This window comes from Cupressus sempervirens, chromosome 8 (assembly GCF_028749045.1).
Source record: "Cupressus sempervirens isolate cs-2001-9-10 chromosome 8, ASM2874904v1, whole genome shotgun sequence".
NCBI lineage: Eukaryota > Viridiplantae > Streptophyta > Pinopsida > Cupressales > Cupressaceae > Cupressus > Cupressus sempervirens.
The window spans coordinates 119227078-119299166 of record NC_143125.1 but is presented as its reverse complement, the minus strand read 5'-3'; the positions used below and the strand labels follow the sequence as shown (position 1 = coordinate 119299166).

At 33.7% G+C, this 72089-nt stretch overlaps 1 protein-coding gene across 3 annotated transcripts; it reads right to left on the bottom strand.

Annotated features, from left to right (window-relative positions):
• Window positions 1-26739: 26739 nt before the first annotated feature.
• RLF (reduced lateral root formation) lies at window positions 26740-47690 on the bottom strand. Of its 3 annotated transcripts, none has more exons than XM_089796948.1 (6): window positions 47462-47598; window positions 45298-45412; window positions 42841-43183; window positions 30295-30429; window positions 27193-27243; window positions 26740-27003 (listed from the first exon to the last, which is right to left on the bottom strand). In XM_089796948.1, the coding sequence occupies exons 2-6, from the start codon at window positions 45328-45330 to the stop codon at window positions 26927-26929; spliced, it is 639 nt and encodes a 212-aa protein (XP_089653074.1). In that variant the 5' UTR covers window positions 45331-45412; window positions 47462-47598; the 3' UTR covers window positions 26740-26926. The 3 variants fall into 3 exon arrangements, with proteins under 3 accessions (XP_089653074.1, XP_089653075.1, XP_089653076.1); XM_089796949.1 differs by lacking the exon at window positions 47462-47598 and adding an exon at window positions 46796-47351; XM_089796950.1 differs by lacking the exon at window positions 45298-45412 and having other exon boundaries at window positions 47462-47690.
• Between the last annotated feature and the right edge of the window lie 24399 nt (window positions 47691-72089).

The following is a 72089-nucleotide window of genomic DNA, read 5'->3' as shown; positions in this document are numbered from 1 at the left end:
CTTGAATTCCTTTTTGTTTCATAATTCTAAGACTATCATAGCTTATGTGACCAAATCTTGCATGCCATAACAAGTTGGAAGAAAAATTACCACTATGCTATGAAAAAATTGCAAAATTTATGAGAATTTGATGAAGTACATTTCAAATGTAAAAGTTTTTCATCTTCCACTCTAATCATTACAATCACATGATCAACAACTTTTCTAATCTCAATAATGCAATCAAACATATATATTGAATGACCTTGCCGTCTAATATGCACAAGGGATATAAAATCTCTCTTCAATTGTGGAAGATAAAGAACTTTAGAAAGTACGAACAAGACCTAGTAATTTAAGTTTAATAAATCCAATGCCTTAAGGTTTTAACTCAAAATTTTCAGCAAAATATACTAGTCCATCCACTTGATCATTGAATGTCTCAAAAAAATCTCTTTTAAATGTCATATGACATGTGGGTCTAGTATATAACAATCTAGTATCATTCAAAGTAGAATTATAAGTACTAAAACCTTCTTCAATCCCAACATTACAATGTGCTATAACATAATTTGAAGATTCAGGAGGGTTACGTCTATCTGGTGCCTTCTCCTTCTTGTCACAAATCTTCTCCCATGGAGTTTGACAAAGATTATCACTATGACCCATTCTTCCACATCTATAGCATTGCATAGATTGCCTCTCTTTCTATTGATAATCTCTACACTAGTGTTGTGGTTGAGAATATTTTCTATCACCTTGATAATTTTTACTCCCCATACCTCTAGATTGTCTTCTTCCATGACCTCTATTGCTACTATCATGTCTAGAAGACTCATCTTTTGATGTTTTCACCTATTGTTGTTGTGCAAGACACAAAGTCTTAGCATTTGAAAGTGATGCTTTCTTCCCAAATGCTTTTTCTCTCTCTACAAGTTTGTCAAATGATATATCTTTCATCTTTTCACTAGCTTGAAGAGATTCGACATAGCATTAATAGGAAGGATAAATATCTTTAATAAAAATAGTGAGTTGTAGATCTACTTTTACACCCGTGGCTTCAATATCTTGAAATAAAGCCCTAATTTCAGAGGCTAACTTCATTGGACCATTATATTTCATCTCTAAGTTGAATAAATGCATTAATAATTGAATGATTTCAAGTTCTGAATGAGAATCATAGAGATCTTTGAGTTTATTTAATGCTGCAAATGCACTCTTACAAGATATTATATGTCTACTTATCTCTTCAGTAATGGAGGTAGCAATGAGAGCATAAGCCTCTTTGTCTTTACTCTTTCAAATGATGAGTTCCTTTTCATTCGTAGGTTGATTTGGCTCTTCATTTTCATCTTTTCTTTCACAAACATCATTCCACAAATCATTAAAAATAATCATATTTTTAACTTTCTAAAATCATTCATGGTAATTCTCTTGACCAGAAAGAACTATTCCAACAATTGAAATTAAAGAGTGCATTGGAATCACTATTCAATCTAAATTCTATTTCTCCAACAACTTGGCTCTGATACCATTGTAACAGGCCCAAAGAATATAAATGAAATGCACATAGACACTAATTGATTTATTATAAAAAAGAAGTGAATATAAAAACTAAAAAATTAGGCAGTTAAGCAAAACTATATAAATAGTTACACAATTAAACTGCAAGAAAACTACTTCCTAGATAAAAAATAAACTAAAGATGATCTCGAAGGATTAGTTAGCAATCAAATGGAATAGATAGACCCAAGATAATGACTATAAAAATTGATATTAGTGTATACAATAGCGATAATATATTATGGAGAGACATGAGTTAGTAAATAAAAGTAGTGATTAAACTACATACAAGTGTTCAACCGATAAATTATTCCAAACCTTTCTAGAATTACAAAGATAAATTCAATAATTCCTTTTCCATAATAGAATTTTTTTTCCATGTAGCATGGTGATTTGACTTGTTCAAGAGCGTTGTTAAAGGAGGAGAAACTAAAAGGACAAGCAACAAATATTAGTTATACTTTGCAATTAGTTTGGGGATGAATAAAATATTGGAAACATTCCATTTTCTAGTGATATCAAAATCTATCAGTGTGGTTGGTGAGAGAGAAGAATTTGTGATTGATTATATTTCTATTATTTTCAAGGGTCGTCAAAGGAAACGTTGGAAAGAAAGGGAGAAAATACAGGATATGTTTCAATCAACTTTTGAGGATCTTGGTTGTATTGATTCTAAGGGAGTCTGTCACTTTATTAGAGGTAACTTTGGATGAGAAACTCAGAAGGTTGGTATTAGATTCATAGGGAGTCTAATAGTTTATCATAAGCGATCTTGGATAAAAGATAAGAAGATTGATATTTGTTTACGTGTTCTTCTCTCAAAGAGAATTTTGAGGTGAAAAACCTTGTTCTCTTATATGGTTCATGGTAGATGTCACGACAACACCACATAAGAGTATCTATGGTGGCTTCAAGTAAAATTTTGATGTCATGTGTGTAGAGCCTACTCCAAACGTACATCATGAGCAAGTGATGACTTCCAAATGATTATCTCTTGTATTTTTATTAGAAGGTGGTGATCTTACAATAACTTGATATTCTATTATGATGGATATCCTATGATGTCTATAAGATCATTATAGATTACATCTTGCATGGTGGATCAGTTTCCTTAAACATGCCAAGAATATAATATTTCTATAGTAAGTATTATTGAGGATACGTGTGCACATACCTTATGGACATTTTGAGTATTTGGCGAATATCATGTGACATGGTATTCATGGGCCATTACTCAGAGTACTTGGTGAATATCATGTGACTTGATATTTTAAGGCCATTACTCTTGACCTCATGAGATGATATCTAATGGTGAATATGTTTTGATTGAGGATATTCTTAAAAATGATAGTTTTGATATTATATTGTTGTAATATTATATCATGTGTTTAACCTCCCTAGCTAAGAGGGAGTGCTGATTTTTTGTAGCTTTTGTCAGATAAATCTTACACACACACTCACACACTTGCCCCATGAAGGGACATGTCTCTCCTTGCCTCATCCTCAATATAAGTGAAAGAGAGACTATTGCATATGGAACACATAGAGAATACAAACAATGTTATTACATATGAAACGATCCCAACATTTAACATATTGTATTGTGCTTTAATGGATGTGTGATTTTCCAATTGTATTTCGCTATCATCCACTTCTTCCCAAACTATCAGTGGCGGTAATAAAGTTGTATATAATTAAATAGAGATAGATTGATGCCCTTTGTCTCTTGTAATCTTGTAGGCCAAGCATTTAAAATCTTTGTATTTGTTCAAAATGGGTGCACAAGATTATGTTGACTAGATTACACCTAATGTTGATTGTGTATGTCTAATTTAGGCCTTTTTCTTTAATTTCTATCTATTTGACTTATGTCATTCCTTTCTTTTTAATATCTTACTTGATAGTTTTCCATGGGGAGATGCATTTCTTGAGGTCGCACCCTCTCATACTATTGGTGACTCTCTATAAGTTAATTATTATACATAATCAATCCTATAATCATCAGTTAGGATAATCACCATATGTGATCTTCATATGTCTTGTAAACTGATAATGTAATGTTCAAAATCTCCAAATGTTTGCAACTTTGTATAATATGCATAGTATATGCCTTTTTTGATATGATTTAATTGAATGGTATCATTGTGGATGGTATGAACTAGGAGTATAGTTGTCTGAGAGACTAATGAAAATGTTATTTTGTCTTATGCCATTGTTGTTTATTGGGGGTTATAAATTTTGTGAGTTCCTTTTCATAATAATCATACTATGACTTCTTTTTGTCATTGACAGTCTTTTGTTGTTGGTATATATTTTGACTGACTAATAAATTGAACTTTGGTTTTGTATGAGTCATCGATTTCTATTATTAAGCTAATAGGCTTTGTGTGGGAGCTTTGCTCTCAAAAATAACATTTTCCTCTTGAATAGTTGCCAACCATCTTCCCAAATAATTTTTCTTTTCCAAGAATTAAAATAAAAACTAAACTTCTTTTTTTGCTTAAAATTATCTAAGCCGTTTTAGAATTAATTAGAAAGTTTATAGATTTAGTATCCTACTTCCTTCATCTTAGCTATCATAAAAATATCGAAAGAAAGAAATAAAGAAATGGAGAAGTTGCATAAGACGGGTTCATACATGATTATTAAGCTTGGAGTCAATACTTTTACATCACTTATCAACTTGCAATGTGTTTTGGGTATATTTATTTGTAGCCAATTTACTTTTTTGTTGAGATTTTATTTGGTTCAAGACAAAAAATCGAACCTTAATGGAATTGCAAGTGCCCTGACTTGCAATGAGTCGCCTCTGCATTTTGTTCATTTTTTTTCCATCATGACGAGCACATTGTGTTCTCAAGAAACCCATCTTAAGGGATGGTAGTAACCAGTATCAGTGTCTGGTATGTCAAGAATCCAAATTTCTTTTTCTTTTTTTCTAGAAAAAGAAATGGTATAGTCACAGTTGATAAAGTTGAGGTTTCATAATAATCATTCTCAAATTAATTTTGGGTCCATATATTTATAATTTTGGTGATCATGTTAATTTTTGTTTTATCATTAAAATATGAAAATAAGAGAAGAGAATTGGATTCTATTGAATCAAACTTCATGATTCATAGAAAACTATGTTGTATTCTGTGTTCTATTACCATTATTGAATGACCACCCTTAAACATCACACACTAAGGGAAGAATTAAGCTTGGAAAAAAAGCCAACTTTGACTATTTAACACTTTTAGTCTAGGAATTAAGCTTAGCATGTGATGTTTAAGCCGTTCTCGATTGAACATCTTAGCAGATTACGAAACTGAGTTTCATATAATTGAAAATCATTATGTAGACATCAAAGGTGATGACATAAGAGATAAATGAATAGATTGAAATAGAGGAATGTTTAAAAAAATGTGGGCTTGAGAAAATGGTAGTGGGAATGTCCAATGATAGTCTAATTGATGCAGGAGCATCCTAGGTTTCGTTGTAATCCTACACTTTTGGTCTTTTTGCTAGTGGTTGCCGAGTTCTTAGTGGATGTCAAGCATTCAGTTATGCTGAGGCATTCCTTTGATTTTCGAGTTCCTTTGGTTGCTGAGTGAGCTCTTTGGATGCCGATTCATTCTTAGTTGCTATCGAGTTCCTTTGGTTTTCGAGTGAATTCCTTTGAGTACCGAGTGAATCCTTTGGTTTCTGAGTGCCTTTGGTTACTGAGTGATTTTCTTTGGTTTCCGAGCATTGGAGGATGCCAAGTTCGTAATTGCTACCGAGTGATCATGTGGGTGTCGAGTGCCAGTTTCTACGTGGTCTTCATTTGCCGAGTTATCTATGTCTAGTTTCAATTTGAGCCAACTTTGCTTGCATTTAATTTTGGCATAAGTAGTTAATATCTATTATGGGCCAACTTGTGGCTCTCTATGTTCTAGAATCTTCTATAAGCCATTTTGGCAAGTATTTAAAGAGGTCTAGATTTGAGTTTATGGTAGAAGTGAGAGAGGTGAGAAGTAAGGGTAGTTAGTTATAACTTAGAGGATCAAGTGGAAGATGTGAACTTGAAGTTGGTGGTCTAGATTTTAATTTATTTGTAATTGGCCATAACCTAGAAGGCCTTATAGCTGGGCATGTATGCTAAATATTTGATGAATCAATAAAGATATTCTTGTTCTCTCTCCTTGATGTTGTTCCTTATGTTGCTTCCATTGTGTTAATTCTTGCAAGGTGGTTTGGATAGCTGGGTGAGCCCTGGGGCCCTAATTATTCTACCCTTGCTTGCATCAGGTGGTATTAGAGCCCAGTTGTTCCTGAGTGTGCAAGCAGATCGTTGAAGTGTGAGGCATTTTGTACTAAGACCTTGGTTAGGCAAAGTTTATCAAAGCTTGAGGTTCATCTTTGTGGAGATTGGATCATGTAGAACCCTAATTTGGATTTGGTTATAGGGTGGCAGATTTGCGGATTTGACCTATAACTTGCAAAGGGTTACGATCTTGCAGGAACTTGATTTGTAAAGATGGTTTGTGGTAGAAGAAATGATGATGATGCTATATTAGATTAGTTGAGACAAATTGCAGCCAGATTAGATGATGTGGAGACAACCCAGAGGAGAGGAGCACATCTTGATGATGTAAGTGATGATGAAGCAGTAGCACCAAACCATAATCCAGAACCTAAAGAAGATCAAGATGAGGAAAGATTGTTTCACATTTGTTATTAAGCATAAGAGTGGAGTTACTAACATAGTTGTTGATGCATTGAGTAGAAGACGTTCGTTGTTGATTGAAATGAAGGTTCAAGTTCTTGGTTTTGATGAAATGAAAGAGTTGTATGATGTTGATCTTGATTTTTCTGAGGCATGGAGAGAGTGCAGAGCACCAAATCTAATAGATCACATAAGTAAGTATGATGAGTATTTCATTCAAGAAGGTATGTTGTTCAAAGGTATTCAGTTATGCGTTCTTAGAAGTTCTGAGGTTGAATCTGATTAAGGAAAAACATAGTGGTGGATTGGTTGAACATTTTGGGATTGATAAGACATTGAGTTTGCTGAAAGAGAAGTATTATTGGCCACAAATGTATAAGAATGTTCATAAATTTGTAAAGAGTTGTGGAGTTTTTCAAGTTGCAAAAGGAGTGAGTCAAAATACTAGTTTGTATACACCTATTACTATTCCTGAGAAATCTTGGACTGACATTAGTATGGATTTTGTTCTTGGATTTCCTAAGACAGTGAAAGGGTATGATTCCATATTTTTTGTAGTGGATAGATTTTATAAGATGGCTCATTTTATACCATGTAAGAAGACATCAGATGCTAAGAATGTTGCTAAACTTTTCTTTAAAGAAATTGTGAGATTGCATGGATTACCAAGAACTATTATTTCTAACAGAGATAGTAAGTTTATTGGTTATTTTTGTAAGACTTTATGGAAGAAGATGGATACTAAGCTAAAGTTTAGATCTACATTCCATCTACAAACATATGGAAAGACAAAGGTTCTAAATAGAAGCTTGGGTAATTTACTGAGATGTTTAGTTGGGAATAAGCCAAGTAATTGGGAGATGGTATTGGCACAAGCTGAATTTGCATATAACAATTCTGTGAATAGGAGTACAGGGAAGACACCTTTTGAGATTGTTACTGGAATGCATCCTAGAGATATATCAGACTTGAGATATGTTGCTAGTGAAGAAAAGAGAAGTGTTGCAGGAGAAGAATTTTTTGATTTTATGGATTCTTTGCATAAGGAAGTGAAGTTGAGGTTGGAACAAAGTAATCAGAAGTATAAGGAGAATGTTGATCAATCTAGAAGACACCATGATTTTCAAGTTGGTGATGAGGTAATGGTTCATTTGAATGAAGGCAAATTTCCTATTGGTACATATAGTAAGCTAAAGATGAAGAAATTTGGACCTTGTAGGATCTTGAAGAAGTTTGATAGTGGTAATGCATATGAAGTTGAGTTACCTGATGACATGGATATATCTCCTATATTCAATGTTGCCAATTTATACAAGTATCACAAGTCAGATGATGAAGTTGTTGTGTCACAAGATTATCCTAAGAAGCAGATTGAAGAGGTTGAAAAGGTATTGGATCAAAGAATTGGCAAGAGTACAAGAGGAAAAGATTACTATGAGTATTTGGTGAAATGGAAGAATAGACCAATTGAAGATGCTACATGGATTTCTCAATCTGAGTTGGATTCAGCTCAGGTTGTGGCACTTGCATGATTGAGGAGAATCATTTCTCCAACCTTGGTTGTCTAATGTAGGAGCATCCTAGGTTTCCTTGTAATCCTGCACTTTTTGTCTTTCTACTAGTGGCTGCCAAGTTCTTAGTGGATGTCGAGCATTTAGTTGATGCCGACACATTCCTTTGATTGTTGAATTCCTATGGTTGTCAAGTGAATTCCTTTGGATACCAAGTGAATCCTTTGGTTTCCAAGTGCCTTTGGTTACCGAGTGATTTTCTTTGGTTGCCGAGTGTTGGAGGATGCCAAGTTTGTAATTGTTGCCGAGTGATTCCTTTGGATGCCAAGCTCGTGTGGGCATCGAGTGCCATTTTCTGTGTGGTCTTCATTTACCAAGTTATCTGTGTCTGGTTCCAATTTGGGCCGACTTTACTTGCATTTAATTTTGGCATAAGTAGTTAATATCTGTTATGGGTTGACTTGTGGCTCTCTATGTTGTAGAATCTTCTGTAAGACTTTTTGGCAAGTACTTAAAGAGGTCTAGGTTTGAGTTTAGGGTAGTAGTGAGAGAGGTGAGAAGTAAGGGTAGTCAGTTAGAACTTAGAGGATCGAGTAGAAGATGCAAACTTGAAGTTGGTGGTCTGGATTTGAATATATTTGTAATTGGCCATAACCCAAAAGGCCTTACAGCTGGGCATGTATGCTGAATATTTGATGAATCAATAAAGATGTTCTCTCTCCTTGATGTTGTTCCTTATGTTGCTTCCATTGTGTTAACTCTTATAGGGTGGTTTCGATAGCTGGGTGAGCCCTGGGGCCCTAGTTATTCTACCCTTGCTTGCATCACTAATGGAGTACATATTCACTAGAAAATTGTTCTCTCCACGATATTATAACAACTGCCACAATATTATTAATCTCTACTTAAATCTTATTGCTAAAAAGGTAAGAAGTGAGGACTTTTATAGTTGGGTTCCTTTGCCAATCTCACATAAGTGAATTCTAATGCACGGTGAGAGAAGTTTTGAAAGGTGTAAAAACAAGTATTGTAAATAAATCATTCAAATATTCTCTCCTCCTTCCATTATGGACATCACATTAGTGGCATCTTGAGTTCCATATTGTTAGAAAAAAAACTTTTGAATTGAAATAGTTTATATGATATCTTTCAAAGTTTTATGGCTATGTAGGATTGAATCCAATTTGCAAGGATATTTTCAAATCAATTATTATCTTCCATATCCATTTGAATTGTTGGGAATGATTAATTCTCCTAGGAAGATTTAAGTTTTTCTCACCTTTTTTTTACATCTTACATGGTGGTTAGCCTATAATAAGGTGGGTGGGTGCTTATTTCTTCTTAAATGTAGTACCTACCTATATGTTAATTTGATTAATTGAGAAATGAGATCATTTTTATTCTCTATTAATAAATTCTATATTTGTTTGGTTGTTAATGGAACTTCTATTCATTTTTAGTCCATAAGTAAATACATTGTTATCTATATAATAATCTATAGATTGAACATGACATGCTAATTAGATATAATGGTATAGTTCAGATCAAGGAATATTCAATAATTTTTTTAACAATATAATTTTTTTTATTAGTAGTTAATGATCATTAATTATTATTTTAAAAAAAATTCCTATTGGAACACTATTCCATGCACAAAAGCCAATGACTACTAGTTATTAATTTCTTCTGATATTATTTTCACATTGATTAGTTTATTATTGTAATGTCCCTTGGTATTGCTCAATACATGGTTATTTTTAATACTTAATTTAATATCAAAAACTCAGTCATTTGTTTATATCTTAATAATTAATTATAGTTATTCGATATTTTTATTTTTATTATTATAACAATCATATATATTATAATTATAATATTTCAACATTCATCACTAATATGTAATATTATATTAATTCTTCTATTATTAATAATGTAGTGAATTTAATAATAAATTTCATTATTATTTTAATTAATTTATTATCAAATCCTATTCAAGAAGGGGGCATTACACACATGTACTATTGAGTTGGACATCATTGAATAGAAGATTCAAGGAGTGTCAAGTGTTCCAATGTATGAGCTTAATGATATTTTTGTCTAGATTCATTAAATTTGCAAAAGAAGATAAAGTTAAAGGAAATTATCTTCTAAATGAAGATTTGATGTAAGCTCGTGTGGCATTAGATTTTCTCATTCATCGATAATTAGGCACTTTTTTTTTATTGGTTCAATGTGTGACATCTTTTGATTAGTGATTTACACCTACTTCATTACCATTGTCTCTATAAAGCATTGCAATTTTTCTATTGGGCACATGGTAGTGTTTTGATATCTTTGGATGATAGTGATGGAAACCTAATTAGGGTTTTTAATGGATAATTTGGGGCCCTAATTTTAATTTAATCTTCGTCATTCATTATGATTGAGCTCTCTATATAAAGCATGCTTGAATCACTTGTAAAAGAGAATTGTTGCTAATATACTACCAAATTTGTTGTACTAATCTTTGTTGTATCTTGCATGGGGAATAATTGTGTTTTTTTGGAAGAATTGCATGGTGATCTATGTTCCTCACTTAGAATGGATTGATTTCAACTTATCAAGTAAAATTTTCTTTAAGTTATTTAGATGGATATGATCAATTGTCAATGTATCCTTTCTTGACTTGATCATAGACCAAACAACTAGTTAGTTAATAATTGTGAATCTTGCCTAGTGTGAGTGGATTCAATGAGAATATTACTTGTAGGGAAGTTCAAGGATAGTCACTCTTTCTTGAATTCTTAGGTAGGAGTAGAGGTAAACATAGAGGTAAACATAATCTAGATTAACAAGTTTTAAGTTTAATTTCATTTCATGAGTTAGAAGTAAGTATATTTTTATTACACATTGTAAAGCTCCGTCATTCAAAAATAAGTTGACAAAATCTTAGTGAAAACAAAATTTGCCAACAAACCAATAAGAAGCATAATGTGACTTAACTGAATTCTTTTCCTAATCTAATTCATCACTGGAATGATAAAATCATGAATCTCCTCATTTGACTCCCTAAGATTTGCGTTCATTTTGTTGATAAACTAATTAATCTTGTACAATACTTTTTTCATTTTAATAAATAAATGATTAAGTTTAGAGGACCACATAAATTTGTCTTGGAAAATGTTCTCATGGTTTATTTACATATTGATATTGTTGTTATCAATTGTTAACATATATCTCTTACTCGTCTATAACATATCTTGAAAACTTCAATTGGGAATGATTAACATTATAATATTGATGTATAGAGAAACACCAAGGCTTGTTTTAAGATTGATAATTTTATAGAAATTAGTTTCAAATTTGTAAAAGATATCAAAACTGAGATTTTCCATTAACACAATTCCAAGTTATCAAGTCTCTAAGCTTCATGGAAGCTAGTTTAATGATAATCAAACATTGAACAACCAAAACTAATGGCTAACTACTACAAACAAAGGAAAATATCACCACCATAAAGGTGCAAAAGGGAATCCAAATGAAATACTATTTTCCTTACTAGATGTTTTGTAAAAAATTTAGTTCATATACTCCTTGTAATCTATTTTTTCAGTAGTATTCTTCTTCTGTCTAGTAATGCTGACCTGATTTTCTATTTAATTTTCTTTCTATTTGTCTACCTTTATCTATCAACCTCTAAGTATTGTATTCTATAGGATGAAGGCTTTTTGTAACACTTCCTCTTTACTAAAATAAATAGCCTTTTATCAAAAGGGCCCTATTTTATCAAGATACTTATTTTTACTCATTCACAAGTTTCTTTTTATGTAAGTGGAAGGGAAAATTTAATATATTTATGTAGATGTTGTTAACAAATAATGTTTACATTTAATAAATCAATTGTTTAGATAGTTGAGTGGTACTATGAAGTTTTCACACTATTGTGCCATTGCAAAAAGTCCATCTTTTCACTTGGTAGTAGAGGTAGTTGTCTCTAGTGAAAAATTTCAAGTCTCTAAGCCGAAGAGATGGGTTTAGGCAACTCTTGCTCACTAGGAAATCAAGTCAGTTGGGGATAGGACCAAGAGGTGGGAAAGTTGGTCAATGATGTGAGGTTGAAATCAAAGGATTTGTAACAAAATGAGTTAGAATCCTTGGAAAATCTTTGTTCTAGTATCAAACTTATCTTGGAAAGTCAAGAAGAGCCATGGGAGATAACACTAATAGAAATGTGTTAATTCCTGAAATTTAGCTAAGTCTGATTTTTTTAGAATCTCTCAAAATCTAAATTCTTGAACTCTTATGAACCTAAAACCACTCTCAAATACCTTGACAATATGTATATAAAATCTAACTTAAAATATAAGAAACTTAAATGTTATATTTTATTAAACTATTTCACCCCCCAAGATGAAGAATTGAACAAATGGGATTTATATTGCACAATAAATCCTCCCTCCAGGGGTTACCAGTGTACTTCCTATTGCTGTTCAAAATTTGTCAAAATATGGATGATAAATTGGAGAAGTTACAACGTGATTTCCTCTAGTCGGGAGGAAGTGAGAAGGTAAGGCTAAGTCTGGTTAATTGGGATACAGTTTGTAAACTAAGAAGCAGAGGAGGTTTGGGAGTGAGGAAGATAGCTGATTTGAACAATATGCTTCTCATCAAGATGGGGTGGAACCTAATGAAGGAGAAATCCAATTGGTGCAATATCATGAAGGCTAAGTATCTTGCGAATCTGAGGTTCTCTCACTACATCTGGAGAAATGATCTCCGTAAGGGATCTAAAATCTAGGGAAATATTGTAAAGAACAGAACCCTTTTGAAAGAAGGTGTAAGGTGGCTGGTAGGGAATGGAAATCAGATCAACTTCTGGGAGGACCTGTGGCTGATGGATAAACCATTGACAAAAACAAAGTTTGTACCTCTCCAGAACCAACTTCAAGAGTAGGGGGAGGAATGATAGCTAATTTTATTTTCTTAGGAAGGAAGTGGAAGAAGGTCGAGCAAAAATAGAATGCTATAGTTGGAAGGGACCTAATAGAAGAGCTAAATATTCTGCTAGAAGGGTACAGGATCCCGAGAAGGAATCAAAATGATGAATTCATTTGGAAGGCCACTTTGACGGGGGAGTTCTATGTTAAGTTTTCCTATAAATTAATGTTTGATAAAATTTTGGAACCTAATAATTGGGGGAATATATGGTTTAGTTATCTAATACCTAAGATTAATATATTCTAGTGGACCATTATCCATGGAAAAATACTCACTATAGACAACCTCATGAAACGGGGGTTCCAATTACCAAATAGATGCTACTTGTGTAAGACAGAGGAGGAGAATATTCCCCACTTGTTCCTACACTATAGGTATGCTTCTAATGTTTGGGGGAGGCTTTTATAGAAGTTGGAGGTAGACTGGGTGTTTAATAAGGATCTGGAGCAATTTGTGGAGAATTGGCAAGACCCCTTTACTCACCACCTCCTTGTCAGGTTGTGGAAGGTTATCCCCCCCAATGTGTGTTGGGGTGTCTGGAAGGAGAGAAACAACATGGCGTTCAAGAATGAAGATAGAGAGGAGGAAGTTGTGGTGGAAAAAATATATAAACTTATAGTAGAGAATATGAGTTGCAACAAGTGGAGAAAACTGGCATTCCCCTCGAGAGGGCTGGAGGTCAGAGTGGCCAGGGGCTAGAAATTAGAGGAGGGGATAGTGGAGATTCATAATTTCAACCTATTGGAAAGGAAAAGAACTAGATGGGAACCTCCTCTTGTGAATTGGGTTAAGCTTAATTTTGATGGTGTTGCCAGGAAGGAAGGCTCGACGAGAGGAGGAATGTCTGGGATAACAAGGGAAGGATGCTTTTGGTGTGTTCCAGATAGCTAGGGAAGCTTCTAACAATACTACAGAGGTGATGGCACTATATTGGGGTTTAGAGTTGGTGACGAGAGTGGGTCGATGAAATGTAGAAATTGAAGTTGATTCCAAAATCATCATAGAAACTGTTAAAGGTAATATGGAAGGATAGGCTATAAAATGTGTGGTGGAAGATATTAGACACCTATTAGCCAATTTTAATAGGTTTGATTTGATTTATACATTTCGGGAGGGAAATAGTGTGGCAGATGGTATGGCAGTGTTAGGCCTAAAGGCGAAAGGACTACGATGTTGGAGGGAATTTAATGCCTTGCCAAATTTGGTAAGAGATTTAGTGAACCAAGAAATAAAGAATGATGAATCCTAGCTAGAGAGATATTTTAAAATCTTGTATCATGCTAATGAGATGGTGGAAAGGACAAAGCTAGGAAGGACAGATGGCTAGGAGTGAAGGAGATAGTAATGGCAATAATAAATTTGCATGGCCCAAAAAAGAAAGATCTTTGAATTTTGAGAGGAAAGCTTTTTTAATGATTTTCCTATGCATGTGTTCATACGTCAGGTAGAAAAAAGGCTCAAATTTTAAATGGTTAGTGTGTATCAAGAATGATGTCAAAGATTGGGAGGAAGATAGTGGTGTTTGACACATGACTTTAACTTATACTAAGGATGATAATATAATTACTAGTAATAAAGGCCATTATTGTCGCCCAAGGGATTTTTAGCTTAAGTGTGGTGTCATTCTTAGCAAGTGTTTCTGGGTCTTGAAGAAGGAGAAAGGATTAGGGAAATTTGCAAATATGGGTGGCAACCTTATGCACATTGAACCATCCACAATTGAGGAGACTACGAGGAAGTCACTAGTGTGGTATATGCTAAAGGAAGGCAGGTTTGTCCCTTTTATGGAGACTCTTAATGGGCATGACAAAATTTGTTCCATGTAATTTGTTAATTCCTGGGAGGACCGTAGAGTTATGATAAATGGCATAGCATCCATATCTTTGAGGAAGTCATTGCTTTGGCGATAGGTTTGGCCATGAAGGGTAGGAAGTGGTAAAAGGTGGCAAGGGTGGCCGATGAAGTGAGTCTGCAATGCTTCCTGGATGGGGAGGAACCTATTCAGCACATAGGTGGTTTCATGTAGGAGAAGCTCCCTAAGCCATGGAATGAGGTCTGTTTGATGTTGATGAAGTACCTTAAACTGGAAGGGAGGTACAATGTCTGTCATTACTACCACTTTCCCCTCATAAATCATTTTTGCCTCCGTGATTTAATTTTCATTCCATTCTTTTTGTTGCATGGTTTAGAGGACATGGTTACTAATGTAAAAGAAAAAAATGAGAAAAGGGGTTAATTTTACCATTTTACATCAAGGGTTAATTTTTTGACTATATCAGTTCCACCTTGCCTTGGTCCCTCCTAGGATAGTGGAGGTTGATATTCCAGCTCATCCCAACCCCCGACTCCAACTGGTTCCCCGTAGGATCATGAGTCCCAAACCCCCTACCCCACAACCTTCGCCTAGCAGGTCCCCTATAGAATTAAAGCCCACTCTTCTTGGGAAAAAAGGGAGACATGATAAAGGGAAAGAGAAGGAACTGGTGGAGTTGGAGGGGGAGGAAAGAGGGGGGAGGAGGAGGTCAGGGAGGTTAGCTAAATCTAATGCTAAAAGGAAATTGAAGGAAGGGGCCTCGCAATAGGAGGAGACAGATTCAGAAGATACGAGCATCCCCAAATGGAGAATGAAAGAGAAGGCTTCGAATTTTGGAGAAGGGAGAATGGAGGAGGAGGAAGAGGAGATCTTAGAATCTTCTCAATCTAGCTCGGATGAGGGGTTGAAGGAGAGAAAGGAGGTGTCACATGTTTCGGCAACCATCGGGCTAGGATGTGTGGACTTAATGAGGGACTAGTTCCCTAATATGGTGGACAGAGTTCCCTCCCCCATAATGATTTCCTCCCCTATTAAGGCCTTTTCCAAGGATAATGCTAACTCCCCAATTGTGTAGGAAGTTACTAAGATGCAGACGGATGGTTTTCCTGGTGACATGCAGGAGGTCAATGTAGAGATCATGAAGAAGGCTGACAATGAGGTCTGGGAGAGAATTCATGCACTAGAGGAGAGAATGCACCTTCTGACAAAGTTCACTATCAAAGTGACACATGCTGCAACTACCACACTAAACTTACTTAAGGACTCAGAGGGGGGGCCCTGCCAAAGGAGGATACAAAAATGTTGTTTGACTTCCTTGTGGAAGATTAGGCTAACATCCTCCTGGGGAGGAAAGAGGCTAAGAAGCCTTAATGGTTTTCTCTTTTTTGTTTTTATGCTATTAATCTATTGGTTATTGAAGTTGAAGGGGTTTAAGATTGTCATGCCTTTGTTCATATATTATTGTAGCTTTTTTGGTTTTAATACAGGCAGTATGTATGTTAGGCCTGCTGATACTCTTTTAATTATGGCTCCAAACCTTCTTTTTGTTTTATTAAGTGGTAGGGGGTAGTTTTGGTTTATGGTTATCTTTTGGTTGTTGACTAGTTTGATTGTTATAGGGCCAACCCCCTAGTTTTGGCTAGTTTTAATTCAAAAATTTGCACAATAAATAATCTTGAGAGAAGGTTAAAATTTGACCATGTCTTAAGACTCCAAATCTCGATATTGGGTTGGCGTCTAACCTCGTGTCAAGATTCCCAATTTCAATAGCCTCCAAATTTCCACCCAAGTCTAGACAATTTCTAAGTGGCTAAAGTCAAGTTTCAAATGCAAATTGACACAAAATACTAATGGAGTGGGGTAAGTAGAAGAATCAAGGTCAACGTGATGATTTTGTAAATGCACTTCCATGGTAAAATTCAATAAAAACAAATGAAGATGAAAGTTCATCAAAACAAAGAGCAAAACAAAGAAGACCAAGTGAAATCAATGAAGTCTATAGGATTTGAGAATTCAAGTGTGTAATGAAATATTCTTGAGAGGAGGTCAAAATCTGACCAACTCTCAAGATTCTCAATCTCAAGAGACTCCAACTTTTTGGCCTATTAACTTTAAAAATCCAAACAACCTTCAAAATTTTGTGCAAGCCTAGGAGCAATTCAATACAGGGTCTCAAGCTCAAAGTTACTTGAAAAGGTGGAAAATGAGGATTAAAAGGAAAAAAAAAACTAGAATTAAAAGAAAAAAATGGTGGCATCTTGGAGAAAGAGAATCGAATTGTAGAGCAAGAGTTGGATTAAAATTGAATTGAGAAGGACTTTGATCAACTATAAGAGCATATCACAACCAAAAACTATGAAAATCAATTCTTGGAATGAATTGGAAAGCATCTAAGAAGGATTAGAAAGGCTAAAGGGCAGGTTGAGAATCAAAATAAAATTAGAATTAATCCTAACATAGGGTCAGATTCTGACATCTTGTCAGGATTCTCAATATCGAAAACCTTAGATTTCTGCCTTCGCATTGTGAAATGATAAGTTTTGAATGTTAGAAACAAAAATGTCAACCTTTGAATGCAAATCGTACAATGATGAAGAGTTAAGAAAAATGTCAAGTCTCAACATGGCTCATATTCCAACCTCATCCAAATTTTAATCCTAACGACCCCTAAATTTTAGCACAGCTATATGGCCCAATGAATTCCATTTATTGGGATATGAGATCATTTCAAATCACTAAAATTGCTTAATCAAGTCAGCTAATTCAAGTTAACACCCAAATTCAATCAGTTTTAAGGTATAAAACTTAGCTTTTCCAAGGCAAAAGAAATGCATAGAAGTTTTGTAGATATGAGTTTGTAGATTCAAAATTTTATGTCTAAATCCTTTGATTGACTCATTTTATCTTGATGTGATTAGATTTTAAAGTTTTCAAAATTTAGTCTTTCATGTTAGATTAGGCAGAATACCTGATGAATTTTTTAGGTAGAGTGATTCCTCTTAAATTTCACTTCTTATTATCAAATGTTGGTTTTAGGAAGAAGTATGAAACTCAGAGTTTTCAACAAGTGATGTTGGCTTGTTTTGCAAGGAGAGGTTGATGGAAGAATTAAAGGTAAGAGGAGGCTATCACAAGATTTCATCTAGAAGACATGAAAGATGAAGCTCAAACTTAAAAGTACTTACAAAAAAATAAGATCAATATGGAGTTCAATGAGCAAATAACAAATTTACAAGTTCACAATGTGAGGCATCACCCCGACCCTTCATAGCACATCTGATACATTTTATTTTGACATATTATGACTTGATATGTTGAGACATTATCTGATGGACTAGACATTATTATATTATTTTATGTCGTGTGATGCTTTACTTTAAAAATTCTTAAATAGGTTATTTGATGTTTATGTGTAGACATACATTATGATGATGTAATTCAGTTAATGATTCAAAATTATGAAGAAGTTAAATACTTTAATTCTGCCGTTAGTAATGATCAAATATGTTTGTAGAAATGAGAAAAAGGTTGTTTAATGAAAGTTTAATGTTTTGATTAATGTGAATATCCAAATGAATTTTAAATATATACATGTGATTTTTCTCGAGCTACTGATATTCGGTTGAGTGTGCAAGATAATTAAACATGAAATTTATCAGAGAATCGATAATTGGCCCTATGTGCAAACTGTAAGACTAAGGTTGAATCCAATAAATTTATTCGAACCTCATTGTTAAGTTTTTTATTTGTATCGTAATATGAATGTGTGTATCATTTTGTATTTTGTAAGGTGTTGAATGTTACGTAACAGTGAATCTTATGGTGTCACTTGACACTCGTAATATGTATATGTGTATCAACATGTTATTTAGGGTTAGAAAAGTAACATGTTGATCTAAGAATAATTAATTGGTAACCTAGATTAATTACCCTAATTAGGGTTTAGTTGAAATGTTACATTCTTAGAGTTTTAAAAGTTCAAATATTTCAAGCCAATTATATGGGTCCTAAAATGATCTTAGAGGCCAAATTTAATGTAATTCAAGTGCCTAAGGGGTATGTGTATGGGTTAGGAACATTTTCCACCCTTCTAGAACTTCCTAATAGCATTTATGACCCCTTAAATATCTCATTTTCCCTTTAGTGCGAAAATTGAACAATGAGGTTTGTCGAGTTTACACTTCTCTTAAAAGGTTGCCTTGATGGTAGGAACAATTAGGAAGACCCTAGAAGGCTTAAGTCAAGTCTAAAATTATTGTCATTTTAGGTGGATGAGTTTAGAAGCCTATTTAGTAGTCATTTTGAGAGTTGAAGATTGTTCACCCATTCTCTACATTTAGAGAAGACAAGCTTGGAATTGAAGAGGAAGAAGGACTTATCTCAAAACTCCATTTTCATAACCTTTGTGAAGATAGGATTCTTCATGGCCTTGTTCTCCATGCATTGTCCATTGCTTGCTTATGTAAATCTCCTACATGTGTGTATTTCATTTTTGTGTTGTAACATGTGAGGGATGAATTATTGTGGGATTTCTATTTGCTTTCCTTTCATTTTTTTGTTTTTATTTTGTGGAGAAAATGGTTAAGGGTGTGTTGGCATTACTCACCCTCAAATAGGGTCGAAGTAGCCATGTATAAGAGGAGGGATTTAGTTGGACTCTGAGTCAGTGCAGAGTCAAAGAAAGTAAGGTGTTATGAGCCCTTACTTGTTAATACGAACTGATTTTTGTTTGGGAAATAAGGAGAGAAAGAATAAAAATTCAATGTGATTTATAGCCTCAGAAGAGGCACATGATTTGTGTTCGTGATTGGCATCTCCTACCTAGAAAAATCCACCTTCTCCCTAGTTTTGGTTCAATATGAAACTTGTTGTGCAAACATAGAGATTTGTTTGTTGAGTGTGTCAATGTGATTGTATCTAATTGTCACCCGATTGATTTCCGTTCTCCTAAGCTTGGGGTGGGGCCTCACATTGAGGCCTTAGTTGGGAGGTAAGCTCTCCATGGTTATCTTTATGTAAATTTGCAGATTGTTGAGATAGTATCTTGAAATGGGGCAAAACTAGATTCAAAATTGTCATGGTATTCTTGAGTTCATTGTTATGGAGACTTCTCCTTGTAGTGATTCCATTGAATCTTGTTCATGTTATAAAAAGAAAGTTGGATGCCTATTGGATCTATTGATTGTCAATCTTCCTAATATAGTTGTTATTGTAATAAGGGAAAATATGATCCTCATGAATAAAAATTTGATAGTAAATAGGAGAACATGTTAAACGGATTTCATTGTAAATCTCTTGTAATTGATTGGTATAGGATGAATGTACAATAGTAGTTATCACAATTCACTTTTTGTACCCTTGAAAATTCAATTCTAAAGGCAAAGTAATCAATTCTATTATAGATATTGATGTTGTATAAAGCTATTCAATTTGATTATGACTATGATCTATAGGAAATTGGATTCGAATCAATATTACCTTATATTGCATGTGTTATAAAATATTTAAATTACTCCTAATGTAGATGCAAAATTTAACATCAAAACTATTCCTACAAATCCATTCAAGAAAATGAACAAAACATTACTACCTTATGCAATGTTAGAATTTCTATAAAAAAACCTAACACTTGGATGAGAAAAGAAATCTTAAAATTTCATCTATTTTAGAGCCAAAATGCTCTCTGGATTTTGTATGAAACAAATTAATTCTCTTTTAGTAATAGAGAATATTCTTATAAGATTCTCCTTAAAAGACTTTTTGATACCTTTTTCAAATTATAAATATATAATTTATTTTTTTTTTTTTTTTAAAAAGAAAAACAAATCTTATCTATATCCTACATTTACCTTATCCCCCTCACCCACTAAAATTTAATTCATAAATTTTTGTTGTCTATGCATTCAAAATGATGATCTCACCCCCTTATCTTGCCTGCCACGTGAGTGTTGGACATTAGACACATGCTTGGGACAACAAGCACTTGGGATAGCAAGCAAAGTTTTTAAAAAATCAAACATTTAATGCAATTTTCTATCAAATTCATCCTGCACATCAATGGGCCCTTGGTCTACTGGTGAAGTTGAATGGCTCACAAAGAGCCCACCAAGGATCAAGTCTTGCTAAGTGCAAGGCTCCGACATCATAAGGGATGAGGTCGAGATTGTGCCCCAAGTTATTTTGACTGCGTGGATGCCCCTCAGTCCTTGGCTCTAAGCTGAAGAGGTTTCAAGCACAAGTGGGCCCATATCGGGTTCCTAAAAAGTCTATGTGGTGACCTTCACTAGTTGGTAGCTCACAAGCTTCGTGCCTCGCTCAGTTGCCTTGCAGGTCTAAACCCTCCATCAAAAGAAAAATTCATCCTGCACTTCCCTCTCCCACGTACCCTCTTGGCTCCCATTCTCCAACATAGATTTTTCATTCCTCATGTTGGAAGCCGCACACCCCACTCCCCATGTGAGACATGACTGGCATGTTGACCCAGGGGTTTGGGGGTGTAAAGGGTTTTTGCAAAAGAAATTGTTTTAAAAACACTCACCTCTCCTTGCCTAGGATGTTGACCTTCCCTCCCATGCTTTGGAGAAGGGGTTGCTTGAGCAGTGTGGGAGGTGTTTAGGATAGTGCCCACGTAGGAAGCAATTAAGTGGGGTAGGGTGTAAGGGTGATTAGTTAGGAAGAGTTAGTTGGTAGTTAGGTGTTAGATGTTTAAAAGGTAAGATGGAGTTAACTAGGACTTAGGGTGTAAATAAAGATTAGTATTTTAAATATTAAAAAAGAAGAAGTAAGATTTAATGTTTTTTCAATTAGTATTTGATTCAATTGTTTTGGTTAAAATTAATTTTGATCAATTGTATTTATGTCTTGTCTTTTAAAAAGGTAAATGGTTAGATTGTCTTGTCTTTTAAAAAGGTAAATTGTTAGACTTGTATTATAGTTTAGTCGTTAATTAGGTGTTAATGTTTGAGGCTTAGCTTTTAAATTTAAATATTTTAATGACTTTGAAAATTAAAATTTTATAATTTAATGGATTTAATAAAGTTGAATTAATAACTAAGAATAATAGTCTATTGGATTAAGGCTAAGTCAGATTCGGGTTGCAAGTAGAAAGTTATGATAGATAAATAGGGATAAAGGTTGGATTGATATTAAATGTTGATTTAACATATGAAATTATATTATACAATTCAAAAAGTAATTAAATATTACGTTGTAATGTTTGTATACAATTACTTAAAAGTTCATTTAATTCAATTGCGAGGGTTATAGGAATGTAGGGGCATTGAAGGAATCATAGTTTGATTTCTTGATCAAGGTGAGGAATATGATTGAGGGATGAAATGAGTGTCATGAATAATTTAATAATAAATATTTAATGATTTTAACTAGTTTAAATGTTTATTTTAATAATGGAAATAAAGTATTAAAGGTAATTAAACAAATGTTCTGAAATGATGAAAGTGGTTCACCCAGGAGATTGAGCTGACACATGAAATGAAATATGGAATCATAGCAAACCTAATGTCTTGTGTGTCTTAGTCAAACATGTTGATTCAATTTTAGGAACTATGGAACCCTAATGCTTTGCTTGAATTTATGATGTCACTCTCTAATTGAGATGTCGACTCTGCATCATTTTGAATCACAACTAGAACTCACTTTTAAACTTTCCATAACCTATTCAAGTAACATGTATTAAACATAGTGGTTATTTAACTTTTAAAAAAAATATCCGTGTGTTTTTGCCCCAATATTTTGGGCATGACACACAAGTAGAAATTTTTTTATCACCAATTTAAATTTCTTTCAAAAATCCAAGTTCAGTTAAAAAAATTTAGCGACATGAAAGACTTCTTCACTTCAAGAATGCCAAGGTCAAAAAGCCAAAAATGAGAAAAAATGAAAAAAACAAGGACGCAAGTTCTTGAAGATAAAACAATTCACATGCCATCATCATCTATTTAAGACTCGTGATATTTCTCATCATCAAAAGATATTTATCAAATCTATAAGGCAAGCATGCTAAGGTGAGGCCCGCTCATCTTTGACCAATCACAAGGCTACAACTACACTATCTCAAGCACATTCAATCATATTATATGTATGTACATGTGGAGTCCACATTATGCCTCTACCTAATCTAATTTCTTGTTTTCTCTAAAGACATTGTAAGTTTCTTATTACCCCATAGGGTGGTGCCTTTGTGCAATCGAATGCGCATTTAATGTTTGTTGCAGTTAGATAGGTTAGAGTTTTGTTCGCTGAATCTCGACCTTTGAATTCAAAATGATTTTGGCCCTTCATTGTAATTGAACAACTATAAAAAGTCAAGTTCTTCTATTTGCAACTCATTAGATTGAGGAGATCAAATTAGTTTTAGAGCAGAGTAGACTGTTAATGTTTTATAGTTCTATCGGATAAAACTTAAAGAATAAATATAACATTCAACCCTTGATTAATATTATAGATATTAATAATATCCTTTGTTATGTGTTATATATATATATATAACCCAATACATATCTATCTTTCATGAGTTTATCAATGGCAGTTATATTACTCTCATTTAATTTAATCTGTGTTTTGGTAAGTGCAAATCATGTGTTTTTGTTCCATCGGAAGTCATGCACCCGATTGGACATGACCTCAATATGGAGTCACAACCCATCGAGGTCGTGACTCCCTTTAATCATACATATATTACCTCATTCAACCTGTGATGATATTAAAAAAAAAGAGGAGAAAAACATGGATCTCACATATTATTTTGCCTTTCAGTTTTGCCTGTCGCTCACCACCTTTTCCTTGTGATGTCATCAATATTCATAAAGTCTATGTAAAGGGTATAATCACTCAATTATATATTGAGTAAAGTTATTGACATGTATAAAGTTAATATTATAAATTGAGTCAACTTTATTAATATATCTAGCAAATTCCTTTCTATTGCAAGGTCCTTTGTATATTGCCTCAATATATTTAATAAAGATAGAAATCAAAATTGTTAGAAGGATTAAAATTAAAATCTGAAAATCAACATGGTATCAGAGTAGGTCTAAAGAAAAGATCAGATCAATTTTTCTTATTGTCAAAATAAATAAACTTCTAATATATCATTATATTATTTGAAGATGGTGAACAACATGAGGCTCGAAGGTAGGCTTGAAGGTGCTTCTGATTTTGAAGCTTGGAAATTGTGAATGATGCTAGTTTTGAGAAAGCATGAACTACTAACTATAGTAAGTTCTCCTAAACCTGAGAAAGACAACGAAAAGAATCAATGGGAAAAGGACAACACAAGAGTAATGGAATTATTAGTGGATGGAATGAAAAATCATTTACTACCTATTATTACCAAGTTGGACTCTGCATATGATATGCTAAAAGAACTTGAAGACATGTTTGAAATTAACAACACTAGTAGGCGTCTTACTCTGAAGAACCAACTTGCTAATATAAAAATGAATAAAGGAGAAACCATAACCTCACACTTAATGAGGATAACAGATTTAAGAAACCAACTCTTAACAATTGGTCACATCTATGATAGTAAGGAGTTGACCATTATAACATTAAATGGACTCCCTTCTTCATGGGAAAATTTTAGACAAGGAGTATGTGCCCGCTCCAAACTCCCTAAATTTGATCGACTAAAGGCTGACTGCATTCAAGAAGAATGTAACCTAATATCTAGAGGAATCAATAATGGACCCACAAGTGAAAGCATTCAAGCTCTAAGCACTAAGTTGAAAAGGAAAAAGGGGAAATACTCTGATAGTAAATCCTTTCACAAGAAACAAAGAGACTACTCCAAAGTTCAATGTTACAAATGCGACAACTTTGGACACACTGCAACAATATGTCCTGATAGACTCAAACATCAAGCTTCTCTTGCTGAAGTCAGCAATCCAAACTTGAATTCAAAGTGTTCTCCATTCTAAAGTAATATTGGATTAAGAGGGAGTTCATACTCACTAAACCTTTGAAGGTAAAACTTTGTATGTTATAATTATTAAGACAAAGTCTCAAACATTTGATTATTGTACAAATGAATTCTTATTTGTTTTATATGGGCTCTGTGTACATCATGAGGAAGTGACGACTTCTAAAATGATTCACTTGTATTATAAGTTATTGAAAGGTGATGATCTAACAATAACTGAAATTTTCTATTATGATAGACTATATCTTGTATGGTGGATTAAATTCCTTAAATAGACCATGGCCTTCTACTGTGATGGACATCTATGACGTTTAAGTAGATCACAATAGAAGATGTATTGCATGGTGGATTAAGTTCCTTAAATAGACCATGGCCTTCTATTGTGATAGACATCTATGATGTTTAAGTAGATCACAATAGAAGATATTTTGCATGGTGGATTAAGTTCCTTAAATAGACCATGATATATCTCTCTAATATGATGGCCATCTTATGATGATTGAGTTAAATCATGATAAACTATGATGAATATCTTCTGATCTAAGATATTTCCTTTGTTAAATTAATGTTGAAAGTTATATCTCATCTTGTATTTATCCTTCCTAACTAAGAGGGAGTGTTAGTGTTTTATAGTTCTGTCGGATAAAACTTAAAAGAATAAATATAACATTAAACCCTTGATTAATATTATAGATATTAATAATATCCTTTGTTACACACACACACACACACACACACCTCAATACATATCTATCTTTCATGAGTTTATCAATGGTAATTATATTACTCATGTAATTTAATTTGTGTTTTGGTAACTGCAAATCATGTGTTTTGGTAAGATCAGAAGTCACAAACCCGATTGGATGTTACCCCAATATGGAGTCACAACCCATCGGGGTCGTGACTCCCTTTAATCATACATATATTACCTCATTCAATCTGTGATGATATAAAAAAAGGAGAAAAACATGGATCTCACATATTATTTTGTCCTTAGTTTTGCCCGTCGCTCACCACCTTTTCCTTGTGATGTCATCAGTATTCATAAAGTCTATGTAAAGGGTATAATCACTCAATTATATATTGAGTAAAGTTATTGACATGTATAAAGTCAATATTATAAATTGAGTCAACTTTATTAATATATCTAGCAAAGTCCTTTCTATTGCAAAGTCCTCTCTATATTGCCTCAATATATTTAATAAAGATAGAAATCAAAATTGTTAGAAGGATTAAAATTAAAGTCTGAAAATCAACATAGACTTGTTGAAATCATTGCCATAATGCTATCAAAGTAATTGTTAATTCATTGTTGGTCTTCATGGTGGATTACTTGTGTTGCTTTACAGTATAGCATGGTTTCTTCACTTCCTCACTTAGAAGAGAATTTTATTTCATATTGAATAGAACTAGACGTAGTTGAATGGAAGATATTGTTGAATTATGATCAATAGTGGAGCTAGTATCTATACCTTTTGGTACTTGTTGATTGTAACTAACAATGCAAGGTTAGTCTAGGCCTAAATTGCAAGTTCTTAACTTCTATTGGAATGTTCATTTAGATTGCAGCTTCATAGGGTATTTGAATGAGTATTTAACAATGTGAAAACCATTCCCATATCCTTAGAAGATAGCACCCTGCCTTTTCTAGTTCATGGTGAGAAACAAGGACTGGTTAGAGGCTTGCCACATTGTCAACATTGTCTTACACTCTCAAATTAGATTTTCTAAAACCTTTCCTTTGCAATTTGTGTGATTGGAACTATTTGAACTGGTTGATATCCATTGAATGAAAAGTGTAAGTCTCTTTGGATAACCAACATATCACATCAAAAGAACTTAATGATAGTCGACAATAAGAAGGAACCTTGAGGTTGTCTCATTTAATCACACAATAATTACATTGTCTAACATATGAGCATCCTTATTCAAGGAAGAGTTGGAAATTTGGTGTTTCATTCGAAATACTTACTATTTGACTACAAATGTTGTAGTGGTAGAAAACTTACATCAACAAATGGAAAAGGAAAATATTGTCTTTACAAAGCCAAAACACTGGATGAAATAGAGTAGCCAAAGGATTCTTTAAAAAAATCATCTTTAATTTTATTTGCAATGTAAATGTTTGGCTCTTCTATTTTTCCAATAGATATGACTCCCATTATCAACCCAAACAATGCATCATAAAGAGAGATGGGCTAACAATGCCATCTCTATGCTTTATCTTCAAAATAATTAAGTGGAATTAAGATGCAAAACATGGAAAGATCACAAAAAGATAACAAATTGAATAATTTGGCAACAAATTAGGCATTGCCTTGTATATATTCCAACTATATCAACCAATAGGGTTTACAGAGAAACTTGCAGATACATTTTTTTATTTCATACTGAATACATTTCTTATCAGATATAAATGGTACTCCCCAGAAGCTTATTCCTGCTCCCACCAATTATGTTGGAACATCCAAGAAGCCAACCAAACACTTCTCCAGTAGGAACTCCGCATTCACCCAAGCATGATATTTATCTTTCAGAATGTCAAGGATACAACAGACATTTAAGTCATCTGATGAACCAGAATAAATAGTCTAAAAATTCTTGGTAGTGTCCTATAGTCAATTCAATTGCACTGTGCAGAGCTAACAAACAATCAGCACCACTAGAATTTCATAATAATCAATGAAGATGAATTAAAAATGAGAATTTGTGAGGATACTGAAAAGAGCAGTGCAATCTTTGCCGGCAGCCTTCATCAACATATCTACACCTGCAACACCATACACGCTCTCATAGAACACAGTATTGAATAATGGTACAATGAACATTTAGAAGAATGACTTGCATGGAGAGTTTCCTAGTGAGCTCCGAGGAGTCATTAGTTCTTATGCGTATAATATAGACCAAGTGGAGCAATTAATCAGCTTGCAATTCAATGTGTGCAGAATTGTGGACACTCTAATGCGAGAAATTGCTTCCCATCCCAACTGTTTTAGAAACCAGGTTTGAGGAAAACTGCTGTAGCTGCCAAAAAATATAACCAATCTAAATGGTGGTCATTATTACATCCCAGCACTAACCACTCAGAAGGCAGAAATGCTCTGTTTACATCCATCTATTTACTTCCAAGATCAAAAGCAGCAGCAAGAGCTAACAGAACCATTTTTTGAACTGTTGATAATTCTAGGCGTGGGGAACTGTAATCAACCCCTACCCTCCATATGGTAAACCGTAAAACTGAACAAAACGTGAGAACAATATTAGTAATAAATAAACGGTTCTGGATGGGTGATAAAATTTGGATGGATAGTCTTTTTGATGAATCTAGCGTATTAATATAGATTAATTATAAATATATATTAATAATACATGTTAACAAAATTCCGCACCATAACACTAGTTAAGCAGCTCCTGGGTGCTTGGCTGGATAGGAATGTCTGATGAATCTAATGTTCCTTCGCTATGTTTTGTTTGGTGTTTTTTGTTGATTGTTGGCTGCTGGTTTACTATGCTTTTCTTTTAGGCAGCCTTTCTTTGTAAACAGTTTCAGATCCTTTCAAAACCTATTTTACCTTTAATCAAAAACAAAATCCCACACCGTAACACTATTTTTGCAGCTCTTGAGCACATGACCCAGCTTGCTAGCAAAACAAAATTAATATATATTAAAATTTAACTATCATTGATATACAAATATTATTTATTAAAATTTAAAAGCATTATGTATATTTAATTCTTGTTTCTGGGTTTGATTGTGTAACAATTTTTTACCATCAACGTTTCAGATCATACTACATGATCCATTAACCTTTTTGGTTTCCATGGTTCTCTTTCATCCTGATGATGGATCATGTAGTATGATCCGCAACATTGATGGTTAAAAATTGTTAGACAATCGAACCCAGAAACAAGAATTCATTATCATGGGTTATGGAAATCTGATATCACTTATTATATATATTATATATAATTTAATATTATATTATAAATTTAGAAATCATTCTTTTTTAATATGTTTTATTATTAATAATGTACAAAATTTAAAATAGACATTCAAAACAACAATGAAATAAATAAAATAGAGAAATTGTAGACATTAAATTTATAAATTTATAATTAAAATATACCGACACTCTACTCTACCACCATCCCTAGATTTAGGTCCTTTGTGCCGCCATCCTATAATCTGTGGTCACCCTTAAGAAACAACACATATCTATGCATCATAGTCTGTCTTGCTCAACCACCAGATATAATTTATGTTTTAGTTTATTTATGAGCAGATCAATCAGTTGTTCATATCTAAAACTCAGTCACTTTCACCCACTTCAGTTAAGTAAGAATGAAAATAGGACAAATAGTAAAACAAGGGTTGGGTAGTACAGAACTTGAGGTTACAAGGTTAAATTCACCAATCAGTTATATGAAAAAGACAGATATGTTCCAAAGCTATCAAGAGTCTGTCTCCAAGTCACATGAAGGAAATAACTGCAGAAGAACAACCATATGCATATGCATATCCTTTTGGGACAGAGACAAAAGCTAATTTGTTGAGATGAATCACCTGTAAATATTTAGATGCTTGGGACAGACAAGTTAATTTGTGGAGATGAATCTCTTGTAAAATGCAAAACAGTACCACCATCTAGAGAATACTCTGTTATCCAAGTGTAAATTTACAACTCCTAAGAAAAAATGGAAACATGAACATGTTATGGTTAAGGGCTGGCACCGTCCATTATCCAAAATAATCGTAGTAATATTAATCACAAGAAACTTGTGAGTAATTGCAAATCAGCTGACCACACAATTTTTGACACAAAATCAGTGAAAATTTGCAATTCCAACTACTCCTTGTGGCTCACAATTTTTACAATAAATTGTCAAAAACCCACCCCAAACTGATAAAATTGTGATTTCAACCATTTTGAAAATTTTCATAATATTTTGTTGATAAAAAATTGTGTCAAACCCAGATTATTTTGGCTACCCACTACAGAAGTACAAGCCCTAATGGATACCTATTCAGCCAAGAGCCAAGAATCGGGGGTATCCATTCTGACAAAGTATTGTTAAGGGCTGGCACCATCCATTATCCAAAAATATCCTAGTTATATTCATCATGAAAAACTTGTGAGTAATTGCAAATCAGCTGACTATACATTTTGACACAAAAATCCACAATTCCAACTCTTGTGGCTCACAGTTTTTACAACAAATTGTCAAAAACTCACCCCAAACTGATAAAATTGTGATTTTAATTGATTTTGAAAAAAAATCAAAATTTTTTTATGGAAATTTGTGTCAAACCCAGATTATTTAAGGAGCATCCATTCTGTCAAAGTTGTCCAGAAAACAATCCTGGCCCCATCCCTTATATGCTGCAACTCTAGGAGATTTGAAGTATGGTGGACAATATTTTCTGGCTTCAAGATTATTATTCTTTTTTCAAAACCCTAACCCTAACCTGATTTTTTTCCTGATTAAATAATAATTTTTTGAAAACATCTTTATCTTTTAGTTTGCCAGTTGATTCTTAAGAACGATTTATAAAATTTGCAGATCAATTTTTTTTAATCTGGCTAGTCTTCAACTAACACTCTTGAACCATCTACATGTATTCCATCCCCCAGATCATACTCAAAATTATAAGTCTGACAATTCTCTCAGTGGCCGTCAAAGCAATTACTACTGCAGCATTTATACAAGATCAGTAGACCACCATAGTATTGGCAATATTCAGAAATTGAGCCTTTATTTCGAGCTATGGACATATATCTTCAATTATAATGAAAGATCAGCATTAATATAAAGTTCATACCTCCAGGATGAAACTTCATATAAGGGGAAATGTTGTATACACAGCCTTTAAGCACTGTCCAAACATCTCCTTCACTTTTGTGTTGTTTCACTTCATCCATAGAGATTAGTCTTCTATTTGACCGTCCCTTCAGCCCTGCAGCACTGAAAAATTAGGAATTTCACCTCAACTGATATCACATTCTGTTCAATCATCAATGCATTTATTATTTTACAAACCACGAAATGTTTCCTCCTTCAGATTCTTTCTTTACATGTTAAATTTCAGTAAACAATGTACATAAAGTTTATAAAGAAATATTTGAGTGATATGTTTACTGGCGAGAATTTAATTGCCATACTTCATTAGTTACAGTCTTACAGATTTGTAGTGTTCTATCACAAACTTTCACAGGTCAAAACAAAACAAAAGGGAAACTGAAAATGACTAAGAGATAATAAAAGAAATGATGTAATAATAAAGGATATGCCTAGATAATAGATATTCAAGACCATTACTTAATCTGACACATATTGTTGTTCAATGAATTGAAGTCATCTTGACTGAAACCGATATCAGAAATTTGTGAATTCTGTGTACAGTGGAAGATTCCCCAAATTCAACGATTATAATCTGTTTCTTACATTTCTGCATTGCAAAATGAGCTTCATATGCCTTGTCAAGTAAAATACTAAAAGAAGTGTTAGAAATGTGACAGTTTCACAAGTGCTCAAATTTTATATAAAGGCATCAGGCCTGATTGACCCCTTTGATCAGATTTTATGACCAAACCGTTTTTAGTAAGAAAAGGCAAACGATTGCCACAAAAACCGACTGAAAAATATATTTAGAACACTCTTGTTGAATAAATCAGAAGTTTCTATTCTAACTAACAATGGTGTATCCTTTAATTCCTGCATCCAGTCCAGTAACTCTGATGAACAGGTATTTGATAAAAGATATCAGTAAATTGTTCAGGTGATGAAATGGACCGCTTGAATTTCATAAATGAAAAGTTGTAATAGATGGCATGTCCTCCTTTTGGGCTGTAAACATGCCCATGAATGTAATGTAAAAATGCTGACATCTCCATGGACATGGGCATTATAAGCTAAGTTACTGATTCTGGTTCTGATGCTGGTGTGAGTGCGGGATTCTGATGCACGGATGCACAATTTTTTTTTGGATTTTGGATGCGTCTGGGTGAGATATATATATATGCAAAGAAATGCAAGAAATATACAAAAATAAACCATTCCATAGCATGATACTTCACCAATGAGATTGTTGCTATTGCACGAAATCTGTATTGCATAGTAAATTATTGCTAAGAAGAGTTATATTTCAGGCTAATTTGATCTCTTTCTCTGTTGAGTCTTCATTAATAATTTTAAAAATATGTATTAGTTGCCAGTTCTGGCTCTAGTTTAAATCAATGATTCAGATTTGGGGGTTCAATTACTGCTGAGAAGAATCCTATTTCAGGCTAATTTAAATCTGTCTCTGTTTAAGCCTTCAATGAATCAATAATAATTATAAAAATGCTACAAACATACACACATTAACTGATAATCAGTCTGGGTTGTAACTGAATGTTCATACAGACATTCCTTTTTATAAGTTGCAACCATGGTTTTGGCTTATAAATCATACTATCCATATAAATAGATAAAATCATCCAAATGAACCTGCCTGTTGGACACAAGCGATTGCAGTGCTCACAGAGGTTTGAACTTTGAACAGTTACTAAATTTTTAGTATGTCCTGGGCACACCAGTGCAGCACCCAAAAGCACCAGCACCCACACCTGGCAATTTTCCAGATGCACCAGTATCTTAGATTACAAGTATCATCAACCAGGTACTTTGTGTGTGCATGCATGTACATCTAGTTGTAATCAGTTGTCTAGAGTCCACGACACTACAGGATTTGAGATCTTATTCGTGTATTGTTCTAGCTTTCAAGCCCTGCAGATATTCTGGCAACTGAGATATTTTCTTGAATGTTTTCACTTCCATGACATCAATCTGCAATTGAACTTCGCTTATTGCATTCCCCTTTCCTCAAATTACTGAACAGCCACATGTCTCACCATGTGCTAAGGTCAATGCACATTGTAAATATTCAAAAAAGTTCAATAACGCTTTACTTAAATCAGTTATCTTTAGAATTGTAAAGTGAAAGGATTCTGTGAGTATTGTCACATTATCAATAAATTGATCTGTAATCCTGGTGTTCTAATAATTCATTAGTAGAAGTCAGCCATTAACATTGCAAGAAATCTAGCTTAGATTTGAAAAGTTTAGTTATATGCTTTGAGAGATAATTGGCTTATTATAGTGATTAGGTAGTCATAGTTGTGAAACTGTATCCAATTGCCTAACCAGTCAAACAATTCAAATTGTAAAAAGCAGATATCACATCTATGAAATGGAAAATTGGGAGCAGTGACAAATCAAGCTATCTGTCTTGAATTCTGGTGAGTCATTATTTTAATTTTGACTGCAAGAATGATATCTTTCATTCATTTTGACTTTCATGAGTAGGAATATTATGAATTGATGCTACAGCACATTCCCACAATTCCCTTACCTGTGTAGTTCTATAGAGTTATTTGTTTGTATATCCTATTTATTAATGACAATCAAGGCTCATTGCTAATGTTTCAATCAATGGGAATAATAAGATGACATGAGTTTTTTTCTCTTTACAATTAGCGCCGACTGAGATTCAATGAAGAATTTCGACCCCATTTAAGGTTCATCTTACATGTAATCCTCTTTTGGTTAAGTTGTAGACATTAAATGAGGCATTTGCCCTTTTGGCAGTTTTACTTTTGTTTGATCGGTTGATGGGATTATCTGTAGATTTCCTAACTTGAGTCATTTCAACTGTGATAAATAAAAAGAAGGCTTTACAATACCATTCTAATCAACATGTTCCAATTCAAGATAGTAAGCGATCTAAAGCTGGATAGCATTCTTGCTCTTCAATGTTGATGGGTCATTTTGGACCATCAAACTTTACTAGAATTTATAATCACTAAGAAGCATAAATTGTTATCCATCTAGACTTCATGTTATTTAACCCAATTGTACTTTCTGTCAAGTTGACAATACTTCTCTGAATGTTTTAATGGCTGGAGACTATTATTTAATCACATACATGTGACTGAAACCTAAATTCTAGAGTAGCTTTAATGTTAATAAGACGGTGTAACAAAATATTGGTTTCTCAATGGACCTGTTACAGGCACCAACGAAGCCGAGTTACAAGGTCTTCATCTTTACGAGGCTAAAAACATATCAGACATTCAAATCAAAGGTAACTCCATCATAGTTGTATGTGCAGTAAAGAATTGGATTACACCTAACTGGAAGTTGACAAACATTTTAAAACAGATCTGGCCAATAATATTTATGTCTACAAAGGAATAAGTTTGGACGACTCAAAGTCTAAAACTAAAAAATTAAGACATGCCCATCATTATACTGACAGGTAATCCAGTGATATATCCACTAGCAAGTGGAAAAAACTAAGTTACCAATTCGAATTCGGGTTCGTGGGTTCGGGGCAAAAAAAAAATTCACCCAAATGGAATTTTTTTTATGCCCCGAACCCATGAACCCGAATCAGTAACTTAGTTTTTTCCACTTGCTAGTGGATATATCACTGGATTACCTGTCAGTATAATGTGTGTGCAAAAAAAAAAAAAAAAAAAAAAGAGAAACGTGCATAATTGTAAAATTAACTAAGTCATTTCATATAGTATGAAATATCAATATTACTTGATCATTGATCAATGCCAAATGTCAAAGGTGAACGTTAAATACTCACTCATTAATCTATGTTCATGATTGTAAAGAAAATCATATATTGAATACTAAATTGTAAAATGAAATTTCAAAACATAAAATAGTTCATCAAATTGACATATAATAAAGTTTGAAACATAATGATATATGACAAATGTTTAATAGTTTATCAATGATCATAGACTCATAGTATCCAAGATGCAAATGCCCTTCAAGTGTCAAATGGGTCATCAAAAAATGAGGGATCAATGGCTTCATCCCCAACTATATCTACATCCCCATCATTGGAACCCAAACCACTTCCACTAGCCCCAGATGCTAGCACATCCTCCTCCTCAACATCTAGCAAATCAATTCTAGCTAGATCTTGGATGGTCATATCCAAGTCAATAGTCTCGAGTAATACATCCTACAACTTCTCTGGCCTTTTCTTGTATTTTGGATCCTTCTGTGACAAGAGGCACCAGTGGTTGTGGATATATACCAAGTCCTCTGCTTTCTTGGAACCCAACCAATTACACTTCGCTGAGTGGATAAAAGAGTATGTACTCCAATTACGCTTTGCAGCAGAAGAGCCTACAACCTAGAGAGACTACCAACAAAATTTTAAAAAATTAGAAATTGTAAATTATAATACAATAGGAATTTAAGAGTGCTAATTTTACAAGCTACGTGGCTATAAAATAAAAGGAGAAAAAAAAGAAACTTAAATACTTACTTGTGACAGGATCTTAATGGCAAGAGGTTGGAGGCACATGTAACCTTGCCCTTGTAAGTACCACCATCCAATGGCATCCATTCTACTTTGGTCATTGATTGCATCAGGGTCTACATTTTTTACTGAGACAAAGCCTGCAAACTCTCTTCTAACATTTGATGCCACCTCAGGATCGCTAAAGAACCTACTTAATGCCCTCTTATACCCACTAGCAACGTTAGGATCTCTATATGGTGCTACTCTACCAGGAATAGAAAGTTTCTCACCGCTATAATACTTGGGAGAAGTGTATATGCTAGGAGGTGTAAAGGTGTAGTCATCTTGTTCTAGTGATGTAGAACAATTGTCTCCACTTGTTTGTAGAAGGTTTCCTCAGGATCCTAATCTCTCCTCTATAAATGATTTGGAATGTCAAATGATGTTCATGTACGTTATCTTGATGTAGTGTTAATTAAAATTAAAAATCAAATCTCTCAATAAAGAAGGACAAAAGTATTGTATAAAATTTTTAACTCCATTGTCACTCTCTCTAGCATGGAGTCCATGGCATCACATATGTCCCCAAGCAAGGCTCATCAGTGTCAGCAAACCAAAGCATAGACATGATGGGCTCAGTGAATTCTAATACATAATGCACCCTATTCCAAAAATCATTACTCAAGATCAAATCCTTCACATTTTTAGCCCTTTCTGTGTCAACTTGCTTCCATCCACCCCAATAAAGAAGGATAAAGTGTTGTATAAAAATTTAAACTCCATTTTCACTCTCTAGCATGGAGTCCATTGCATCACATATGTCCCCCAAACAAGGCTCATCAGTGTCGGAAAACCGAAGCATAGACATGATGGACTCAATGAATTCTAATACATAATCCACCCTATTCCAAAAATCATTACTCAAGATCAAATCCTTTACATTTTTAGCCCTTTTTGTATCAACTTGCTTCCGTCCATCCCATTGGTTGCTAATACCCATTTGGCACAATGCTTGTTTAACCCTCACAAGTCGTCTAAGGACGATTGTGTGTGAAACAAACCTTGCTTCAGCAACCTATCACCATGTTAATTCAAATTGTAAGTTAATAACACATTTCAAATATGTACATTGTAAACAACACCAAAAACATTTTATTCAATTATGTAAAGTATGACACACAAAGATAAATGAAACTAAATAAAGTTTAAAATTTATCTTCAATAATCCCTCCCCACCCATTGAACTCTGACTACTCATTCTTGCAATCTATAACAAAAATAAATTAAAAATATGTCAAAACTTATATAGGAACTTGATAAAATTTTAGAACAACAAAAAAGCCAAAAACAAACTACAAAAGAAGCAAAGGGAAGGATCAGATGCATACCTGGAACACTCAACACTGTTTATTGGAAGGATTTGAGACTCCACAAACAATCTCTACAACCTTCTCTTCAAAATTGCAAAATGGCCACACCAAAATGAGAAAGCAAATGAGAGATTATATGAATGAAATGTTTCTTATTGGGCTTCTTTTAGGGTTACAAACAAAAAATAAATAAATAATTTTTTTTTTAATGTTTTTAATGTGACTTTTTTTGGCCCCATAGGCCCTGGGTCAGCGGTGGGTCCAGGCAAGGTCCCTGTTGGGGACTGCGAGTCCGCCCAGGTCTGCGCCTTGCAGTCCCCAAAAGGGACCCCACCCGGACCCAAAGCAGACCTGGGCTCAAATCCAGACATGGACGAACCGGACCTGGACCCGAGCACCAGGGTCCGAACCTGGCTTCTTAGGGAAAAAATAGATCACACACTCAAATTGATATTGGCACAAGATAGAAGGTTGTTGGCACCAATTCCAATGATGGCTGTAGATTTAATCAAAGCTTAATAAAGGTTGACACAGTTCTTTTAAAATTTACATCCAAATGATGTATCATGGAGTGTGATCCGTAATGTTGATGCATAAATTTATACAGTTGAATCCAGAAATTTCCATAAATTCAACAATAGTCTGTGGAAATCTATAAGTTTCCTTAATAAATGTGTTTGATGTTTCTAGACTCATCATATTTGGGAAAAATAAATTTCTGCATATAAGTACTGATTGCTAAACAGGAAGCCAAATGCCTGAGAGTATGATTTGGAAAGAAAGGCATCTGTACTAGCCATTGGACATGCTAATGAAATGGAGTCGCTGGATCAAACTACAGAGAGCCTCTATGTCAGTGAGATAGTTTCTACCATTCTTTCAAAAGCCACGGAGATGATTCAAGAGATTTGAACTATTAAGGGTTTTACAAAAGCATATGTGAGCAAAACTATATACGCTGCAGGCAATTGCAGCCATTGACAAGTATGATATTGAACGCGGTGATGACGATGTAAGTGAGATCTTCATGGTAGCAGAAATGTCAACATCAGATGGCATCATACAACTTGTAAAGACAATTCAAGAGCGACCGATGAAGGCATCCTTCAAACACTTTTGGAATATTTTCAACCAGAGTGGCAACCTACTTCCCAAGCCTAGATGTGCACATGTGAAACAAATTGCTGAGGTGTAAATTTCTTGAGGCTCAGTGTTCCAAGCAGGGGTGACTACAATTCTCCTGCCAGCCACAAAGAGTGAAGGATATGTGATTGTGGTTTTTTGTAATTTTGTCCTTTTTTGTATCCAGCCTCTGTGTCCTCTTGTAGAATCAATGTATAGGCTTTAATGGCCTCAACAATCATGGTGCCTGTCCTTGTAATGCAATCTTATAACATATTTAATATTTAAAGAGCTGCTACCAAGTCAGCCTTGCATATAAAGAAAGGAAAAAGCATAAACAAGTCTACAATATGGCTCTGACTTATCAAGAATAGACATCCACATATCTATGCATATTTACCACTACATTTGGTCAAAAGAGTAAGTAAATCAAGATGTCCGAGAAAACACCCACATTGACATGTTTAAAGTGAGAACATGAGGTAAATGAAAAATATTCAGGTGAAATAACTAAAGATATCTATATTGCAAATTTTTAAACAAAGATATCATTAAGTAGTAGTATACCATTTCATTTAATTAGACCCAACATAGGTGCTCCACATTCTCGAACATTGATTTAGATATAATGCATTTCCACAAAGTTGGCAAAGGATATATATTTCTCACAATAGATGGACAAAATGGATACATGCATTATTACTTAATCTGACCTTCCATGTCCTGGCAAGCTACAGTAAAAAACCAGGACAACCTGGTCTAATGTTTTTCTGGTCAACAAATGTTTTGAAGGACCCTCTGCAGATCAATTGGATTTGTCAGAAAAATAATTCAAAATTTTTGAATAGACAATATCAATTGCTTCAAGATCATCTGTTGTGCCCAGTAAGGCTGGTACTATTACAGGTGACTCTGCGATTTCATTTTGAGGTGACTACTCAAAATTTGTTGTGTTGGATCAACCCAAGTCAGAAGAAGAATCATTGTAATTGCGATTGTTCATTACTTACAATTCCTTTTGGGATCAATGTTTCTAACATTATTATGTTGGACTAAACTGTAAAAATTGAAAATTTGGTGCAAAAAACTACGGAGACATGAAAGACACTTGTCTCACAAGTAACATTATGACTATGTTTCAACTGTTACAAGATTCAAGAAGAGTTGGCAGATTAACGGATTTCCGGATAATTGATTTATTAACAGAGGAACAAATGTGTTCCTTATAAAGAATTACAAGGACGTTGTTTCTAAAAGAAACAACGTAGACTGAAGACGGATTTAGAAACAAAACTAGAGACAGGATAGGAAACATTCCTATCTGGACTGAAGAAAAAAGAGACGGGATAGGAAACATTCCTATCTAGACTGAAAGACGAACTACAGACAAGTAGTTGACTATTATAGAAAGTATAAGATATTATCTTAATACCCTCCCTTAATGGTCAACGTACGAATGTCGGAACATTCTGGGATAATTGAGACCCTCCCTGGATCTACAGAATGTTGAAACCAAGAAGCTTTGCCAGAAGAGTGCTATGACTCAAAATAAGTTGCAATTACAAAACTTCGTTTTTGTGGAAAAAACGGTAAAACCCAGAATCTCACACAACCTTGCGTATTACAAACAACTTGAAATGATTTTTGAGGAGAAAATCAACAAACCCAAAATCTCACACAACCTTGCGTATTACAAACAACTTGAAATGATTTTTGAGGAGAAAATCAACAAACCCATAAAAAAACAGAAACAAATTCAGAAGGCGGAAAATGCAACTTCGCCTTGATCAAGAAGCTCGACAACTTGTGCTATTGGCTGGGAAGCATTTTGCCTTGCTTGGGCAGCCAAATGTTTCCGGCACTCGAATTTCATATGGCCGAACTTGTGACAGTAATTACACTGTACATTTTGCTTCGTAGAGCCATCCAAGGATTGAGCAGAAGGTTGATGCTGGGAAGGCTGAGAAGACTGATGGTTGGCAATGTTCTGTTGAAAGGATTTTGCAGCAAAGGCTTGCTCAGTGGAGGTGGAACTGGAGCTGCTACCAAACTGTTGTTTCCACCGATCTTGTTGAAGCAGCAGGGTGCAGAGATCAGTGAACTTTAGATCAACACCAGTAGATGTGATGTTGAGAGTCTCGATAAAATGCTCATAGGATTTTGGTAAACTCCGAAGAGTGATTACCACAATATCCTCTTCCTCCCATCTTGCGACCGATGGCAAGTAACTGATCACAGATTTCCTGAATCTGATTCAGGTGTGCCTGGAGCGAGGTGCGCTCATCCATGACAATAGAAAATAGAGTGTTTTTCAGAAAGAAGGCTCTGCTCTTGTCGGAAGTCTCATGAAGACCTTTTAGATGTGTCCAGATTTTGGCAGCTGTCTTGCCGGATGGAATCTGAGAAAGCTGGTCATCAGCTACGGATAGTTTGAGAAGCATTACTGCCTCTCGATTGTTCAGATCCCATGTATCTTGATCAGGACCCGGAGAAGTTGGACGCTGCTTAACACCCAGAACAAGTTGATCGGTGTTTCGATATTCGAAGATTGCGATGATGTGCTGCTTCCAGGTTCCATAATTGCGACCATTGAATTTGGAATTAATGTTCGAGCAAAATATTTGTCAAAGATGCCATGGCATGTTTTTCAACGAAAAACTGTGAAAATCTATGAAGGCGCGTTTTTTGAGGCAAAAATACGAAAGACCCAGAAGAATCAGAGAATGACCCAGAAGAGAGCTCGAAAAACCCAGAAGGAATGTGCTATCGTTTTCTGGATCTGCTGGCTCGAAAATCGAGGCACCCAGAAAAACGGACGACAACCCAGTTGAGCTCTCGAAAAACCCACCAAGAGTCTGCAGACAAAATATTTTTTTGACCCCAAAAATTAGGGTTTCGAAAAAAACGGCCCTAGCTGAAAAAAGCTTGAAAAAAACTTCAGATTTCTTGATAGAAAATGGTCGAATCTGCTTCGCAGAGCACGATGACAGACTGAGACGGAGCCAAAAAAGTCATGTTTGACCGCCAAACAATTGGCAGATTTTGTTAGACGCGAACCGCGCAGGTGCAAGCTTAAAGACGCGATTTCCTTTTTTTTTATTAGTCACGAGTTGGAAAAAAAAGAATCTTTGGCCAGAGTCGCAAAGGAACAGAACTGGATATAGAGGTCGCCGCTAGGGCTACCGTTCCAGTGACGCAGAACAGGTGCTCTGAAATCCGTTTTCTTACCTCAGAAGAGCCCCCAAACGGACGCGATTTTGAGAGCAGAGAGATCACCAAAAAAATGGATGCGATTTTTAGAGATGATTTGTAGACAAACCCGAATTTTGCAAACAGACCCGAATTCGGGATTTTTCCTGTAGACCGAAAACCCTAGGTGGGTTTCTAAGAACAAGCACCAAGAAATGCACAAAATAATTTTGAAAAATTATGCACTGATAATTTCAAAAGAAATTATAAGTTTTCGAAATAATGTACTAGCTCTGATACCATGTTACAAGATTCAAGAAGAGCTGGCAGATTAACAGATTTCCGGATGATTGATTTATTAACAAAGGAACAAATGTGTTCCTTATAAAGAATTACAAGGACGTTGTTTCTTTTAGAAACAACGTAAATTGAAGACGGATTTAGAAACAAAACTAGAGACAGGATAGGAAACATTCCTATCTGGACTGAACAAAAAAGAGACGGGATAGGAAACATTCCTCTCTAGACTGAAAGACGGACTACAGACAAGTAGTTGACTATTATAGAAAGTATAAGATATTATCTTAATATCAACTTTGGATGCAAATCATGATTAAACCTCTTTGCACTACTTCCCTAAAGGTTTCAGTTGACCAGTTTGGAAAGAAATCTTCACTGCGACATTTGCAGAAAACAAGGTAGGACTAAGAGGTTACTGCTGGTTTGTTGAAATTTCAAATATCTGTACCATCAATTAGAAATAAGTGGTTAATGACAGCGGGTAGTTGAATAGTTTCTCTTAGTGCAAGGCATTTAATTCTAAAATTCTAAATAGATAATCACACCTCAACTCACTATATTATTTACCTCAACCAAATAGCTTCTGAGGTTCCTTCTCTTACACAGATATTTGTTATGGTCTAAAATTATCATTCATGGTTTTCTCGTGCTCAAAGGAAAATAGAAAGCTTGGCAAGTTACTTCCACGTAGTTAGGGTAAAATTTCAGGACTTTCCAATAATTTGGATGTCGGTAAAAGAAGCATCTAGTTTCTGACTAAAGCTGAACATTCATTTCATTTGTATCCAGCCCTGATTCTTTCAAAAAACATTTATACTTAGATGATGATTAGATCATTAAAATGTCTGTTTTGTCAAGTAATCTCTTCAAACAAGAGAGAAAAAGTGCAATAGAAGTTTACATTACTCACAATAAGGTGAGAAGAAAGATGCAAAATCAGTAGGTACTTCCATTTTGATGCAGGATCAAAACTTAAACTAGCACTGGTATGGACTGCCCTAATCACTCAAAAGACCAAGAAATATTAAAAAGATTAGGGACCACAGAATAAGATCTAAATGTCATAATGTGACCCCAAGGCAAAGACTATTTGTTAACAATCTCTGGCACAAGACTATTAGGATGTGGATCAATACGTCATTTCAGATAACTTGAAACAAGAATGTAAGCATAAGATGCAAGAAAATTTGAAATAAACACTGCTAAAAAGAAAAACAGAAGATTGGGCAATTAAGCATAACCAGTTTTGAAGCATTGAAAGGGCTTAAGAAAAAAAATACAAAAATAGTAGACACTTGAGATCAATTTAAGCTTTATTACCATGTATGATGGTGCACAAAAGGAAACAATAAGTCTTCAACCAGGATTCTTGTATATTGTTATAGCTTTTAAGTTTTGAGAACTAAACATTGTCAAATGAGTAGGAAGTGTTTGCAAAAACAATACTCAGACACCTCCTCGAGGATGAAAAACGAGCAAGAATTTCAATCGCTGATAAAAGAAATAATATTTTATGTCAAGAATCACTTCCACATTTTCAGATTTTATTTTATGGTACTTACTATTTAAGTATTTTATTTCATATGGATGCAGTTATTGTCAAAATTTGTTTCAGCCTTATTTGCAAACATGATAAAAGTTCAATTCTGATTGTGTCTACTTCTGCACCTCCACAATAATGCAAAATCGAATGCTTATATATTGCAAGTTTTTTTAATCTTTCATTGCAATAACAAGTCGGCAGCGTAGATTAGCAGTCTTTAATATCTTGAATATATTGAATTATTTCTTCCACTAACTGCAACTTTCCAAATTAATATGTACTGTTACTGTAAATTGGCCTGCACATTCTATTTGGCAAGTTTTCAGAATGCTGTTCCAACTCGGTTTGCCTTAAGAAAATAGATATAAAAGCATTTTAGTGAAATAAGTATTTTCAACAAATGCTCCTATATGATTAAAAAGCAAGTTGTGTGGTGCAGAATAGATGCACACAAATCACACAAGACATAGCCTTAAGAAAATGCCTGATATAGAAGTCAAAAAACAGAATTTTGAATGTGGTAATGGTTCATACCTGCTAAATCTGGATTTGCTTGTGTCAGTTTTAGCCAGTCCATTTGGCTGTATCCCTTTTCAAATGGAATCTTCACTCGAGGTACTGGTTTTTTAATAATGGGTTTGGCTAAAGTTGTTATTTTTGGGTCAGTGGTCTCTGCATTTGCTATGCTTTTTATTTTAGGAGCAGGTACCTGGAATGTTTTCACATCCTCAACTGAAGAAACTTTGGCCTCTACCTTTTTAGGACTATCAGGCAAATCATCTACACAGAGGTCAGACACATCATCTATATGAAGCTCAGAAACTCGAGGCATGCGTTTTGGAGATTCCAGTTGATCTGCATCAGGGTCCGAGTTGACCTGCATGAAATTGTGCATGTTAGCATGTTAATGCATGGTTATCTGGGCATTACTAAGAATATACATTCTGAACCTTACAAAATACAAGAAAAAGAAAATTTTCATAATCTCATTAAAAATGTATATGATCCCTATTTAGTTTTCTTGAAGCAAGGTAACACAGCATTTCAATTTAGTGTATAGCTGTAATATCCCTTTCTTGGATCACCACCTAAATATAATTAGAGGAAGAATCCTTACTTTAGAATAAGATGAGATAACTCTGCTTAGGAACCCTGCAAACCTAAGTTAGAAAATAATGTAAATATAACTCATGAAATACATTAGATTCTAAGGTTAAGGAGTATATAAATTTGCATAGAAAATCTAAATGATTATGTGGGACTTCAACCATAATGAGGGCTGAGATGGAAGACATGATGAGGTGCCATTAATATGCTCCACCCTAAGCCCAAGAGCAAAGCCTTGTCTCTTTGGCCTCATGTAAACCTTCACTATCCTTATGAGGTGGTGTACCTAGTGAGGTCTGTACAGAATTCTCCTCCATCATGTCAGCCTCTTTACCTCTTATGTTTGAGGATCCCCTCTAATTCACTTTAACAATTGATCCATAGGGGGTTGGTAAGATAGGCTGCAATAGGGTGCCCTTAAAAATGACTCTCAACCCTAATGGCCTCATGGTCCTCAACCATGTTCATACCTGCTAAATCTGGATTCCGCCCATATCCCCCCCTGCACTTCATTCCCTCCCTTACATGATTGATTATTGCAGAATTCATATTGATAAATGCATAAGTATTTAGACGCAAGCATTCTTTGATTGCATATAATCTGGCACAACTTTATATACACATCTATATATAATTGACATAAATACATAAGTACTACTTCATACCACAATAAATTAAAATATTATTACATAGATTGCTCTGCTCTATATCTGATTGCTTCTGCTATCCATTCCAGGCCCTTGAATTCTATTCATTCACACACACACACACACACACACACACATATATATCTCTGCTTTAAGATGGAAGAGTCATGTCTCTTCCAATATCATATCCATTCAGAAGTCTGATGCATCCCTTCACCATGCTAAATTGCATCTCTTCCTAAATCATGCTCTTTGTTAGCATTCATTAATTTGCACCTTTTAGGATTTAATTATATTGCTGCTTAACTTTTATCTGCTTAACCATTAGTCTTTGGCTATAGTAAATATCAGTAACCGTTATTCCAATTTCCAAAAATGATAGCTGATTATATGCTTTTCTAATGAATCAATCATCATAGTTGGAGAACGTTTCAGTCAATTGAAAATTTCATATAATTCTGGTCTCTTCAATACTGTGCTTCTGCCTCTCATTGCAATATTAAGGCTTGTATTGCTTGCAGAACTTTTGTCTTAATATCATATTGGATCGGGGTTTACAGAAAATTATGAGATCTTATGAATGAGACGATTTTGTGATAGCTAAAGGGATTTTCTGATACTTTTATGAAATGTATGGTTAATTGAGAATATATATTCTAAACCTGAAAAACAATAAAAGAAAAAGAAATTCTTCATGTGCCAATAGTGGCATGTTGTGATGGTTAAGTTGTTGAGTTGTTATCCTTGCCATCAAGGTTCGAATCTAATGGGGATGAGGTCCCCCATTTGTGGCTTCACTGGTTCATAGCTCCAGGTCAAAGTGTTTACCCCTCTTTAAAAAAACAAAGAAATTCTTCATGAGCTCATTGATAATGAATGTAATCATATTTTTGAAGCAAGGTACACAGAAATTCAATTTAGTGTATAGCCCTAGCAAGAAGATCCATGTGTTCAAAGCACCATCAAGATTCCACTTCCAGTAGGGCCCATAAAATTATGACTTATTTTCATGCCTCCCAGGCAGCTATTGTCTTCATAACTGGCGCTTTTTGTTTATTAATGATGATCTTAAGCACTCCCTTACGTGTAGTATCAAAACCAGTATTAATTAACAATCACATTGACCAAAACCAGTCATTTGCAGACATTATTATAATTTATTTCTTTTTTGTTTGAGGGTGCAATTTTATTATTCATAAAGGAAATACTAAGAGTCTGAATATAGAAATAAACATGCCTGACAAAATGAAAAGTCAAAAGCCTCATCCATGAGTTCTCAAATACCCTCTCAAGCCTTGTAGTTTGAACAATAACGAATGAAACAAAGGCACAACTGTTAATGATCTGCACAACTGCCATTTTTTGTAGGGTTAGATTGAGCACCATAAATAGCATCCCATGTAAAATAACGAGTCTAATATTAATTAATGTCAACTTGTGAAGATATGCATGGTGCAACAGAAAAAAAGAGAGAGCAAAACTACCAAATGACATATAATATGATAGACCAATTATAAACAGGCAATGCATGACGAAGACTATAACAATTTACAGAAAACGGCCTCCTGTCCTGTTTCAAGTGATCTTTACAACTTTCATAGACGGCGATGAGAATATCCAATTTATAAATCATGTTTTCTTGGGCCTCGGGGAAAACAATCCTTGAGAGTATCTTCTTGAGTGTGTTAACAAGGAGATTGGTGGGGATTTTGAAGAGATGCTTACAATTATACTATATCTTCACCAATATGCCACTAGGTAAACAAGCACGTTGCCATGACTAGTAGAAGAAATTATAGTAGATGGCTATTAACGGTGACATAAAATTCACCGCCTTGTCCCCCACATATCAAACTGAGATAGTCTCCTGGCACGGCTTGACAAGTTATATGCAAAATAAAGAACTTCCAGTAAAACTTGATAGGATGTGGTGAGTTTCTATCACTTGCAAGTTATAGCAGAAAATTAAAAATGAATTTGTATATTTGTGATAGGCTGCTCAACATTATGGCAAAAATTCAGGTTGCCGACAGTCACCAACTTCTTAGTGTCCATGTTGCCAATGGATTCACTATTAACAAGGAATTTCTATGCTATCCCAGGATTCTATGTGCATTATCTTGATACTTCTAGGAGCAGCTATCAAGGAAAGAGACAATTGATCATGGTTGGTCAACTATCAATGTGACTTCCTGAGCATATTTACTCAATAGATTAAAATATAAAACTAGGCCAAGCCATGAGAGGTATATGTAATAGGATTCCTATTGGTTCCAATAACCTCTTCTATCGGTCAGTGGATATGGGCTTTGGAATAAGAATGGGAGTCAACCCTTACTTAGTACGAGAATCCACAGAACTGATCGCCAGCTAAATAGAGAGTCGCTGCTATTAATTGAAATTCATTGGTGCCCATTAAGGAGAGTCTTTTCTAATAGAGGCAGCAGTGTCAAAACAAAGGAAGTTGGAAACAGATGGATTCCTTGTGCGACTGCACAATTTCTGCAATATTTGCTCGAGAAGTAGAAATTTCAGATTCAGAGAATTCTTCCAGCTGTCGTGCTCATAACAGAATAACAGGGGCTAGATGTTGATGAGAATGCAAGTACTCGTGAGTTTTGTAAAGCTGGGGACTTGTATGGCTGGCACAAGAATTTACTGGCAAAGAAAATGTTATCATGGTCAGTTCTTCTGACCGACTCCTTGGGCTTTTTTATTGATATTGATAAGTTCACCTTGTTGGCTGGCCATTGGTGTTTTTCTTGAGGTAAATACTGAATTCTCCTTCTAAGGCCATGCACAGCTTCGATTTCATGAACAAAGTACATATCCTTTGTCAGAGACATCTTCACCTGACACCCGCTCGTGTTCCATAGTAGTACACCATACCTATAGTTGGATGCAGGATGCTACCGGATTTCAACACTTGAAATGTCTCTATGGGATGTGAAATGACGGCTCCGCTGTTAAAGGTCCGCTGATTTACCACTTCCTCTCTCCCATTCGACAACTGATTTTCTAATAATGAAGGTATTTCTGGAGGGAAACAAACCATTTGTGTATGAGGGCAACCAAACAATAGCACATACCGATGAACCCAGCTACCAATTACCCTAATTTCCTTGATATATCTTCATATTACAGAGAACAGGGAAAACGTAAAGCATATTTTCTTCTACACGAATTGCTCAATAGCAGAGATATCTGAGTAATAAGTCGATGTTATTACAAACCCCACTATTGGATTTGGAAAGAATAAAGCTCAAACTGGTCCGTGTAGGATAACGTGAGCTAGAAGCAGTGATAAATGCAATTCCCATTAAAAAACCAATAGATAACAAACAGGAAAGCATAGGAGTTTAGAAGCAAACAAGAAAACATCAACTAATTGAGGAGCTTACCAGGAATTCGCCGCTGCAACAATTTAGATAAAAACAAACTATTTCGTCGAAGCAGCCAGCAGATGGTATTTAGCGGGAGCTGACTGTTTTATCTGTCATGTAAATGGTCAAAGTATTTCATGACTTGCGTTTTTAACACTTTTTTAATGCAGCTCTATTATCGAATATGCCGCGGGCATCTGAGGGCACCGGCCGTCCGGCTGCCCAAACTCTGCCCAACTCTGTGGCTGCCCCAATGCTGCTAAAGTGTCATTTAAGTACGTACTTCCCTTGTTCAGATTTCTATTATTAATTAAGATTAAACTTCACCTCATTAGTTAAATCGCAATATTCTTGGAGATTGTAAAGTCGTTACTACGGATTTTGATATTCATATTTTAATATAAACGTAAGGAGGAGAGTATTGGCTAAATACCAATAAGTTTTATGAGGACGGCTATGAATTTATTTATTTTTTACAATTTAGCTGTTTCTTAGAGAAGAGTATCACTAATTAAGGAAATTTTCTTAATAGTGCACTATATGTGCGTTAGATTTCTCAATCATTAATTTTAAGTTAAAAATAGGATAGCTAGAAGTCTATTAGTTTCTTATACATCAATGGTTCATCATATTTTAATCTTTTTAGTTTACAATTGTTTCATTTGTATACCAAGAATATATGCCTCTGGGTAAATAGCTTGAAAGATGCACTTGATTTGACGGTTTTCTGAAATTATTAATTAATTTATAGTTAATAGGGTTTGTCAATTATAAATTTAATATTTTTTTTTTAAAATCAAAAAATATCAAATCAGGTGAATTTTTTCGGCTGCAAAGACATCGCCAAAATATACAATTATTAGAGGATTGAAGTTGATATCTAATCACTTAAAATGGTCATTCAAGGCTAAATAATTATAAGTTGAGCATCCTAACTTTGGACTTCTCGAAATCCTGTTCAAAACTTTCGGATCACTCATTTTTTTTAGAGCACCTTACTTGGCAACTTATAAGGAAAGTTTTAAGATCATACCATCAAATATGATGTCACATCATAATGAAGGTACACTCTGATACCACTAATGATGGTACGCTCTGATACCACTTGATGAAGGGCCACACCACCCTTACCAACTCACAACCAAGAATGCAACAATATGAAGACAATTTTATTATACTTGAAAATCCAATAGCAATTACAATAACATTTCTCCAAGATCTCTCAAGATCCAATCCAAACCCAAGCTAGCCCAGATCCACACTCTGGTAGAAACCTCTGAGATCTCAACTTGTGCTCGCAAGCCACCAAGCAACCTCCTTCTTTCTAAACCGCAGTCACTAGCTCTTCTCCAACTTTATCCAAAATCCAAGTGTAAACTGCCTCACATTCGGCACTCTGTCTACACTCACAACTCCATCACAATCCTGCTGTAAACTGCCTCACATTCGGCACTCTGTCCACAGACTCGGGAAAACTCTCTCTTCACTTCCTCCTTCTCTTTCACACCTTGAAGCCTTCCAAGCTTTCCAACCTTCCACTACTCAAGTTTCTCCTTCTCGAGCTTCTCCTCCTCGAGCTTCTACTCCTCAAGCTACTCTTTGAGCTTCCACTTCTCAAGCTACTCCTTGAGCTTGATTTAGAAATGCTCATATGCCTTGCTTAAATAGGCACTTACCACCCCATGCATGACTTATCCACAAGCTTCTATAATTCCTCCACAACCTTCTACAACTTCCACAACTTTCTACAATATTCACAACTTTCTACAATATTCATAACTTTCTAGAATTCTACCCACACACCTCGATAAATGGAATGACAGCCTTTTTTTTTTTTTTTCTATTATGCCACCTATGCACCTCGAAAATAAAAATCATCTTTTCCTTTCTTTTCTCCTTTTTCCCCTTTTTTATTTTTTAAAATTATTTCTCCTCTAATTTTCGTCACTTTCTCTCTCCTCCATAATTTTTTTTTTTTCAACTTTTTTTTCCCCCAATAATTTTCCCATGCAAGATGCTCCTGCATCAAACTCCCCTGGTAGATAGAAAAGTGTGTCCCACACTTTGACGCCAAAAGAAAGATCTACCACCATCTTCATCTTCACCAAAGGTTTCCACCTCAATGGGGACAACAAAACCACCATGCAAATCTTCCACATCTGCATTACTCTATCAAACACCAGAATCTCAAATATCCAATCAACATGCTCACTCCCAAGAACAAACTGAACATAATTCTTCATCAACAAACCCTCATTCACATCAGCAACTAGTGAATCCACACTAGTAGCAACAAACCCCGCATTAGCAACAACAAACTCCATATCAGCACCAACATGTAGATCTCCATCAATACATGCCAAACTCTCTACACCAACAACCTCATTACTCACAACAAGATGCTCTGCAATACATAACTCACCTCCAACAATCAGATCATTCACGACCGAGTGCTCCACAATCTCCATGTCAGACTCAAAATCAACAATGTTAGGAATATCTTCAGCAACAACCTCTAGTTGCTCTACAAGTTCTGCATTAGACTCCACAAACTGATCAGCAAAACCATCCTCTTCCACCTTGACCTTCTTAGCTTGATCAGCCAATCTAGCATCCAACCGAGAAATCATCTTAGAAAAATTCCTCTCCACTATATCATGGATTTTTGCAATCATCTTAGGGTCCAATCCTCTTGGAGCCATCTCCCAATATCTTCGTAAACCCTCTGCAAAAAATCCTTCCCACGCTCCTTGTGACAACCTTGAATTGTTTGCAAGTTAGATCGCAACCTGCCACGTCACACGAATAATCAGGAACCACATCACAAGTCTAGGACCACAGATTTGCAATCCACAAGCTCTACAATCATGCCTCAACAAGTTTAGTCTTCCATCTCCGCATCCATCGATCAATCTACATGTCCTCCCAAGGTCCTGGTGCAAACTGCCTTAGCTTCGACGATCTGTTTACACGCTCAGGAACTCCCACTCTAATAAACTTCACCCAACCAAGATCCTGGTACAAACTGCCTCACACTTCGGCGATCTGCTTGTACACTCAGGAACTCCTGCTCTGATACCACTAATGAAGGTACACTCTGATACCACTAATGACGGTATGCTCTGATACCACTTGATGAAGGGCCACACCACCCTTACCAACTCACAACCAAGAATGCAACAATATGAAGACAATTTTATTATACTTGAAAGTCCAATAGCAATTACAATAACATTTCTCCAAGATCTCTCAAGATCCAATCCAAACCCAATCTAGCCCAGATCTACACTCTGGTAGAAACCTCTGAGATCTCAACTTGTTCTCGCAAGCCACCAAGCAACCTCCTTGTTTCTAAACCGCAGTCACTAGCTCTTCTCCAACTTTATCTAAGATCCAAGTGTAAATTGCCTCACATTCGGCGCTCTGTCTACACTCACAACTCCATCACAATCCTGCTGTAAACTGCCTCACATTCGGCACTCTGTCCACAGACTCAGGAAAACTCTCTCTTCACTTCCTCCTTCTCTTTCACACCTTAAAGCCTTCCAAGCTTTCCAACCTTCCACTACTAAAGTTTCTCCTTCTTGAGCTGCTCCTCCTCGAGCTTCTACTCCTCAAGCTACTCCTTGAGCTTCCACTTCTCAAGCTACTCCTTGAGCTTGATTTAGAAATGCTCATATGCCTTGCTTAAATAGGCACTTACCACCCCATGCATGACTTATCCACAAGCTTCTAGAATTCCTCCACAACCTTCTACAACTTCCACAACTTTCTACAATATTCATAACTTTCTAGAATTCTACCCACACACCTCGATAAATGGAATGACAACCATTTTTTTTTTTTTTTCCTATTATGCCACCTATGCACCTCGAAAATAAAAATACTCTTTTCCTTTCTTTTCTCCTTTTTCCCCTTTTTTATTTTTTAAAATTATTTCTCCTCTAATTTTCGTCACTTTCTCTCTCCTCCACAAATTTTTTTTTTTTTTCAACTTTTTTTTTTTCCCAATAATTTTCCCATGCAAGATGCTCCTGCATCACATCAACATGTTTTTTTGGCTAAGGTGTCCACAATAACTTCCAAAAAAAAGTGAGACCAACCATGTGTATTAAGGACCCCTATACTTTTGAAGCTGATGTGGCATCACACAATTAGTTGTTTTTTGAGAAAATAGACTCATTTCTTTCAGTTATGGGACAACGTCACTAAAAAAAATAACTTTAAAGCTAAAATATTGTAACTCAATATTTTGTACACATTTGACCAGGATCATGGGAAGAGGAAATAATGTCATCCACCAAGGTTCAAACCCCCTTGGACCATGCTCAACTCCTGGATGAAATTGAGAGATGAGATCCCCTAGTGAATATTAAATTACCAAATATGAATATTATGCTAACTACTGTCATAACCATTAGAATATATTGAACTATATGTCCCTCCCCTACAACAATTTGTTAATACCTAGAGCCAAAAAAAATTGTAAATAACTAAGTCCCTCAGATGTAAAATGTAATCTCTTTTACTATAACATTAGGGGTACGCTTCCCCAATGTAATTAAACTGGACATGTATTTGCTAGTGTCCACTTCATCCACAACAGATGCCTAGCTAAACAGAACATTTGTAGAGCCAAAAACTTTACATGCAATCACAAGAAAACAAAAATTGCAAGGTTGTCAAGAAACAAGGCATGATTAGAGATAGCCAGAGAGAGTTGGATAATGGATTGCTTTGCGACGGTTGCATGTAGGGAAAAGAAGAGACAAATGGAGGGAAGAATAATTGCTTCATTATATGTTGTTCCTACCACAGGAACTGAATAGATGGCACCAGCTACGATGCAACTTATTTGCACCGACTGGTTGCACCAACTTCTGCGGCTGCCCCAACATCTTTGCCAAGTGATGGGACGGACATGTCAGGGTTGATCAGACAAACATGTCAAAAAATGAATTTCTACTTTTAATCATATTCCAATACTTATATGTATTGTTTTATTCAAGTCATATATACTTATAAATATTTTTTCATCTTGAATGAGCAATATATTTCTAACTATAAAGTTTACTATGAAACCATTTCATAATTTTTAATAAAGTAATCATATTTTATATTTTGAATTTTGAATATGAAGAAATGTTTTTAGAATAAAATTTTGAAAGTAAAAAAGGATTAATTTCATAATTGAAATGAATTTAAATATTTTTGTAAAGATATTGTAGTTTATTTTTATTATAATAATAGACTTTACCACTTAAATTTTATTTTGTGTCTTTATTTCAACAGTGGTACGATTAATAAAATATTGTTATTATTATTTTGAATATAGCATTCTAATCAACATTTAGAGTCATATTCTAATATTTTTTTGGATCACATTTTACTATGAAATAAGTACATTGTTGAATTTTGTTAACATGTAGTTAAAAATGCACACTAATCATGTTTTTACTTAAAAGAATTCTAAATACAAATTAAAAAAATGCGCATGAATGGAGAACTCAATAGTATAACCATCTAATTTTTATAATTCAATAAAGACTCTATACTAATGGTTTTTTTACTAAATCATGTTTCACCATCAAAATATGAATTTACGCTTCAAGAGTAAAAGAATTCTAGACACAACCATGTTTTTAAGAAACAAATAGTATAACATTATTTAGTGCTGTACATTTGCCAATATGTAGCCTAAAGTTCCAAACAACCTAATTTGATGGGCCCTTTTAAAGCTTGAACATTCTTGTGATAGCTTAGTCTCAGAAGGAATTAGGAAATTCAAAAAGGTTGAACATTCCATTAACCTTGATAATTGAGTCTTCTAGAAAATTCAAAAAAGTAAGATGGAGATAGAAACAAATCGGATGCATCAAAGATCATATCATAAAATTATTAAAAATACAATTATTGATTGGTCCATTATTAAAAATATAATTATCGACTGGTCCTTTAGTTTGATACATTTAAGGTGGAATTTCCACAAGAGATCTAGCTATAAATTTAATTCACCTCTTATCTATTTTTTATTAAAAAATTATTATTTTCTAATGAAAAAAAATGTCTATTTTAAATCTAATTCACCTCTTATGCAAGGTTCACAATAGTCATTACTAAGAATGAGAACAAAATCTTTAGTTTGATCATATTATTCAAAACCATGCTCATGTGTTACAAAAAAATGCTTATCTAACCATGTTATTCATATCATACACTTATATGTTACTTCAATATTTGTGTTATTACAATATTAAAGTTGAGTCAAATATACATCCTAACTTATCCAAAATGCTACATGAGAAGTTGGAAATAACATAAACACATGACAATGAACAACTATAGTACAAAAACTATAACTCAATGCATCATAATGCTTTCACCCTGACAACAAATCAAATCCGTTGCAAAAGCACAAAATCAAGAAAGTAATATTTGAATGATAAAATAGTACAATAAGTTCTGAAAATCGCTCATAGTAAAGCTTTTTGCCTTGACTTAGATTAAATCCTCTTTTGATTGGAACCAATTTTATCAGTTCAATCAATTTACAAAAAAAAAAAAACATTTATCATTATACTTCATAGATATCATCAAGACCTGCAAATGCATTGAGTTTATAATAAGAATAATTTTCAAACTAAAGATACACAATTGATTGAAATTCATTTCATATTTTCCTTACCATCTCCACTTTGCATTGTGTTCATTTATGTTATTGTTTGATTAAGATCAATCAAAGATGCTTCCCCGTGTTTTTTAATGGTTTGTTGATCAGCTAGATCTGCAAAAGAAATAACATTTAACATATATATTGAATAAAATTAAGATGCATTAGTAAATTAAATACTAAAAAGTATATTCATTTCATAATTTCATTGCCATATCGCACTTCCATTGTATCATTTTTTGTTGGTGTCTGATTGGATTCAATGGAAAAAGGTGACATGTGTTCTTGATTTTTTTGTTGATCATCTAATCCTGCAATAACATGAATACTTAATATGTCAATTTTGATAAAATAAATTTACAAAGTAAAGACTATTAATTGATTTATTTATGATTTTATAATATCATTACCATATTTAGGTTCTATTACATCTATTGTTGTTAATGGTCGGTTAAGATCAATAGAAAAGGGCAACACAAGTTGTTGAGCTTCTTGCTGATCATCCAAAGCTGCAACAAAATTCATATTTAACATGTTATCTTAGATAAAGTGTTCAAGTGTAAAATTAATTTATGTAATTAATCTAAAAACTATTAAAATTACTAGCTACATGTAATAGTTTGTTGAAAGTTATAGGTGGGGATAATACCAAGCATTGATTTTTGATCTCTACCAATTATATTTGATTTGATTTGTTTAAAAATATACAAAAGTGGTTAGAAATAAGAATAAAGGGTTTTTTTTTATAAAAGTAATAAAGGTATTTAACAGTTAAAAACTTACCATTTGTAAACTGCACTTCATCTATTATTGTATGGTTTAGATCAATGGAGAAAGGTAACTGACATCGTATAGTGCTTTCTTGATCAACCAAACCTATAGTGACATATATTTAATCAATGAAATAATAGTAAGGAGTAATTTTATGTAACTTACTAAAACATTTTTTTTAAAATGCACTCACCTTGTTGCCTAATAATATATCTTTCTTTTTCGATAGCTACACCTGAGTGATTTGTGACATTTTTTTGCTTTTTCTTTTTGTGTCCTATTGAGGGGAACTGGAAATTTTCACACTCCTCAACTCTACTATTTAAGTTTCTAGATAGGGATTTGCGCTTTTGGTGAGTGGAATGTTTTTTTTTTCATTTTGCTTAGACTAAACCATGGTGGAACTCGTTTCATAGACATGTTATTTGAGCCAAGGATTGGTTCGAATTTGGAAGATGAAGCAAGAGATGCATGAATATCTCTAAATCTATCAACAGATTGACTAAAAATGTCTTTGTCATGATCACTGGATAGTAAATTTTGGAGCAATGACTTTATATAATCAACTGATTTTTGAAACTTATCATTAATAATGCTAGATGAATTTTGACCATCTGTAATATTAATAATAGTGTAAAAGTCAATAATATTGGGAAAAATCAAAATTTTGTTAAGAATAATGGTTTTGAAATTTAGTAGTTGTCTCACCTTCACCAACATTAACAACCTCAAGAACATCTTGATTGTCTGAAAGTATACAACCATCTACAATTGAAATATCAAGTAATTAATGTTGAGAATCATAAAATCATTTAATATTTAATTAAACAAACATATCATCATTACCAATGACATTAATTTCCAGATTGGAACTTCCTCTCACTTTCTCATCATCTACAACCAATGGATTACAAACTTTTATCATTTAAGATGACTAATATAGTTAATTACAAAAGACATTATTAAAATATAGATAAGTTAATCTTAAATCTTAAAAGATACTTACCAACAACTTCATTATGTGTGTCCCTCTTTAGAATATATAAGACCTTCAACACATGTTTGCACGTGTTTCCTCTTTTTGCCCACTCGCAATCACACACATGCAAATTTGGTCCAAAATTCCTAACATAATACCATTTTGTTGGAATAGTTTGACTTCTAACTTTATATGTGTCTGGTAGGTGACCATCTAGATAGCAATCTGCATCTGGTATTATTTTTGATATCTCTAAAGCAGTTCTATAATATCTTTCCTTTTTGAAGTTGGTTAAAAATCCAGATAGTTGCAAATATCTTTTATTTTTATAGAATGGCTCTACCTTATGGAGAAGTGTATAAATGAACCAATCCATTCTTCTTGTGCATTTCCTAGAACGATCACTTAAATGTTGACTCTTGATGTGAGAGTGATATGATTCAATTGAGGCATTAGTTTCTTGATTTGCATGAGGGAAGCTTCGAAAGTTTTTTGCCCACATTTCTATACAAATAAACATTATATCTTAGCATATAGAATGAGCAATTTAAATTCTAAAAATACATAAAAACTATAAAGAATACATTTGTAACCTTACCAATACGACTTTGATCATGACACTAATACTTTTGAAAGTAATTAATGAATTCCTTCTCTTCTTTGAATTCCTCCATGAACTTTATTATCAAATGAGTAATAACATCTTCATTCTCACTCATTAAATACATTATCTCCCCCAATTTATCAAATATTCTTGTTCCAACATCTTTATTTTTAACAAACCTAAATTATATCACACAATATGGAGTTATTATGTGATGTATGTGATTTTTCATATATTCTAATGACATATTAACTTACTTGTGCACATTTTTCAACCACGCCCTACGTACATGCCAAATGCATAACAACACCTGACAATTAAAGGATAATCTACAAGAAAATACATTATCAAAGTTCATAATTAAAATTCTACTAAAATGATTCTTAAATTAAAACTAGTTAATTCCAAAATTGGGGAAAAATATATTTGCAAACTAAAAATAAATAAATTACACTCTTATTACTATAGAGCAAAGTTGATAAAAACCTGATTGCTTCAATTTCAACACTAGCATCATCCATCATGAATGCATTGACACTCCAATCTTCTCTACATTGTTTCCCTCTTTTGTAAATTTCAGTTAGCCATTCATTTATATCCTCAACTTTGTTTCTAGAGGATATAGCCCATGCAACGGGTACACCAGCTTCTTGCTCATCAAATACAAGCAAGGTATATATTTGATACTGTGTTTAACAAATTATTAATAAATTAGTTTTTTATTCAAATAATGTTGATGATTAAATTAAAATTCACAAATAAAATTAGCATTGTTCTACTTACACAATATTTATTTGTTGAAAACGTGGAGTCCATTGCAATAAGCGACTCATGTGAATGCTTCACCATCATCTCTCGCATCCATGGTGTTTGGATGCCTATAATAAATGGAATATTTTTCACATTTTTTGGTGTTTTATAGAAGAAGAAGTTATCTTTCTCCTCTAAATGCCACAAGCATACACTTTTTGCATCATCTTCATATTTTTGAGAACGTACTCGTTTCCATGCATTTAACACATCCTTTCTTAATAAGCATGTGTCCCTCCTATTCATCAACTTTTTGAGACCAGGATCTAAGTATTATTTTTCACATATTGTGTCGATCCCAACACCCATCAATAGTAAGGATTCAATGTATGATTTGCATTCTCTTGACAACCTTGGTGCAAAACTACTCCTTGGATCACCACAAGGGTCATCCTTTCCATGACAATATTCACCATTAACATCCTGATGGCTAAATTCATTATATGTAATTATTGCAATATCTGGTCTACCATACATAACCCTAACATGAAAGTGTGTTTGACAACCCCTTTTTTGAATAAAATTGTGTTTTCTTTCCTTGCTTGTTGGTGATTTTCTTTTATCTAGTGGTCCAAAAGCACAATGATAACTGTTTATACACATTAAAAATTTATTAATTAATATAATAAACAAAATAGTTAAATAAGTGACATGCTTAATCAATTTATTAAATCTAGACAAACCTTGAATACATCTTTGTGGCGTGTTTAGTAGGCTTTACCAAATTAGTCTCTAAATTTTTTTTACGTATAAATGTTGTTTCAGTACTTTCCAATAAACCTTCTCCTTTGACAAAGTGAGGGAGTCTCTCAAGAGGGATAGTAGCACACCAGTCTATTTGTTGTTTATTGTCATCTCCAATAGGTGTCCATTCAAGTTCATAACTTGAGAAATGACTTCCATCATTTGGGATGTCTTGCATGTCTAACTTAATAAGTGATTCCCACTTATTCTTTCTACCCATCCTGAAAAATATGAATATTCTTAATGACCCTTTATATTACTTAAATAAAGTTTCTATAAAAGAATAATTTTCTTACTATAAGTATGGACTAAAAAGAGAGACAAAAATAAAAAATCTTGAAGCCCCTATTTGGCTTCAAGTAAGGTAGTTGCAATCTAACATGACAAACCAAAAAAACAACTCTATAATTATTCAAGTGGTAGTGACTCCTAGTATGGCTCTACCAGACAAGCTACTACATTTTTTAGGTATACTAAAATAAATAACTAATTATCATATTGTTCACAAAACTTTAAACTTCTTTTAAGTTAAAACATGAAATTTTTGAAATATGAAGTAAATGTAGTTGAAGATTCAAGAATAAAATACTAACACTTCATGCAAATATTGGTGCTCAAATACAAATTTTTTGCTACTTTATGGATGTAAAATATTATGAAAGTAGAATAAATTTAAAAATTACATATTATCATGTGTCAAAACCTAGATAATTGAGATAAAAAATTTAATTGCACTTTGTATATTTTTCATTTCATATTTTTTATTATTAAGCTCTAATTATTTTAACAAATATAAAATAGATTTTAAAAACTTATATAATGAAAAAATGATCTTATAATAAATAATTAAAAATTAATATAAATACAAGTGTATTTGATTGATTTCTCTACATTATTTGGAATAGTTTGATTTTATATATGTGGATAACATTAATCACAAAATTTAATTAGATATTTTTTCAAACATTAGTCAATTCAAGCTTAGTGGTCCTAGAATATAGTATAAGAGATGTAAAAAATGATGCAATTTTAGAAATTTTTAAAATATTATGAACATGCATAAATTTATCAAAGTGAAAAAAAATAAGGGGATAATTAGAAAGAATTTTCAAATTAAATTAAATGTATATTTTTCAATGAACATTTTAGATCATATTCTAATTATTTAAAATAAATAAAAGTTAATTTAATTAAGTTATATACTACATATAAAGTCTTCCATAATAGAAAATAGAAATCAAAACAAATAGAAGTGTTTGACAAGTTTTGTTTATAATTTAGAATAGTTTGATTTTGTATGTATGTTGGTAACATAATGACATTGCTTATGTTATGTAGTTTTTTAATTTTGTCAAGTCTAATTTGAAGAAAATAATGAGAATTTCTATTTCAATTAGAAGATAGATATCATTTAACTTATAACCCATTGTAGAGAATTCATTGAACAACGTGAGATGTAAAATTACAAATTATGTATTTAATAATTTTGTTTATTTTTTAAATTATTTTGATTTTGAATAGGTACACATTTTTCCATTCATATAGAAACTAAATTTTAAAAGATAATTTGAAACATGATTACTAATATTTTAATAATATTATTTTTAAATATTTATTTGCATTAAATATAAATATTATTATTAGTTTTAACAATATTTACCAAATTGAGTATTACTTTGATTTTTTTCTCTAATTTATAAAATATAATATTAAAGCGAACAAAAATATAACCATCTATTTTGTTTTTTGTATGAGAATTTGTTAATATATAATTAAATATTGATTGCAAAATGTCAAATCTAACATCCAACTCATTCTATAACAATAATTTAAAAAATTTATCTAAAATAAAATACTATAATATTAAATAATAGAATTCAAACTTTAATAAACATAAAAAGAAATACAAGAGCTATAGCAATATGTAGGGTTGATACACAATGATATTTATTAAAACAATTTAAAGATAATATTAAAATTTCACTAAAATGAAAAAAACTATTAATATTAAAAATCTACCCTTTAAGAAAATATAGAAATTTAACTAAAATGGAAAAAAACTATTAATATTAAAAATCTACTATTTAAAAATATATAAGAATGTGAAATAAATCAAAATACTAATTTAAATAGCTTAAATTAATTATAATAAATTTACCTACGAGATGGGATATTTGTGAGCTACCAAAATGTCGTTTATTATTTCAAAAGTCTGTGTTAAATTTGGAGAAGTGTCTTGCCCGCTTGCAAGTTGTCCAACACAATGAAATTGTCACAGCCTGTGTAATATATGTCGCCAGCCAATGTAACAACAACCCAAAAAACAGACAGACAAAATGAAACAAATATATTACATTTTAGACTTGCTCAGAATTAAAACTCCTCTTAAACTATAAAATTAAAAAATAACTATTTTAAAACTCTACATTCTAACTCCGCCATTCTAATCTCTTTGCTGCCATGGCGATGATATCAACACAAGACACAATGAGCACACACACTCCATAGCTTTCTTCACCTCAACAATGACGTCAAAGGCGTTTTGAGCTATGATGTTCTCAGGAAGGTGTCGTTCTACTTTCATACTTCCTGTAAACATTTCTTGAGTGAAATTCTCGATTTATAGAATGGGCTGAAAGAAAATTGGCGCCATTGACATTAATGATGGTAGGTAGAGGATAAGGCGGGAGAATATGGCGTCGTTCCTTGCATTCCTTCTGGGCAGACCTAACATGCTATGCCTCACATAATGCAAATTTTCAATTAACTGAAGCGGTACATTGGCAGCGTTGGGGCAGGGACAGAGTTGGGTAGCAGGACGGTGCAAATAAGTTGCACCGTAGCCGGTGCCGCATCTGAGTCATTAAGGGGAAAGGAAGAGCAAAAAAAACATTTTGGGGCCATTCTCAGATCGGAATTGAAAATTGAGAATTGCTATTTTAGAATAAAAAATTGATCTTAATGTTTGGTTAGACAATAGAAATGAGAATTGTTTCAAAATATCATTGTCAAAGAAATATTAGAGCAAGAAATATTAAAACACAATATAAATGTAGAACAATGGGATGATCAGTGGTTATTGTGGAGCACTAAGCAGAATGAAGGGTTAGGAAAAGAAGATGATGAAATCGATTGTAAAGATGGTGAATAAATAGATGTTGTGCCAAAGGCCAAGCATATTTGCAGCGGGCCTTAATAGATATGTCTTGAACTCGCAAACCCAATTCATTTATGAGATATTCCATACTCTTGCAAAGACTAATTAGGTGTTGAAATAGTTTGCAGTGAGAATGGATGAGGATATTGAAATCTCTTCATACTTTGTATGCAAATCATGCAAGACCCATAACTGTGTACACAAGAGTCACCTACGAGAGGGAGAGCATTTAGAAATTGATGCAGGAGCATCCTGGGTTGCCTTGTAATCCTGCACTTGTGTCCATTTAGCCAGTTGTTGTCGAGTTCCAGTTTTGTTGAGCGCCAATTTTGTAGTTGTTGTTGAGTTCTTAGTGGGTGTCAAGCGCTTAGTGGATGTCGAGCTTCCTAGTTGATGTCGAGTTCTTAGTTGTTGCCGAGTTCATGTGGTTGTCGAGTGATCTTTAGATGCCGATCTCGTGTGGTTACTGAGTGTTCATTTGGATGTCGAGTGCCAGTGTTTTGTGAAGTCTTCATTTGCCGAGTAGTCTGTGTCTGGTTCCAATTTGGGCCGACCTTGCTCGTATTTAATTTTGATATAGGAAGTTAATATTTTATATAAGTTGACTTTTGGCTATGCATGCATTTAATGCAAGGTCTAGTTTTGTGATGGGTTGAACTATGGCCGCACAAGTATTTAAGGAAGTATAGGTTTGAGTTTTAAGTAGATTAGTAGAAGGGGGAGGATAAGAATAAGGCGTTATGTGCCTAGAAGTGTGAACTTGAAGTTGGATTGTGAATCTGGAAGTTGTATATTGTAATTGGTCATAACCCAGAAGGCCTTACAACTGGGCATGTATGTTGATCATCTAATGAATCAATAAACATTTTGTTCTCTTCCTCCTTGGTGTTGTTCTTGTTTCGTGTTTCTTGTTGTGTTAACTCTTGTAGGGGGTTTGGATAGTTGGGTGTTCCTTTGGCCCTAGTTATTCGATCCCTCCTTGCATCAAGTGGTATCAAAGCTTGAGGTTCATCCTTGTGGTGATTGGATCATGTAGAACCCTAAGTGAATTGGGTTGTAGGGTTGCAGATCTATGGATTTGACCTATAGCTTGCAAAGGGTTATAATCTTGTAGGAACCTAATTTATAAAGATAGTTTGAGGTAGAGGAAATGTTGATAATGCAATATTGGATACATTAAGACATTGTAGCCAGATTAGATGCTATAGAGACAGTCCAAAGAAGAGGAGAGGAGCACATCTTGATGACGTAAGTGATGATGAAGCAGTAGCACCAAACCTTAATCCAAAACCTAAAGAAGATCAAGATGAAGAAAGGTTGTTGAGAGTGTCATCTAGGGCAAATTCAAAGCCTATTGTCGAATTTGTTCCTTATGATGGAAAATTGGACGCCAATGTACTGTTGGATTGGATCTCTGAAATGGAGAAGTACTTTGAGTATGAAAACACTCTTGATAATAGAAAGGTGAAAATTGCAGTTACTAGATTGAAAGGACATGTGTCACTGTGGTGGAAGAATTTGCAAACTGATAGACAGAGGACAAGAAAGGAAAAGATTAGAACTTGGGTGAAGACAGTGAACAAAGTGAAAAACAAATTCCTCCCTGCTGATTACCAAATTATCTTGTTAAGAAAGATGCAAAATTTGAGACAAAGAGACATGAGTGTGAAGGAATATACCAAGGAATTCTATAGATTGGACATTAGATCTGGACATGTGGATGATGATGTTGAGAAAATTGCAAGGTACATAAATGGGTTGAGATCTACAATTCAAGATGAAATAAGTTTTGTGAAATTGGAAAGTGTGGAGGAAGCATATCAATATGCCTTGAAAGTTGAGGAGATATTGACAAAGAAGCATGAACAAAGACAAAGAGGTAGAGGTAGATCTTATAGTGAAAGTGGCATATCTGACAATTTTGTGCAATATAAGGGAAAATTTGAATGGAAGAATGATGACAAAGGCAAGACTGAGTGGAAAGGTGGTGATCCCTATAGATGAGGTATTGGTTCTTACCAAGGAAGAGGTAATTCTTATTCTAGAGGTAGTTTTCATGGTAATTGTTTTAGATGTGGTAAAGAGGGACATAGATCTTTTGAAAGTAGTCAAGGTAACATAAATGTTGTGATTCAAAGAGATGGTGAGGGTTCACCAAGTGGACCTGAGGCTAAAGAAACTATAATGGTAAGAATAACCTTGTGTAATAAGGGAAGTGATGAGGAACCTATTTTAAGAAGAAGTCTTTTCAAGACAAGATGTAAGATGGCTAGAAAATGTTGCAAGGTGATCATTGATTGTGGAAGTTCTACAAATTTGGCATTAGAAGAGCTAGTTACAAAGTTGCAGTTGCAAAGGCTAAAGCATCCTAAACTCTATCATGTTTCATGGATCAAAGATGAGCATAAGATATTGGTAAGTGAGTAATGTGTTGTGAAATTCAAGATTGGACATTACTTTGATGAAGTTTTGTGTGATATTATGCCTATGGATTGTTGTCATATTTTGTTGGGTAAACCATGGCAATATGATAGATATGCTATACATGGTGGAAGATTGAATCAATATACTCTTTGGGTGAATGGGAAGAAGCAAATATTATTGCCTTTGATTGAAAATCCAGATGAGGTTAATTGTACTACTGTGAAAATTTGCATGGTTAATGGGAAAAAAATTGAAAAATAAATGAAAGGTAACCAAGTTTGCTTCGCTATAATTCCTAGAGGACCAAGTTTTGCTAGTAGGGATTGAGTGACAGTAGAAGCTGGTAGAAGTCGAGTATCAACATAAATTAAAAATTTGCTGAATGAATATAAGGATATTGTTGCAAAGGATAGACCTGATGGTTTACCTCCAGTAAGGAGTATAAGTCATTGTATGGATTTGATTCTTGGAGCTAGTTTGCCAAACAAAGCATCATATAAATTGACACCTAAAAAGAATGAAGAACTTAATAGACAAGTGCATGAGTTATTGGAGAAAGGTTTGATCTAAAAAAGTTTTAGTCCATGTGTTGTACCTACTATATTAGCACCTAAGAAGAATGGAGAATGAAGAATGTGTATTGATTCTAGAGCTATTAACAAGATCATAGTGAAATATAGGTTTCCTATACTGATGATGGATGACATAATGGATTGTTTGAGTGGAGCAAAGTATTTTACCAATATTGACTTAAAGAGTGGCTATCATTAGATTATAATTAGAGAAGGTGATGAATGGAAGACTGCTTTCAAGACAAAAGATGGTTTTTATGAATGGTTGGTTATGTCTTTTGATTTTACTAATGCACCTAGTACCTTCATGAGGTTGATGAATAAAGTTTTGAAAAGATTTTTGGGTAAGTTTGTGATTGTTTACTTGGATGATATTTTGATATTTAGTAAGACTAAGGAATAACATCTTGAGCATATTAGACAAGCATTACAAAGATTAAAAGAGGAGAAGTTGATGATTAATTTGAAGACATGTTCTTTAATAAAAGAGGAGATTGTGTATTTAGGATTTGTGATTTTAGCTAATGGTTTGAGAATGGATCTAGAGAAGGTTAAAGCAATTTTGGAATGACCTACACCTGATAATGTGGGTGAGGTAAGATCATTTCATGGTTTGGCTAGTTTCTATAGAAAGTTCATAAGGAATTTCGATGTTGTTTGTAATGCTATAGCTAAGACAATGAGAGGAGATAAAAATGAATTCAAATAGACACATGGAGCTGATAAGAATTTTGAGACTTTGAAACAAAAGGTCGTTGAGTTACTCGTATTGGCTTTGTCAGATTTCAATAAGGTATTTCAAGTTGAATGTGATACTAGTGGTAGTGTAATAGGAGTTGTACTGAGTCAAAAAGGTAAACCTATTTCTTTCTTTAGTGAGAAGTTGAATGATGCTAAAAGGAAGTATTCTATGTATGATCAAGAGTTTTATGTTATTTTTCAAGCATTGAAGAAGTGGAGACATTATTGTATTCCTAAGGAGTTTGTGTTGTATACTAATCATAAAGCTTTATAGTACTTGGGAAGTCAACATAAATTGAATCAGAAACATATAAAATGGGTTGAGTACTACTAGAGTTTCACATTTGTCACTAAGCATAAGAGTGGAGTTATTGACAGGGTTGTTGATGCATTGAGCATAAGACATTCTTTATTGACTGAGATGAAGATTGAAATTCTTGATTTTGATGAAATGAAAGAGTTGTATGATGTTGATCCTAATTTTTCTAAGGCATGGAGAGAACGCAGAGCTCCAAATCTGACATATCACATCAATAAGTATGATGAATATTTTATTCAAGAAGGTATGTTGTTCAAAGGCATTCAATTGTGTATCCCTAGAAGTTCTATGAGGTTGAATCTAATTAGGGAAAAAGCGTAATGGTGGATTGGTTGGACATTTTGGAATTGATAAAACATTGAGTTTGCTGAAGGAGAAGTATTTTTAGCCATAAATGTATAAGGATGTTTAGAAATTTGTGAAGAATTGTGGAGTTTGTGAAGTTGCAAAGGAAGTAAGTCGGAATACTGGTTTGTATACACCTATTATTGTTCCTGAGAAACCTCAGAGTGACATCGGTATGGATTTTGTTCTTGGATTGCCTACAACAACAAAGGGGTATGATTTTATATTTGTTGTGGTGTATAGATTTTCTAAGATGGCTCATTTCATACCATGTAAGAAGACATCAAATGCTTAGCATGTTGCTGAACTTTTCTTTAAAGAAATTATGAGATTGCATGGACTACTAAGAAGTATTATTTCTGACAGAGACAATAATTTTGCTAGTTATTTTTGGCAGATTTTGTGGAAAAAGATGGCTTCTGAGTTGAAGTTTAGTTCTACATTCCATCCACAGATAGATGGACAAACAGAGATTGTGAATAGAAGCTTGGGTAATTTACTGAGATGTTTAGTTGGAGACAAGCCAAGTAATTGGGAGATGGTATTGGCACAAATTGAATTTGCATATAATAATTTTTTGAATAGGAGTATAGGGAAGACACCTTTTGAGATTGTTACTAGAATGCAGCCTAGAGGAGTATCAGATTTTAGGGATGTTGATGGTGAAGAAAAGAGAAGTGTTGTAGGGGAAGCATTCGTTGATTTTATGGAGTCTTTGCATAAGGAAGTGAAGTTGAGGCTAGAATAAAGAAATCAAAAGTATAACGAGAATTTTGATAAGTCTAGAAGACATCATAATTTTCAAGTTGGTGATGAGGTGATGGTTCATTTGAAGAAAGGAAGATTTCCTGTTGGAACATACAGTAAGCTAAAGATGAAGAAATTTGGACCCTGTAGAATCTTGAAGAAGTTTGACAGTGGTAATACTTATGAAGTTGAGTTACCTGATGACATGGATATATCTTCTATATTCAATGTTGCTAATTTATATAAGTATCATGAGTTAGATGATGAAGTTGTTGTGTCAGAAGATTATCCTAAGAAGCAGATTGAAAAAGTTGAATAGATATTGGATTAGAGAGTTGGTAAGAGCACAAGAGGAAAATATTACTAAGTATCTAGTGAAGTGGAAGAATAGACCAATCGAAGATGCGACATGGATTTCTCAATCTGAGTTGGATTCAACTCAGATTGTGACATCTCAATGATTCAGGAGAATCATTTCTTCCAACCTTGGTTGTTTGATGCAGGAGCATCTTGGGTTTCCTTGTAATCTTGTACTTGTGTTCATTTAGATAGTTGTTGCCAACTTCCAGTTTTGTCGAGCACTAGTTCTAAAGTTGTTGTCGAGTTCTTAGTGGGTGTTGAGCACTTAGTAGATGTTGAGCTTCCTAGTTGATGTTGAGTTCTTAGTTGTTGCAGAGTATTTTTTGGCTGTCGAATGATCTTTGGATGCTGAGCTCGTGTGGTTGCCAAGTGTTCGTTCAGATGTCAAGTGCTAGTATTTTGTGAAGTCTTCATTCATCGAGCAGTTTGTGTTTGGTTCCAGTTTGGGCTGACTTTTCTCGCATTTAATTTTGATATAGGTAGTTAATATTTGATGTAAGTCAACTTGTGGTTGTGCATGCATTTAATGCAAGGTTTAGTTTTGTGATGGGCCAACCTGTAGCCACACACATATTTAAGGAGTTCTAGGATTAAGTTTTAGATAGAACTCAAAATAAGAAGAAGCAAGAATGCAAAGTAGGATCATCATGGATTGTAATTGAATTGTTGTTGGTCGTAACCCAGAAGACCTTACAGCTAGGCATGTATGTTGATTATCTGATGAATCAATAAACATTTTGTTCTCTCCCTCCTTGGTGTTGTTTTGTTTGTGTTTTCCATTGCGTTAACTCTTGCAAGGTGGTTTGGATAGGTGGGTGTTCCTTTGGCCCTAGTTATTATGTCACTCTTTCCATCAGAAATGGATGAATGAGCTTGGCAAAAACACCTGCCCCACCACAATGCGAGTCCTCAACAATAAAGATCTGACACTAGACCACACTCTATACAACCTCATTCAGTAGTGGTGCTTGAGATAGATCTAATGGATTTGCTCAACATAATAGAGAAAATGGACGAGTATGCAAAGTAGGAGCGAGTTGCAGATTTGAAAACATTATCAAATAAGAGAAAGTAAAAATGGGAATAAGAACAACTATTCCAATAACATGTATTTTTGGAATGGATATATGCTCATTTTAGGGGCAAAATGGGAATATGTATTCCTATTCCCAATTTTGATTTGGCAAACCAAATGGAGAATACAAAATATATTCCTAATTTCCTATTCCTATTCCAGCAACCAAACAAGCCAACACGGTTAAAGATAATTTATGGCACACATTGCTCACAAAAAAAAAAACTATTTTCACCATTTTTCTTAATGCAACTTAATCATAAGTGTTTTAAATTGTTTAACTATCTCTACCATGAATCAATCTAAGAGTTGACAATAAAGAGATTTACATAATTTTTCAAGATGCTCTTTTAATTGTTTAGCTATTTTATTAGTATTCATGATGTTTTTGAAGGCATCACATTCCAATTGAAATACTTTTCTATTCTTATTTTTGAGAATTGTGAAATACACACACTTTCTTTCCAAACATCTTTTAGTTTTTTTTTTCTAATATTTGATTTCAAACCTAAGTTGATGTGAGATAGTTCTTAACTAACCAATAAGAATTTTAGCTCTTCACAAGATATTGCCCCTAGGTGTATGCTTCTTGCCCTTTGTTCCAAGCATAGTTGTGGAACTTATTTATCATAAAAGTATTTATCTCTTTACCATTCATGGGACACGTGTTCAAAAAAAAATAAAAAATAAAAAAAAAATAAATAAATAAAAATATATAATTTGCTAAACCATTTGTTGTTTTATTGCATTTGGTTCTTCTTTCTTTTGCACAACATGTCATACCACCTTAGGCCATCAACCTTTTATGAGATAGACCATAGAAAATGCCTCAATAGGATCTACCTCCACTTCACTCAATATTATATCACAAGGGATTTAATATTCAATTTTGAACTTGTTTGTAATCAAGTATTTTTTAATTTTCTCAAATTCCTTCTACTATAAATTAGAGTTATCATTGGCCAACAATTCATAACCATAAAGCACAACCAGAAGCATCCCATCCAAAAAGAGTTTGAGTAGTTTTCTATCCCATATCTCTTCTTATCTACATTTATCTTCAAAGGCATAAAACTTTGTCCCAAAGTTTGCTTCTCTCTATAACCTTCCCAACTTCAATTTTGATTAGAGTCAACTCAAAGAAATTTGTAATTTGTCACTTCTTCAAGAGTTTTACCTTCAAAGTAAAAATTATATTGGTTATGTTTTCTTTTTTAACCATCACCTTTGTCTTGATAATGTTGACTTGGGGATCAACAAAAAATGCTCAAGGGAAAGCAAGTGATCTTACAAGTCAAAATAAAATTTAGATATCAAAATAAGCTAATTTGCATGCAAAAGAAAAAACTTACCCAAATGGATCCCATCACCACCTTGTAAGTTTAGTCACTCTTCAAGTTTGTCAATAAACCAAAAGGGGTAAGGAACAATGGACACCCTTTCTTGACCTATATATCACTCCTAATTTTTTTGGAGATGCATGTTGAAGTTTGATTTTAGCATTTAACCTCCTTATACAACCTAATAATAACTAATGTAAGAAGTATAAGAACTTGAAGTTCCTCCATCCTATGCCAAAGTTCATCTCTAGGGACCATGTCAAAAGCCTTTTTTTTACAAAGGTTCAACTTTTTTTGCCTAGCCTTATTGGTTAAGAACCAAGGACTAAGGGGTATTCATTTTGTCAAATTCCCATAGGGCACAATCCTAGCCTCACCTCTTTTAGATGTAGGGGGCCTTGCACTTAGCAAGACTTGATCCCAGGTGGGCTCTTTATGAGCCTTTCAACTTCACTAGTAGACCAAGCGCTCTTTGACATCAAAAGTCTTTTTGAAATCTACAGAGAAACAAAAATCTTCCTCATTTTCCTTCCAAACCTTTTCGATGATGCACCTTAAAGTTATTACATGATTATCTGTGGAATACTTAGGACCAAAATCCATTTTCCCTTCAACACATTTATCTCTTTCTTATGCCCACTTGCTAATTTTATTTTCTAGCAAGAGCTTATAAGTATGTAAGAGTTCCTTCTCAATCAGTTGCGGGCTATGGAAAACTTATACATATTATTTCAATGATGTTAGTGTTGTTCATAAGTACTGATAATTGAATGAAATGTAATCCTTGAATCTCAAAGATGACAAATCATGTGATGTTGCATCAACACACCCAAAAAGTGTGATTTATAATTATTTTGAGCTATTCTAGACAATTTAACAAAAATCATGTTGATATGGCATCATATTTGCTGATGTAGACTTAAAACCTTGGTTACAAGTAGAAGACTTGTCAAGTAGGCTATTGTAAAAAATAAAAATAAATTTTCATGTAAGATTTTGATGAGTATGAATTTAGGGTGTTCAACTATTGGTCTTCTCATTTATGTCTTCAATTATGTTGCAATTGGGAAAAAAGGATTCATAGGCAGAGGTTAAGGGACTTGGTGTGTAGGTGGTCTAGTTTGTGTCATAGTTATATTTCCCCTTTTTGTCCAAGAGGTGTTCAAGGGGATAAGATTTATCATCAAAAGAAAATATAGACAATGCAAAAAAGGTCTCATTCCTAGTGGGTTGCTTCCCCTTCTACTTACAACAAGAACTATCGAGAGATAGAAAACCTAAGAGGGAAATTTAGACAATATGGATGGTTTTCCTCTTTCTATATTAATAATAATAGGAGGAACATAAGATGTTATTATAACTAAGATGTATATTCATAGAAAATTCTTATAAAATCACAATTTGATAAGGAATTATGCAAATGACATGATAAAAATAAAATCAAACTGAGCTTATTAACCTTCCTATCTCTTCCTAGCTAAGAATGCTAAAATGGTCTTAGATCTAAAACTTTAGTGATAGTCCTAGAATGGAAAATTTAAAATAAGCATGATTCTAGTAAGAAAACTTACTCTAAATGATCAAATTTAATCTAAATGGATGCACAATTAAAACTATGAATATGCCTATAATATGGATGCTAAGAGAGCGGATGATTTTTTGTAAAATGATTTACTATTTATAGATTTTCCCAAGGTTTAGGGGTAGAGATAAGGTTAAGTTAATTGATCATAGCTGAGTAACTTCCATTTAAATGGTTTCAAATGGGGGGACAAACATTTAAAATCAATGGTCAACATTACAAAGTCTAATTGAATGGTTGAGATTGTAAAAATTTTGAGTAATCCATGTGAGTCAATTCCTTAATTCCCATTAGTTGATCCAATTTTGTCCCATGTGGTGGGTGAGGGAAATTAGGATTTTTTTTTAAATTAATACGATTTATTTTAGTAAGGATGAACTATTAATGGTTGGAATTTAGAAATAATTTATCAAGTAAACTATCAATAAATTAAAGTCAATTGTACAATTACTTAGCACTTTATTTATTTGATTCTTCTTGATCAATTATTTTGATTTGTGCTCAAAATTATTTGATTAATTGATGCTTGACCGTTTTTAGGTGTATACAATTACCTATGATTATGAAATCTTCAAGGGAATGAGAGGTCTACCAATTAAGCATGTTTATCCTTAGTCCAAATAGAGGAAGGTATAGGATAGAAACATATTGCTATGATTGAATAAACATATGGGAGAAACCACACAAGAGGGTGATGATGAAAGTATAGAGTAGGATGTTGAATAATTTCCTTTTGAATAATAACTCATGGTGAGATTGTAGAGGTCTTGTAGGAGTTTTCCAAAAATAATCCAAATAATACCCCACATGATATATCTCCAAGAATCCTAGATAGCATAAACTATACCCTCATCAAGAGAACCTAAATATTTGTGCACCATGATATTGAACATATTCATGGAATCTAGTCATGGAGTTCCTAGATTATCTCTAAAGCTAGATCCAAGGATGATTGAAAAAAATGGTTTTCATTAACTTGGGTCAAATATGGTCTATCAAAATAATGTAAAGAGATACATGTTGATTGGCAAAACATAGAATGCCATTTGATTATGATTTTGATGTAATGTTTGTCATTGTTGTAAAACAACTACATTGGTAACAAAGTCATTGTTAGAAGATGAGAGTATTATTGGTAGCAAGGATACATGAAGACCTATCGGTACAAAGGAAAGTTAGTTTACTATCAATAAACTACAAGTTATCAAAAATAAGAAAATGTTGAACAGGTAAAATTAACCTGTTGACAACATAATAGAATAGCTCTTGGAGAATATAAAATTGATCATGTTATAGTTAGATTCATCAAACCTGGATAGAAGATAAAGTGATCTATATAGATATTTGTAAAGAGAAAAATGATTTATGAAGATTGATGATAAGATCTAAGTCCATATTTTAAGGAA

Coding starts and splice junctions, on each gene's coding strand:
- RLF (XM_089796948.1), bottom strand. CDS start 45,330: ATGGATGAGGCTTTTGACTTTTCATTTTGTCAG. Junction 43,184..45,297: donor TTGACTTTTCATTTTGTCAG/GCATGTTTATTT, acceptor AATTTCATGCAG/GTCAACTCGGACCCTGATGC. Junction 30,430..42,840: donor AGCAAATCCAGATTTAGCAG/GTATGAACCATT, acceptor TCAGTGCTGCAG/GGCTGAAGGGACGGTCAAAT.